Source organism: Triticum urartu, chromosome 2A (genome assembly GCF_056163025.1).
Source record: "Triticum urartu cultivar PI428250 chromosome 2A, HENAU_Tu73, whole genome shotgun sequence".
In the NCBI taxonomy this organism is placed as follows: domain Eukaryota; kingdom Viridiplantae; phylum Streptophyta; class Magnoliopsida; order Poales; family Poaceae; genus Triticum; species Triticum urartu.
Genome location: NC_141874.1, coordinates 357,639,994 through 357,711,097, shown reverse-complemented (window position 1 = coordinate 357,711,097; position 71,104 = coordinate 357,639,994). Strand labels below are relative to the sequence as shown.

The 71,104-nt window shown below is 46.1% G+C and overlaps 3 protein-coding genes, 1 long non-coding RNA gene and 1 pseudogene across 4 annotated transcripts; 1 reads left to right on the top strand and 4 right to left on the bottom strand.

Moving 5' to 3' along the window:
- The first annotated feature begins 25,686 nt into the window (after positions 1 to 25,686).
- Positions 25,687 to 27,006, top strand: LOC125541524 (uncharacterized). The gene is made up of 2 exons (XR_007297566.2): positions 25,687 to 26,470; positions 26,570 to 27,006. It is a non-coding gene; the product is annotated as an uncharacterized LOC125541524 (long non-coding RNA).
- Positions 27,007 to 53,632: 26,626 nt separating this feature from the next.
- LOC147985107 (uncharacterized) lies at positions 53,633 to 55,111 on the bottom strand. Its single transcript, XM_087541411.1, has 2 exons — positions 54,765 to 55,111; positions 53,633 to 54,053 (listed from the first exon to the last, which is right to left on the bottom strand). Exons 1-2 carry the CDS (start codon positions 55,109 to 55,111, stop codon positions 53,633 to 53,635), a joined length of 768 nt encoding a protein of 255 aa, XP_087397537.1.
- Positions 55,112 to 59,610: 4,499 nt separating this feature from the next.
- Positions 59,611 to 60,864, bottom strand: LOC147985106 (uncharacterized). Its single transcript, XM_087541410.1, has 2 exons — positions 60,518 to 60,864; positions 59,611 to 59,854 (listed from the first exon to the last, which is right to left on the bottom strand). Exons 1-2 carry the CDS (start codon positions 60,862 to 60,864, stop codon positions 59,611 to 59,613), a joined length of 591 nt encoding a protein of 196 aa, XP_087397536.1.
- Positions 60,865 to 63,882: 3,018 nt separating this feature from the next.
- On the bottom strand, positions 63,883 to 64,723 carry LOC147985105 (protein FAR1-RELATED SEQUENCE 5 pseudogene; annotated as a pseudogene).
- Positions 64,724 to 64,874: 151 nt separating this feature from the next.
- Positions 64,875 to 66,566, bottom strand: LOC147985104 (protein FAR-RED IMPAIRED RESPONSE 1-like). Its single transcript, XM_087541409.1, has 2 exons — positions 66,480 to 66,566; positions 64,875 to 65,372 (listed from the first exon to the last, which is right to left on the bottom strand). The coding sequence occupies exons 1-2, from the start codon at positions 66,564 to 66,566 to the stop codon at positions 64,875 to 64,877; spliced, it is 585 nt and encodes a 194-aa protein (XP_087397535.1).
- Between the last annotated feature and the right edge of the window lie 4,538 nt (positions 66,567 to 71,104).

Genomic DNA, 71,104 nt, shown 5'->3' with positions numbered 1-71,104 from the left:
CGCGGTCCGCAGCCCCCAGAGTCGGAGTCGAGCTCCTCAACCCAGTGCTTGTCTGGTTCTTTCAAAGACTGCACTAGTCTAGGCTTGATTCCGCTCATAATAAGACCATTGGCTCGTTCGACTTGACCGTTTGTTTGCGGGTGATAGACGGAGGCGTAATCGAGCTTAATGCCCAGATTAGAGACGGAGGCGTAATCGAGCTTAATGCCCATATTAGCACACCAAATTTTCACTTATTGGCTGTGAAATTGGAGCTGTTATCGGTGATGATGTTGTGTGGGACACTGTAATGGTGCATGATAGCAGATATGAAGTCTATCACTGGTTCAGCTTCGGCCGTTTTAACCGGTTTGGCCTCTATCCATTTAGTGAACTTGTCTACCATGACCAGAAGATATTTTTCTTATGGCTACCTCCTTTAAGGGGTCTGACCATATCAAGCCCCCAGACCGCAGAAGGCCAAGTGATGGGGATTGTTTGTAGAGCGGTGGGTGGCATATGGCTTTGGTTGGCAAAAAGTTGGCATCCGACGCAACGTTGGGCAAGGTCCTGTGTGTCTGCTCGGGCCGTCGGCCAATAGAAACTTGTACGGAAGGCCTTACTTACAAGGGCTCGAGCCACGGCGTGGTGACCACCAAGGCCGGCGTGAATATCAGCCAAGAGCTGCCGTCCCTCTTCTTCGGAGATACATCTTTGAAGTACTCCGGTAGCGCTCTTCTTGTAGAGCTCTCTGTCATGGACCTTGTAGGCCTTCGAACGCCGGACAATGCGGTGATCATCATTCTGGGAGCTCTCGCCTATTAAGGTAGTCCAAGAAGGGTTCGGTCCATGGGGCAATTATTGCCATGGTAAGATGGGCCGATGGTGTTACTTCGGTGGCTCAGCCCCCGATGATATCGGTATTGTGTTTGGAATCTGGGGGTATAATCGGATCTGGACTGCTGTTGCCGCTCTCCCCTTGCCACACCACGGATGACTTGAAGAGCCTTTCCACGAATATGTTAGGCGGGACGAGGTCGCGCTTAGCGCTGATACGAGCGAGGACATCCGCCGCGTGATTACTCTCTCGAGCCACATGATGAAACTCGAGCCCCTTAAACCGAGCCAACATTTTGAGAACGGCGTTACGATAGACCGCCATCTTCGGATCTTTGGCATCGAAGTCTCCATTTTTTTGGGATATTGCGAGGTTTGAATCCCCGCGCACCTCCGGGCGTTGAATGCCCATGGAGACAGCCATCCGAAGACCATGTAATAAGGCCTTGTATTCGGCTGCATTGTTGGAATCTGTGTATAATATTTGGAGTATGTACTGGACTGTGTCTTCGGTGGGGGATGTTAAGACAACGCCCGCTCCTAAGCCCGCCAGCATTTTGGAACCATCGAAATGCATGACCCAATTGGAGTATGTACCGTACTCTTTAGGGAGTTCGGCCTCTGTCCATTCAGCGACGAAGTTGGCCAGTACTTGGGATTTAATGGCTCAGCGCGATTTGTATGTTATGTCGAATGGAAAGAGCTCAATGGCCTAGTTGGTAATCCGGCCCGTGGCATCGCGATTGTTTATTATGTCATTGAGTGGTACTTCGGAAGCCACTGTGATTGAGCACTCTTGAAAGTAGTGTCATAGTTTCCGGGATGCCATGAAGACCGCGTATGCTATCTTTTGATAATGAGGGTACCGGGAATTGCATGGTGTGAGGACAGTGGATACATAGTATATCGGCTTCTAAAGCAGGAATTTGTGTCCGTCCTCCTCTCGCTCGATGACGCGCACCGTGCTCACCACTTGGTGCATTGCCGATATGTATAATAGCATGGGTTCACCGGCGCTCGATGCGGCCAGGATTGGGTTGCTTCTAAAAGAACCTTTATTTCTTCCAGTCCGGCCGCTGCCGCATCCGTCCACTCGAAGTGGTCGGTGCGTCGGAGAAGGCAATAGAGTGGCAGTGCTTTTTCTCCTAATCTGGAGATAAAACAGCTTAAAACTGCCACACATCTAGCTAGCTTTTGGACCTGTTTAAGGTCTGTTGTCATAGCCAATTGTGACAGAGATCAGATTTTGGCTGGGTTTGCTTCAATTCCTCTATTGGAAACGATGAAGCCCAGCAGTTTTCCAGTGGGAATGCCGAAAACACACTTTTCCGGATTGAGCTTGATGTCATATGTACGGAGATTGTCGAATGTGAGACGCAGATCGTCTATCAATGACTCTACGTGCCTAGTTTTGATGACGACATCATCCACTTATGCTTCAATTGTCTTGCCGATCTGTTTCTCCAGGCACGTTTGAATCATGCGTTGGATGGTGGCCCCGGCGTTTTTGAGCCCAAAGGGCATAGTGTTGAAGCAGAATGGCCCGTATGGGGTAATGAATGCCGTTGCGGCTTGGTCGGACTCCTTCATTTTGATTTGATGGTATCTGGAGTATGCGTCGAGGAAACACAGTGAGTCGTGTCCTGCGGTAGCATCGATAATCTGGTCGAGGCGAGGGAGGGGGAAGGGATCCTTAGGGCAGGCCTTGTTGAGGTCCTTGAAATCGACGCATAGGAGCCAGGATTTATCCTTTTTTGGAACCATCACCAGGTTTGCCAGTCGGTCCGGATGGTTAATTTGTCTGATAAATCCAGCCTCGATTAACTTGGCTAGCTCCTCTCCCATAGCTTGTCGTTTGGGTTCGGAAAGCGCCGCAATGTTTGCTTGACCGGTTTATATCCCTTCAGTATGTTGAGACTGTGTTCGGCCAACCTGCATGGGGTTCCTGGCATGTCAGAAGGGTGCCAGGCGAATGTGTCCCAGTTCTCGTGCAGGAACTCTTGTAGCGCAACGTCAACCGTTGGGTCGAGATGAGCCCCGATGGACGCTATCTTCTTGGGGTCCATTGGGGGTGAACTTGAAATTTGACTATTTCGTCTGCTGGTTTGAAGGAGGTGGATTTGGGTTGCTTTTCCAGGATTACGTCATCCCTATCCACAGTGGAGCGCAGCGCGGTTAACTCTTCTGCCATGAGGGCTTCGGAAAGTTCCTCGAGGGCCAGGGATGCGGTTTTGTTTTCGGCGTGGAGTGCTATGTCCAGATCACTCGTAAGAGTGATGATTCCGTTGGGCCCAGGCATCTTAAGCTTCATGTACCCATAATGAGGTATAGCTTGGAAGCGTGTAAATGCATCTCGCCCCAATAGGGCGTGATATCCGTTGTTGAAAGGGGCCACTTGGAAGGTCATCTCTTCGGACCGATAATTCTCCGGCGTGGCGAATACCACGTCAAGTGTGATTTTTCCCACACACCGCGCCTCCTGAACGGGAATAATTCAATGCGGCTCCTGTCTATTTCCATTTGTTTGAGTGTATCCTCGTAGATGAGGTTTAGTCCGCTGTCGTCGTCCATGAGCACTTTGGTGAGCCGAAAACCATCCACAGTTGGATTGAGGACCAATGCGGCCGGTGCCTGGACTGTTCGGAATCTTGGTTCGTCACTGCTATTGAAAGTTATGGCCATGTTGTTCCAAGGGTTTGTGGTGACTTGGCAGACTTTTGCGAGGTCACGGAGGGCCCTTTTGTGCCGCTTGTTTGAAGCAAAAGTCTCGAAGACCATCAACACTGAGGTCGTCGTCTTCCGGGGGGTGTTGCTCTGGGATATTTTTGGTGAGGATATACTCGCCGCTCTTGGCCACTTGCCGAAGTATCCAACATGCTCTAAGGTTGTGGGTTGGTATGGTATCCGGTGTTGTGTGTATTTCGCATGGCCTATCGAGCCATCCCTCCAGAATGGTTCCACGCCCCGTAATGGGCTTAGATTTCTTTACTATTGGTTCGGGTGCCCCGCGAGGATGCATCCATTTTGCCCGGACGAAGGGTTGAGTAGAAACCGATGGTTTCCAGTGAGTTGCCTGAGTTGTCCAGGCGCTTTCCATTAGGCAGTACTTCTGTACGATAATTGCCAACTCAGCGAAATGTAATATGCGACGGCGGTTGATGGCGCTGAGGATTCCTACGTCCATGCAATTATTGCAGAATGCTGAGATCGTGTCTTCATCGCGAAAATCTTTAATCTTTTCTTTGACAAGGAGGAATCTAGCCCAAAAGTGATGGACTGTTTCCTGAGACTATTGTTGTATGTACATGAGATCGCATATGTCTGGGTGGGTGGGTGGCTTTAAATCCGAACCCCGACCCAATTTGGGATCCGGAGTTTGAGTAATCTCCGAGCTTAATAGTTCGGGCTCCGAGAATATCAACCGATTTTTCCGGCCCATCATTCGATTCTAGGTTCGGAGGACAGGGCGCGTCGTTTCATGGACAGGTATCTGGCTCTTCGAGCTCGGAAATCCGAACATAGTTCATCCTTAATATAGGGGAAGAGTTGTTGTCTTTCCCCTCTACTACCGCTATCTGATGGGTTATCGGCGGAGATTTGATTTCTCTCTAATCGGGTTTAAGCCCAATCTGATCATAGTCTGTAGCGACCCCCAAGGCGGCGATGCGATCTAGGAGTTCATTTATAACTCCGTCGGATCCATCCGTTTGGAGTATTCGGAGTTAACACGGAGGTGATTTTCGATGACCCGAGAAGTCATTGTCGGCTTGACGGTCGTACGGGCGGTCATGGTGAAGCCGCCTAGCCGGAGGGTTTGGCCTAAGGCGAGGGCTCCTCCGGAGGTGATGTTGTCCTTGATAACAAGGCGAGCCATCAATCCTGTCTTCGACGTCACAGCGGAACTCTCAATGAAACCACCAATGTCGGTGTCAAAACCGGAGGATCTCGGGTAGGGGGTCCCGAACTGTGCGTCTGAGGTTGATGGTAACAGGAGACAAGGGACACGAAGTTATACCCAGGTTCGGGCCCTCTTGATGGAGGTAATACCCTACGTCCTGCTTGATTAATATTGATGAGTATGGGGGTTACAAGAGTTGATCTAGCACAAGATCGTAATGGTTAAAACCCTAGAAGTCTAGCCTATATGATTATGATTGTCCCTATGGACTAAACCCTCTGGTTTATATAGACACCGGAGGGGACTAGGGTTGTACAAAGTCGGTTACAAAGAAAAGGAATCTTCATATCTGAACGCCAAGCTTGCCTTCCATGCCAAAGAGAGTCCCATCCGGACACGGGTGAGAGTCTTCGGTCTTGTATCTTCACAGCCCATCAGTCCGGCCCATGTCAAACAGGCCGGACGCCCGAGGACCCCTTAGTCCAAGATTCCCTCAGCCACCGACTCTTCCACTCGGTCACACCTGAAAGTGTGTTATATCGACTAGAGGGGGGTGAATAGGCAATTTTTACAAATTTGTCACTAAGGAATTTCAGGGTGAGGAAATTCCTAAGCAACAAACTACTTAGCAGCGGAATAAGTACTTGGATGTAGGCATAACAAAGTAGTAGCACAATCATCATGATGAAATGAAAACAAGCACAGAGTACAAGAAGCGTAAACACAGGATAAGCAGGCTGAAGACAAACTGACTGAAGAAATTGAACTGAGGAAGTTGAGAAAGTCTTCAGTCAAAGTCTTCAAATAGTAATGATCTGGTACAACAACACAGTAAAGAGGAAATGAAAGGGTTGAGGAAATAGAACCAGTTAGCTCGGTGCAGACAATGATTTGGTAGACCAGTTCCAACTACTATGACAGTCGTATGTCTGGTTGGAGCGGCTAGGTATTTAAACCTGAGGACACACAGTCTCGGACACACAGTCCTCACCGTATTCTCCTTAAGCTAAGTCAAAAAAATCTTGCCATGCTTGGTACCTCAACATCAAAAATCAATCTTGCATTGAAGGCCAAGCACAGTCATCGCCCAATCACTCGTGCTAAGTCTTCAGGTGACTTCCAAACCTTTACAAACTCGGCCACTTGGCGATCCACAATTTCCTCTTGGATGCTCTAGACCATGACGCCTAACCGTCTGGAAGATGCACAGTCTTCAAAGGTAACAAGCGTCAGTTCCACACAGGAACAACCTCTTCAGTGATGCTCAATCACTTTGGGTCTGTAGGTCTTTGGTTTGGGTTTTGGGTTTTTCCTCACTTGATGATTTTCGCTCAAAGTCCTCGAAGGATGGGATGCTCTCAATGACAAGTGTCAGTTTCTCACGGAGCAGCCAACCAGCTAGTGGTTGTAGGGGGCGGCTATTTATAGCCTAGGGAGTAGTCCGACATGATAAGACATAAATGCCCTTCAATGATATGACCGTTAGGTGGGTAGATATTTTGGGATAGCTGGCGCGTAGCACAGCAACAGTCGGATATTTGAGTATCAAATTCCTCAGGGCTATCATGTTCCTCACTTGTAGGTAATCCGCACTGGCAAATTCCTAACTCCTCATTCAGAACAAATTCCTCAGAGAACAGAAGATCTTCATCTCTATCACTGAAGAAGTTGACTGAACTGTATGAGATTTCCAATGGCTTCACTCAAAGGGATTGGTAGGGGTAGGATTTGAGTTGAGCATCACTTGGAAATTTTTCCTTAGTATTTCCTCGACCCCCTTTAACAGTAAGGTGTTTCCTATGACTCAAGAAATAGAAAAACGAAATTACGAAAACAAAAGTCTTCAAGCTTCATATTCCTCACATGAATATCAAGTCTTCAGGATCACACTAATTTCTTCACTTTCAAAGTCTTCAGAAGGCCAAAGTCTTCAGTTGAATACATTCATTTTTAGGGGTTGATTTTCTTTGTAAATACCAAACTCCTCAGATTTATAGACCTGTGTACACTCACAAACGCATTAGTCCCTTAACCTATAAGTCTTCAATATACCAAAATCACTAAGGGGCACTAGATGCACTTACAATCTCCCCCTTTTTGGTGATTGATGCCAATATAGGTTAAGTTTTCAACGGGGATAAACATATGAAGTGTAAATACTGATATTGAGGAATTTGATTGCAAGATATAGAAGAACTTCCCCTGAAGATGTCCATATGTGAGGAATTTGCTTTTGAGAAGCAATGCACATTGAAGAGTAGAATCATGCAGATCTCCCCCTATATCTTGTAATTCATACACGCTTTTAACATATGATATGAAGAATTTGAAATGCATGATGAAATATGGTGAATGATGTAATTCAGCATGCGTGCATTAACATATAAGAGGAAATAGCATGCAGAAGAACATAGCAAAAGTATCAGATCACCATCGGACTTAAGTTTACAACTCGATCCAACAAATCTTCAGAAGAACGAGAGTTGTAACTTAGCAAAACAAATGCCCATATAGTTAGACCCGCTTGAAGACTAACTCAAATTTCTCCCCCTTTGTCATCGAATGACCAAAAGAGACGAAAAATGAGACTAACGCCCCTGATGAGTATCATTATGAAGCCGATGGAGGAGCGTCAGCGTTGTTGGGGTCGATTGTTGAAGTAGGGCCTGCCGCAGTGTCGTCCAAGTCTTCATTTTCATCAGTCGCGCGCGATGAAGAATAGGAGCTGGCCACCAAGTGAGGAACTTCGACCTTCTTGAATTTCTTCGAAGGTGGCTGAGACCAGTCAAAGTCCTGCTTGAAGTCCATCTTCTTAAGACCTTCTTCACCATAGAGATGAGACAGAACAGCCCAGGTGCAATCAAATACTTCATGCAGATAGTAATGGTTCTTCTTCACAAAATTCTACGTGATTGTCATGTTTTGAAGAAGTGAACCAAATTGTCGTTTGACCCAATTGTGGTTGTGATCGACCTTTTGGTGAAGACTGAGGAGAAGCTCACGATCAGTCAGCACCCTTGGAGCAGTGGCTTGAGGATTTGGTTTTGAAGCATTAGCTGCAGAGTCATGAGTGGCAGAGTCATCATTGGTGGAGTAGGAAGTAGACTTGCGAAACTGTCCATCCAATGGACGAGTGCCTTCATCAATAATTGCAGCCTTGCCCTTCTCATTAGATGTGGAAATAGGTCATTTGAAGACTCCAATTGGGGCAAGTAGCTGACGTGATTTTGCAAATCAGCCTTGTAATGAATTGAAGACCTTGATCTGATGAACCTCATGATCCAGGGAGCGTAAGGATTCAATTCAAATGGTGAAAGAGCAACATTTGCCATAGTCCTCATGAAGAAATCATGGTAGTTGATAAGAACGCCATGGATGATGTTGAATAGCAGGTTCTTCATGATGACAACAACCTCTTCTTCATTAGAGTCGTGGCCCTTGATTGGACTGAGGGTTTTGGTCAAAATTCTATAAATTGTCCTTGGCACATAGAGAAACTCCTTCACGAGGAATTTGGTTCGTGGGACTTGGCCTGGCTTCAGAGGCTTCATCAATACTTGCATGAAATGATCAGATAGCTTAGGTTCATGGTAGATGAGTCTTGCACCTTCATGGGTAGGGCTGATTGGTAGGGCATGAAGTAATTCAGAGGCTGATGCTTTGAAGTGAGTGTTCTCAGTCATCTAGTACAACACCCATGAATTCACATCTTCAGCATTGCCGGTGATGTGTAACATAGCGTAGAACTGAATAATTATTTCTTCATTCTAGTCACAGATGTCGTTGCAGAAATTGAGCAGCCCAGCGTCATGAAGAACACTGAGGACTGGGGTGAAGCAGGGCTGTGACTCCATATCCACATGAGGAATATGCTCATGGTCAAAGATCTTGTCTTTATTGAATAGCAGTGAAAAATAGAAGTTCATCTGACTTGCTGCCCAGCAATGCTTGCGTCGAAGACGAGCAAAGTCATAGGGGTTGTAGTCAGTGAAGAAAATGTGCTCATTGAAGAACTCAACAGCTTTGAACTTCTGTTTCTTTGAGAAGGGATTCTTTGGCTTGGGCTGAGGAGTGTCAGTCAAAATCTTAACAGCCTCTTGAATCATAGTCTTCGGAGCCGCAGGCTGAGGAATTTCAGTTGTAATGTCATCACTAGCAACCTGGGTCTCCATTTCTTTAGCAGCATTTACATGAGCGCTAGTGGCTTGAATTTCTTTAGGGATGGTAAGAAGAGAGGCTTGAGGTTCTTCAGAGCCTGTGTGAATTTCTTCGGTCTGAACTGGGGATTTAGGAATTTGTTGCAGAGGATTGAACAATGGTGAATTGGGGTGATGACTTTCCCAGTAGTCATCATTCAGAATAGGAGTTGAGCACCCAATATCCACATCTTCATCTTATTCATCAATTTCTTCAATGCCTTCCTCTTCAGCTGTAAAATGAGGCATGGGTGATGATACCAATGGAGTTGAAGGGTTGTTGTCCACTTCAATTACTTCATCCAACTGCTCTGTCGAAGCAGAAGAAGGATCTACTTCATCTAATTCATTTGGAATTTCATAATCCTCACCAAAGGGAACAATCTCCTTTGATGGCATGCTTGAAACATGAACAACATCTACAGGATTGTCATAAGAGCTCGTCAAAGTCTTCATTTTCTTTGGGACTGAAGACTCTGAGGCAGCAGATGCTTTCTTTTTCTTCATAACTGCTCGCTCCACAACTTTGGTTTTCTTCGCTTCTGATGTAGAAGGAAGGATAGGCCTTGGTGTTGGTGTTGGAGGAGGATAGGAAATTGGTTCATTGTCCTCATGCGGAACTAATGTAGTTGCCCTGGCTTGTTTAGTGTCTTCAGGCGCAGCAGCGAATGCTTCAGCTGGCCTGGCTTGTTCTTCAGGCGCAACACTAGAGGTTGCCCTGGCAGTTTTTCACCGGCTGGTATGTCTTCATCAGCCCTGGTACTCTCATTTTTTTCAGTAGCCTGATTTTCATCAGTGGTGCTGGCATGCTCTTTAGTAGGCTGTGCAGATGCATCAGCCTGAGGAGATTCATGTTGCATTGGGGCTGCAACATTGGAGGTGAATCCCTTCGCCATCTTGATGAATCTGACTTTGGCTCCCAGCCAATCTACACGGTACACGTCAAATTCATCACTGAGTCCTTTGATCTCTGCTTGCATGGCAATAAGTTCATCAGTTGTCATTTTGACAACGTGCTTCTTCAGGAAACACTCCTTCTTGTACTGAGCTTTCTTCAGTTGCCTGGCCTTCTCAAATTTCCATTTTTCCTCACCTATGAAGGTAGTCAGCATGTGATTCTGGCCAGGTGTGAGTTTGAAATCAGGCATTGGAGTGTTGGGGTCCTTGTGCCAGAGATCAATGTACTCAAGGATCAACTTGGGATCCAGCAGAAGAGGCACATTTGTGCCTTTGGCTCTGGCAACCCTTTGCTGCCTATCTCTGATGATTTCTTCCAATTCTTCATCATCAGCCTCATCTTCACTAGACGACACATGAAAGGCAACCTGCTTCTTGTGAGGACTTGGTCTAGTGCCTCGTCCAGCAGTGGCCTTGGTCTTCAACAAAGTTCGGCCTGTCGAGGACTGCAGAGGAGCTGAAGAACTTGCAGAAGATCCTGAAGCAATTGAGATTGTCGGCGTTCTGGGAACGGGGGTCCCCAGACTTGCCTGCCTGCGGCCTGCGGCGTGGCTCAAAAGGGGGCCCACCGCGGCCCATCTTCATCAACACAGACCCAAGACCCTCGCGAGGGGCCAAGCCTCGCGGGACGGACGACACAGAGCTTCCTCAGGCACGGCCTCATCAGGCTGGCTCGCGAGGAGGCGGAGAGAACAAGGCGGGGTACCTCACGAGGTGCCCGTGACGCAAGCCATGACGACCAAGGGCGCCAGGCGGGCGCCAGGCCGCGCAGTGTCCTCCTTTCCTCTTTGGTGCAAAGGGAGCAAGCGTAGGCGAGAGCATCAAGCAAAGGCACCCGTTTCGGTGCAACGAGACCAAGGCCAGCCCAACAGCAGGGAGGAAGTCACTGTGGAGCCCAAGCCAGCGTCACCACCCGAGCCTTTGGCAGGCGAGGACCAACTTTAGTCAGGATAAGTGTACCAGATGTTCCCCTTCAAAATGGCCAATTGTTGGCGCCCTTCCCGCTCAATATTTGGGAAGAGGCCCGGGGCCTTTGCCTGTAAATAGGACTAGCCACCCCCAGGGTAGAGAAGATCGGCCAATCCAGAAACAAGCTGGGATTGGATCGAGTAGCATCACAGAGAGAGAGAGAAGGGTGACTGAACTCCTCCTAGCAGTTCATCCCCCAGCCAAGAACAGACCCTCGCGAGGCTGTTCTTCCTTGTATCGCTCATCATCATCAGCCCAAGAGGCAATCCACCACACCACAAACTAGAGTAGGGTATTACACCACAATGGTGGCCCGAACTAGTATAAACCCTGTGTCTCTTGTGCTGTTCTTTCCATAGCTTAGATCTTAGCGTGGCGGTGGGGTGCAGGTAGGTAGGAGGCGAAATCTCCACGCGCACCCCAGTGTTCGAACCTCAAGGTCTGCCGGAACCCAAAATCCGACATTTGGCGCGCCAGGTAGGAGTGCGCCGGAATCCACCTTCTACCGCTTCGTGTCCCGTCACGTTGTCATCACCATGTCCGGTGACTAGGTGGGCAACCCAGATCCTTGGGAGGCGTGGCCCGCCCGCGCAGAGCCGCTCGCCTCGGGCGACCCCGTGCCCCAGGCAGCTCGCGGTCCGCAGGGCGCTGCGGGCCGCGGGCGACGCGGACAGACTTCGATAGCTCTCACACCGCGACAGGCGCGGTCGGCAGCAAGGGCCTCCAATCACGCCGCGACCACAACACCGTACACCCACCGGGAGCAGGCGAACTCGAGGGCCGCGCTCACGGTGGGCCCGCGAGCTGCTGCAGTGCAGGCTACTGGAGCGCGGCCGCGACGTGCTGCTGGAGCGGGTGGTAGAGCTCCTGGGCTTTGCTGCCTCAGGGGCTCACCCCTTCTGCACCCAGCTCCCATCTCAAGCCCAGGGCGGCCCGCGCGGGGGCTCCGCGCGCGCCCGCGGGCTCCAAGGCTACTCCCACGCCAGCGAAGCTGTCGGCACCGGACCGGCGGCAGTGCTGCCCCCGCTCCCGGTCCGCGAAGAAGAAGGACTCGACGCGACCCACGGCCCCAGTGGACAGCTGTGCTACCACCCCATGGCGGGCGCGTCAAGCAGAGCCGCACGGCACGCGGAGCACTACGGCGTGGCCTTCGAGATGACGGCGCCAGAAGAATACGTGCCCCACATGATGGACTAAGGGCACCCTCACGAGGACAAACAAGGCTCGCTCCTCAGCCCAAGCTGGGGGGACGAGGCGCCAGAAGCTGAGCTCTTCCAGGGGCCCCGGGACGGTCCCACTGGCCACGCTGGAGGCAACGATTATCGGGTATCGCTAATTCCTCAGGAGCTGGCATACGCTAATCATGGATCGCAGGAGGTGCAGGTCGCCACAGCGAGCAGCTGCCCCGCTCCCACAGTCTCCTACCCCTCGGGAGGAGGGTGCAGGGGGCTGCAGGAGAGGGGCCGAGATCCGACATCACCACCGCGGCGTTTGGAGCAAGGTGTTCTCAGGAGGTAGGCCCTCTGTTGGGGAGGTGCCTCAGGGCCTGCCCCTGGCAGAGGACCCATGGTCACCGGGGGAACCGCTGGCGACCGCTCTACCCCATCGGCGGCGTCCTGGTTTCCAGTCGTCGTTGATGGCACTAGAGTGTGGCGCAAGGCGGGGCCCTCGTCTGGCGATATGAAGCAAGGCCGGTACCTGTGAAGAAGGCCCAGTGCCTGTGAAGCTCGCCGCCCCGTGACACTCTCACGTAATAATGAGTGGGGCTGTACACGCCCCGGAGTCTCAGGGGTGCCGGCCTCAGGCCCTGGGGCTCCCTCCCACGCCCAGTGGCAGCACTTAGCTCTGCGCTGGTGAGAAGACGTCCAAGACTAGATTAGGTGCCGGACGTGGCCTTTTGTCTGCTTTCATTGCTTTTCCCTTTGGTTGTCACTTTCCCCCGCTGGATTTATGTTGGATTCGAATTTGGGATTTGCGTGTGTTCGGGGAAGGGGTGCTTAGTCTCGTTCGAGCAATTTCTCGCATTTTGATTACCACTCCGCCTTAGCTGCCTCCCCTCGTGAGCCCCTCGCGAGCTGGGTCAGGCCTAGCTTGCGTGCAGCCCAGACTGCCGCCGCCGCGTCCTCTCAGGAGGGTTTTTTACTGCAGATCCTACGGATTCGATCAGGGAACACTCGGGGCACCACAGCCTCCCACAGGCTACCTCAGGGCCCGCACGGAACGAAGGTAAAACTAGCCAACCAGCACGTCACTTAGCCAACCACTCGGCGCGGGCGCATGGGCAATGTAACATCTGCTAATACGATGAACACAAGTTTTACATGAGGGGCTCCCCCTCCCAAAATGCTCTCACAGCCATCAGGCCAAGACCTGAGTTCTATTCATGCAGGGTAAGGAAACGGGAACGACGCATAATCAGTCGGATAAATCCCCCAATGCGTCCTCAGGAGCGCCTCCCGAACCGTTGCTGGCGTCGCTGGACTCGCCGTCGCTGTCTGCGTTGCCGCCAGCGGCGTCAGGTCCATTTACCACGCCGCCCTAGTCGGCGGCCACGATCACGCCGTCGTTGTCCGAAGCGAAGGCCCTGACAAGAGCATCCACATTGTCTTCCACCCAGTGCGCCAGGTCGTCTCGGACGGCCTGGGGGACTGGGGCAATGGCGGCGTCGAAATCGAAGTGGGGATCCATGTTCTGGGGATGGCTGAAGACGCAAGAAAAGGCGCGCCCGAGCAGGGCGCGGCTCCTCTCCTCCACCAACCTATCGGCCCTGACCGACCGCGCCTCCAGCTGTGTCACCACGTCGGTGAAGAACTAAAGGTTGCCGGCGTAGTTGACTGCGTGCGGCTCGCCAACAGCCGCCTCGCAGATGTTGCCCAAGGCTGTGTTGGCTCTCTCCCGGAGCGTGGTGAGCATGGGGCCGTGCTCATGCTCCAGGATCCGCCGCTGACGTATCTCGTCCGCATTCTGGCGCGCGGCGGCCTCAGCCTCCTCCACCCGATGGCGAAGAAGGAGCACCTCGGCCCGGGAGGTGGTTGACTCCCCTTGTGCTACCTCAAGGGCGGCCCGAAAAACATCGGCCTGCCGCGTCGCTTCCTCCAGCTTGGCCCTCAAGGCAACAGTCCTACCTTCAGCCTCGGCCCAGATCAACCCCAGCCTCTCCTCGAACTCGCGCTCGAGGTTCAAGCGCGCCATCGCCACCCGACGTCCAACCTCCTCCAGGACACGGGCTTCCCGTGCAGTGACATCATCCTCCGCCTGCGTCACCAAGCGCTCCCTCGTCTCCAGACGCTCGTACTCACGCGCATGTTTGGCGCCTTCCAGCGTCAGCGCCTCCTCACGCTTCTGGAGCTCCACCGGGTCGCCAGAGGCCACCTTCATCAACGCGAGGGCTGCCTCGCGCAGCTCCACTTGCTCCTCCAGTGAGTGGCACCGGGCCAGGAGCTCCTGAGCCCGCTCCTCCGCCGCCTCTCGCCGCCGGTCAGCTTCCCGGGCCTCCTCAGCGGCCAGAGATCGGGCCTCCCGAGAGGCCACCAGCGACGCCTTGGCCTCTTCATCGTCAAGATCGCGCTGATGGCGCGCAAGGGCGATGGCACCCTCCAGCTCGCGCCTCTCTACAGCCAGGCGCAGGCCCTCGGCCTCAAGGCGCGCGTCTTCATCAGCAAGCTCCTCACCGAGCAGGTTCACCGCGTCAGCCGCCCTTCGGATGAATCCTTGGAGAAGAGCGCGACGCTACCGGGCGCGCTCGAGCATGTCTTCCACACCATCATCTGCCCCAAGCAAGCGCCGGGGGCCACGAATCAGCACACCCCCTCCGGGCAGGGGGCTGGGGGCTGGCACCCTCGCGACGGCCGGGCACGGCACGCCAGAAGCCTGGCCTGGAGCCAGCCCGTCCCCAGATGAAGAGCGCAGGGAGCGCTTCAGCCAATCGCAGTCCACGACCAGGCGAGAAGCCCACGGCAGGCTGGCTATGCCACGAGAAGGCCCGCGAGGGAGGATCGTGAGGTGCGCTGGGCCTCGATGCGCCTCGGGGCGGTTTGCCTCTCCGATCGCCCTCACCACAAGGGCTCCGCTGCTCGGAGCGCTTGAGGACGGTAGAGGGGGCGAAGCCAAAGGGGGCGGCACCTCAGCCATCTCCGCGAGCTCGGCTAGAAGGGGCCTGTGGAGCAAGGATCAGTAAAAGCAACAGAATGATCGGGAGCTAGAAAAGGAGAAGGCTTACTCATCAGTGGCGAAGTACTTCCTACGCTTCAGCAGGCGACAAGGGTAATCATCGCCCAGGGCCTCCCTTCTCTTCTGGAGGGCCTCAAAGTCCACGCGGAAGCGGCCCAAGAGTTGAGCGCAGGGATCAACCTGCGACGAGGACGAAGCATCAAGGCGATCCGCGTCAGGGGCGCCTGCCTGATGCGCACTGCCAGTCGCCTCGCCAAGAGAAGCGGCTGGAGCCTCAGGGGCCTCAGCCGCAAGCGCTGAGGGCAGCTGCTTGCCGCCCTCAGCCTCGGCGGCACGGGCCCCAAGAGCTGCTCCCTCCTGATCGTCGCCCGGCCTCTGGCGCCTCCCTCGGCCTCTGGCGGCTCATGCCTCCCTGCTCCGCCACTTGAGGAAGAGTCGCCTTGGCCGACTAGAAGGGCAGTCACCGTCACTGGGTTCTCGCGAGGCCCCTGGAGGCCGGCGGGGCGCGGCCCCCACTCATCAAAGATAGGCATCTGATTCACAAAATCGCCCCTGTTCTGGCAGAGGTACAACAAGGCCCCTCCTTGCTGGATGCTGCCAGGGTTGGGGTCCCCAGTCAGGATCAAGAGCACTGTCCTCAGCACTTCAGGCGTCAGGTCCTCTTCCTGGAGCCTCATGCGATCATCACGCCCGCTGAAGGCCCACATCCGGCGGGAGTGGCGTTGGAGAGGAGCAATGCAGCGTAGCAGGAACTCCTTCACCACCTTGGGCGCTGTCACGCCAAGCGACCTCAAGAACGCGAAGCGGTGCCAGACGAAGACGAGCCGGGGGCTCTCGAGCGTCTCCTGGCCCCATCCCGAATTGGGGACAGCAGGCGAAGTTGGCTCCGATAGCAGGGGCTGGGCACCCCTACATCCACATACAGCCACCGCTCGCGTAACCCAGCCGCAGGCGGAGGGAGCCTGAAGTCAATCCCTGAGGCCGCTGTCTCAGACGCGGCAGCGAAGCTCACGCACGCCGAGCATTAGGTAGGGTCAACAAGGCGCAGAGAGAAGAAGTGGCGCAGCAAGGCAACCGAAGGAAGGATGCCCATCATTGCCTCGCAAACAAAGGCGAAGACCGAAAGAAGGGTGATGGATTCAGGACCCAGATGCATCATGTGGATCTGATAGTGGGAAAGCACGGCATTGAAGAAATTAGAAAAGGGGGGAACCAGACCCGCCCACAGGGCGTCGACAAAATACTAGACCTCGGTGACTATCCTGTCAATGGAGAAGTGAGACGCGGGCCAGGCCGTCGTCCTCCCGCATTCGTTGAAGATAGTGGCCAGAGCCGAGCTGACCTTGCCCAAGCCCTCTCGATTGATTATGATCGGCCGGTCGACGGCGGGGGCCACCAACGGCGGCGAGCGAGGCGGAGGCATGGGTTTCTTCCCTCTTCCCTTCTTCGTCGGAGCCATGGCGATGGGAAGGGGGGAAGGTTCGAGATTAGGTTGAAAATAGAAGCTGGAGTTCGAGAGGAGGAAGGACAGAGGGCGCTCGAGCAACAGAAAGGGGAGCGGCTGTGTACGACTACGAGTCCGCCTAGCATGGCGCAAAATAAGGGGGGCGTGGGGGAACAGTGCAGCCCACATCCAATCAACCGCCACGCAGCGCCCAAGGCCGCAGGCTGTTAGGGCCCGCGGCGCTTCGCTCTTGCCCTTTCGCCTCCCTGCACGGCCAAGTCCGGACGCGCCTTGGGCCCGGGGGCTACTGTCGGCGTTCTGGGAACGGGGGTCCCCAGACATGCCTGCCTGCGGCCTGCGGCGTGGCTCAAAAGGGGGCCCAGCGCGGCCCATCTTCATCAACACAGACCCAAGACCCTCGCGAGGGGCCAAGCCTCGCGGGGCGGACGACACAGAGCATCCTCAGGCACGGCCTCATCAGGCTGGCTCGCGGGGAGGCGGAGAGATCAAGGCAGGGTACCTCACGAGGTGCCCGTGACGCAAGCCATGACGACCAAGGGCGCTAGGCGGGCGCTAGCCCGCGCAGTGTCCTCCTTTCCTCTTTGGTGCAAAGGGAGCAAGCGCAGGCGAGGGCATCAAGCAAAGGCACCCGTTTCGGTGCAACGATACCAAGACCAGCCCAACGGCAGGGAGGAAGTCACTGTGGAGCCCAAGCCAATGTCACCACCCGAGCCTTTGGCAGGCGAGGACCAACTTTAGTCAGGATAATTGTACCAGATGTTCCCCTTCGAAATGGCCAATTGTTGGCGCCCTTCCTGCTCAATATTTGGGAAGAGGCCCAGGGCCTTTGCCTATAAATAGGACTAGCCACCCCCAAAGTAGAGAAGATCGGCCAATCCAGAAACAAGCTGGGATCGGATCGAGTAGCATCACACAGAGAGAGAGAGAGAGAAGGGTGACTGAACTCCTCCTAGCAGTTCATCCCCCAGCCAAGAACAGACCCTCGTGAGGCTGTTCTTCCTTGTATCGCTCATCATCATCAGCCCAAGAGGCAATCCACCACACCACAAACTAGAGTAGGGTATTACACCACAATGGTGGCCCGAACTAGTATAAACCCTGTGTCTCTTGTGCTGTTCTTTCCATAGCTTAGATCTTAGCGTGGCGGTGGGGTGCAGGTAGGTAGGAGGCGAAATCTCCACGCGCACCCCAGTGTTCGAACCTCAAGGGTCTGCCGGAACCCGAAATCGGACAGAGATGCCCGTGGTCCTTTGGCAAGAGGCAAGATGCACAGGTGCTGAGGACTTAGTAGGAGCAGCTGAAGATTTTGCAGCTCGAGGAACTGGAGCAGCTTGAGGAATTTGATGTGAGGGCTTTGAAGAGTTGGGTCTTGAGGGCATTGAGGCAGAAGCACTAGACTTGTGTGCAGGATTTTTTTGCATAGACTTCCTGGGCTTGCTAGCAGAGGCCTCAGCAATAGCAGCAGCAACAATAGTGTCTTCGTTGAATTTCCTCACTGCCTCTTTGGCCTCTTTGGCCAGTTTAGCTTGTCGCTTGGCCCATTCAGCGGGAAATTCCTCACCTCTTCTGATGCTAGAGGGATCAGCAACTTGGTTAAGTGCCAATGGAGGTCTTGGGCATGGAGGGTGTACATCAAATTTCTTCATGTACTTGGGAGTGACATACGATATTCCCTCCATTCTCTGGCCCATCTCCTCTCAATCTTCTGAATGCACACTTTGCGCTCATTCTTTGTTTCCTCATGTAAGTGCATCTAGTGCCCCTTAGTGATTTTGGTGTATTGAAGACTTATAGGTTAAGGGACTGATGCGTCTGTGAGTGTACACAGGTCTATAAGTCTATGAGGAGTTTGATATTTATAGAGAAAGTCAACCCCTAAAAATGAAGTTCTTTGACTAAAGACTTTGGATTTCTGAATACTTTTAAAGTGAAGAAATTGGTGTAATCCTAAGACTTGGTATTCATTCGATGAACATGAAGCGTGAAGACTTTTGTTTTCGTAGTTTCATTTTCTCTTTCTTGAGTCATAGGAAACACCGTACTGTTAAAGGGGGTCAAGGAAATACTAAGGAAAAATTTCCAAGTGATGCTCAACTCAAATCCTACACCTACCAATCCCTTCGAGTGAAGCCATTGGAAATCTCATACAGCTCAGTCAATTTCTTCAGTGACAGAGACGAAGTTCTTCTGGTCTCTGAGGAATTTGTTCTGACTGAGGAGTTAGGAATTCGCCAGTGCGGATTGCCTACACAGTGAGGAACATGATAGCCCCGAGGAATTTGATACTCAAAATTCTGACCGTTGCTATGCTATGCGCCAGCTGTCCCAAAATATCTACCCACCTAACGGTCATATCATTGAAAGGCATTTATGTATTATCATGTCGGGTTGCTCCCTAGGCTATAAATAGCCCCGCCCCCTACAACCACTAGCTGGTTGGCTGCTCCGAGAAAAACTGACACTTGTCATTTGAGAGCATCCCATCCTCCGAGGACTTTGAGTGAAAATCATCAAGTGAGGAAAACCCAAACCCAAACACCTACAAACCCAAAGTGATTGAGCATCACTGAAGAAATTGATCCTACGTGGATCCGACGCTTGTTACCTTTGAAGACTGTGCATCTTCCAGACGGTTAGGCGTCATGGTCTAGAGCATCCAAGAGGAAATTGTGGATCACCGAGTGACCGAGTCTGTGAAGGTTTGGAAGTCACCTGAAGACTTACCACGAGTGATTGGGAGAGGTCCGTGTGACCTTAGCTCAAGGGGAATACGGTGAGGACTAAGTGTCCTGAGCTGCGTGTTCAGGACTGGGTGTCCGGGACTGTGTGTCCTCAGGTTTAAATACCTAGCCGCCCTAACCAGACGTACAACTATCACAGCAGTTGGAACTGGTCTACCAAATCATTGTCTTCACTGAGATAACTGGTTCCATTTCCTCAACCCTTCCATTTCCTCATTTCTGTGTTGTGTGCTTGTTCATATCTATTTGAAGACTTTGACTGAAGACATTCTCTATTTCCTCAGCTCAATTTCTTCAGTCTATTTGTCTTCATTCTGTTTATCCTGTGATTATGCTTTCTGTACTCTGTGCTCGTTTTCATTTCATCATGAAGACCATGCTCATACTCTGTTATGTTTACTTCTGAGTACTTATTCCGCTACAAGAAGTTCTTCACTCAGGAATTTCCTCACCCGCAAATTCCTTAGTGAAGAATTCATAAAAATCGCCTATTCACCCCCCCTCTAGTCGATATCACGCACTTTCACCTCAGGAGGTGTGCAGTACCCTGCATAGCTATCTCCAGGGATTTCAAAAGCAGTGTTGACTTCGAATTTCTTCCTCCCTTATGAGGTTTCTTGCCATCAGCCATTTTCTTTAGCTGAGGAATTTGAATAACAGAGTTCTCTGAAGAGGTATGCAATCTGTCTTCGAGGAACGCTACAAATGAGTTAAGTTGATGAGAACCTAGTGATTCAGCAGCGGACATGAGTACCTGTGTACAGAGTATAGGTGCGAAGAATTTGGAGAGGTCACATGCGTTCTCAGAAGTTTTTCAAAAATAGAACAAGTTTGAGAAATTTGACCAAAGGTGTCTTGAGGAATTTCACTATGTGTTCTTCGACTTAGGTTCCAGAATCGTATAGATTGAAAAAATCCACAAAATTGAGGAATCTTGAAGAAAAACGTAGCATAGAGAGATAGATCAAGAATATATGCTTGTGTGAGGTGTTTACAGTATGGAAGTTGAGGAATAAACACCTTTTGAAGAATTTGAGGAAATCATCAGAATCAACAAGGGCGGTAAAAGTAACTTTTAATTACCCTTGACGAAGAACACGCCGAACAAGGAGTTGTAGATTGGAAGTTCGTCAGTCCAGATCTTCCACGCCCTAACTTGGTAGAGGAAGACAGCTACGACGGAGGCAGAGTGAAGATTTCCGCGGCCGGCGTGAGTACGACGAAGACGAGGCTGAGGCGGTGAAGCTCTTCCTCACCGGCCACGATGGAAGTAGCGGCAGCTCTAGGTTTGGAAGCTCAAGCGAGGGGAGTGAGGTCGAGCGGGGTAAGTGAAGTCTAAGGAGGGCGAGGGGTATTTACGGCTGAAGTGAAAAACTGCTCGCCCAAAGAAATTGGACGAACGTGCCTCTGGCCCTTCTCATCCTAGCGACATGTGTCACCCACGTACAGAGCGGTGGCGATCGTGTGAGATCGTGGGTGAATAGATAAATCCTATCGTGGGATGTGGAACGATTTGAGCGGCAAAAGCTGAAAATTTGGGATATGAAAATTTTAATGCTTCGTTCGCAGATTCTTCAGCTGACAAGGACACAGTGATGATTTTGAACGGGTTTCAAATAGAACGCATATGACGAATTTGTGAACAGACTAGGTTGAGTATAGAATAGAGGGGGAAGGGTCCGATCACATTCACTTAGCAGAAAAGACAACTTGAAGAATTAGCAATAAGTGAATGTTGTAGAGGACTGAAATATATATATATATAGACACACACACACACATAAACACTATTCTGATCACGGGATCAGAATAATATTCTGATCACAACCTGACCTGCGCCGCTAGTAGTACGTTGAACTTCCGTGTGAACTAGGTTGAACTTCTGCCAACATTGCCCAAATGGGGCTTGTGACATACCGTTGGAAAGCGATGGACCCCAATATCACGACCCAACTTAAATTTTTGGCAAAATATAAGCGGTTTAAGAGCAGTTTTGAAAACCGTTTTTTCTTCGCACAAAAAACGTGAATCGTATTTTCGATCGCATTTCTAAACCGTTTATCGGAATGAGACATATAATCTGGCGTTGGAAAGCTGCTGCAAAACCGCTCCTTCCACATGTTGAAAGTTTTCTCTAATTCCCTATGGTTCAAGAGTAATTTGAAAAAACGTAAAATTTCATAAACCGAACAGATGAGTTCGTTTTTTCGATGTCATTTCTAAACGGCTAATCCAATGGAGGCATATGATATGGAATTGGAAAGCTTATGAAAATGCGCTACTTTTTCATCTTAAAAGTTTTTATCTAAGTTTGAATGGTTTAAGAGTAATTTAGAAAATGGTCCAAGTCCTGCCGAGTTCGTATTTTTGAGCTAATTTTTTAACCGTGCGTCCGAATGCAGCTAATGATATGGCGTTGGAAAGCTTGAACAAATGCGGAACTTTTCGATATATATCGTTTCTCCTAATTCATTACGGTTTTATGTCAGTTTTGAAAATGGCTATAAACGTATTTTCGCCGTAATTTTTACAAACTTTATTGCAATGGGGCAAATAATATACTGCTGAAAAGCTAAGGAAAATGCGAAACTTTTTCATGTTGTTGGTTTTCTCTGATTCCTAGCCGTTTTAAAGTAATTTTGAAAATGGCGAGATCATTCCTTCTGCCTTTATCATGAAACAGATTCTTAAAAAATGCACCGCGTGAAGAACCTGAACTTCTCGGCGAATGTACCTGAACTTCACTTTGTTTTTCACGTGATTTTTTTGCTCGTAGCTCTCCATCCACTACTCGTAGTTCTCCATCCACTCACCGGAATTGAGCAAATGACATACCGTTGGAAAGCTGTTGTAAACATGCAACTTTTCCATATTGATCGTTTTTTCATACTCGCGACGATTTTAATACAACATGCACACCGTGTAGTACTTGAACTTCTGGCAGTAATCAACCTGAACTTCTCTCGGTTACGTGAAAATATTTGAGTTTTTAATGAATTTTTCATCTGATTTTTCTTAACCTTTCTTTATGAATTTTGAAGCACTCTATTTTTAATAGTTGAACTTCTAGTTATTTTATTTTTGGACTTCTTATTTCCATTCTTTAATAACGAGGAAAATTTGAGTTTTCTATAATCATCGAACTTCTCCATCTTTTTAATATGGCCTTCCTGATTTTATTTCTTAATCTTCTTTATGAAATTTTGAAGTGTTATATTTTTAAAAGTTGAACTTCTTGTTTTTTATTTTTGAACTTCTTGTTTCCAATCTTTAATAACAAGGAAAATCTGAGTTTCTATAATCATCGAACTTCTCCATCTTTTTAATATGGACTTCCTGATTTTATTTTTTCCATCTTTTATATTTCTTAATTAAACACCAAACTTCTCCCCATTTTTAAATTGAACTTCTTGGTTTTATTCTTCAGTAACAAGAAAAAAATTTGTTTTTAATGTACATTGAATTACTCTATATTTTTAACTGAACTTCCTAATTTTTTAAAAAATGGGGAAAATCATTTTTATAACTTTTTTGTTGTTCCCTTATTTTAATTTGAACTTATTAGTCATTCTTTAGAACGAGAATCTGAGGTTTTTATAAACTATGAACTTCTCTATTATTTTAAATTGAACTTCTTAGTTTTATTATTTAGTAACAAGGAAAATCGAGTTTTTTGAACTTCTTTGTTTTAAAATTTTGAACTTCTAGGTTTTATTTTTTAATAATGTGAGAGATTCGATTTTTTATAGACATCGAACTTCACCATTTTTAAAATATGAACTTCTTAGTTTTATTGGTTAGTAAGGGGGAAAATGTTTTTTTATATATACAATGATACCGCGTCGTTATTTTAATTTGAACTTATAATTTTTATAGAATGGGGGAAATCAGTTTTGTATAATCTTTTAAAATGTTCCTCTTTTTAATTTGAACTGCTCTGATTTTTTTACAAATGGGAAAAATCCGTTATAAAGATTTCTGAACTAGTTTTTTGACCTTCTTGCTCAATTTTTTTGAACTTCCAAATTTGTCTTTTAGATATTAGAAACTTCATTTATTTTAATGTTGACCTGTTTTCGGTTTTAAATTTGAACTTCTTATAGAATTTTGTCACGAAATTTTATGCATTTTTTGCTTTTCGGTGAAATGGCCTTGGCGGTCCCTTTTTTCATTTGATGATTTTTATTCTGTACGTGGTAGACGTGAACTTCGGAATTTCTGAAACATGACCTTCACGTGCAATTAATATTTTTGAACTTTGTTTTCTTATTGAACTTTTTTTTGAATTATTCCTTTTGTTTTAATTTGACCTCCATTGTTTTTTTCGAAATGGACAAAATATATTTTCTTACAAACATAAAATGCATGTATTATATTTTTTGGGGGTTACTTTTTTGAAAAAAGGAAATCCATGGTGAAAATTTTATACACGTGTAATATTTTCTTCGAACTATCTAATTACTTAAATTTACATAGTTAACATTTTTTGGGTGAGGCTTGTTTTCTTCTTTGTATATAAATTTTTAACTGCTCCATCTTTTAAATTTTGGACTTCCGCGTTCCTTTTAGAAATGGGTAAAATCGGTTTTCATTTTTGTCTCTGATTTGAATCAGGACTCCTTGTTTTGGGTGAACCCTAAGGGGGTTAGTTGCTTTACAATTTTTAACATCAAAATGTTCACTTTTTTATATTGAACTTTTGTTTTTTTAAATGTTATTTTTAGTTCGTGGGTTTTATTTTGACCACTAGATCTTTTTTACTTTCTTCTGCCTTGCATTTAATATTTGAACTTCGGGTGTTCACTATGCAAAGTGGACTTTTGTTTTCTCTATGTCTTTTCGTAAAATGAATAAATTGAACTTCTGCTATTTTTTCTACTAGGCTCCTATTTTAGCTTTATTTTTGGTATGAACAACAGAGTTGAAAGATGCAAGTTTTAGAGCTGATCCGTGACCACTTGATAATAAAATGCTTCTCTTTTCTCTGAACCACAAGTTCTTTAATTCACCGAGTTCAGAAGGAGCTATGCAATGACACAATAAAGAAAACATGCACACAAATTCAAAGAGTTCAGAAGCTTTGAAGCTCAAGTATACGGGGTACAGCTGTGTCTGTGTATGTGCGTCTGATTGCGTGGAACAGGAGCTCAAGGACGAACGAGGTCTTCAGATGCACTGCCGGCATAGTTCGGGCGGAGGGTGGCGCCAGGTTGTAATGCGGAATGCGGCGTCACCATCAAGCTCGTCACCAGGAAAGAGACGGCCAAGGCGTACAGCACGTCCGTGTGCTAGGACAGGCCGATGACCTTCAACAAAATTTGTAGAGAACTTGAGCCATGGTGTATCAAGCATCACGTGTTTGATTTTTTCAGAGCATCCTTGCTTGCAAGACAGAGTACTAATCTAATATCTAAGAGAACATAATACTTGGGAAATAAAAATTGAAGAATCTATAGGAAGAACTAAAGTGGAACTGCTCATCTAGCGAGATAATTCCTTCCTTCTCATAATTTTTCACACGGAAAAAATAAGAAAGAGATGCCACAAGCTCTACTCAGTTTGGATTGAAGGAAATTCCTCTAGCATATGTCAGAACTCATAACTGAACTAGCTTCTGCCGCTAACGATACAGGCAGCCTGGAGGATTTGTGTTAGTGCATACCACAAATTTTTGCGCCTCCATCGAGCTGCAGTTGACCTCACTTGTACTACAGGAGAGGAGGAGCCGCCATGAGAGTTTACAGAGGCCCACCATGGCTGGCAAGGGGAAGTTCGAGCGACCAGTCGCCCGCGTGGAGAAGTTCGAGCAGCACCAGGGGCAATCCGTGGTGGTGTCCGGATGCTGTTCAGTGTGCCAACAGGTGACGCAGAGGTAGCCGGATAAGTACTGCCTCCCCTGCCTGAGCTAGCGGTGGACTGCAGCGACAGCTAGCGGAGGACTGCGGAGGCAACAGTAGCTAGCGGCGGACAGTGGTGGCGTGATCCGGGGAGGGTGGCGGCGGCGGCGTGATCCGTGGAGGGCGAAGGAAGCGGCAGCGGTGGCGTGATCCCCAGCGGCGGCCCAATACAAGGAAGGGGCGACACGGCGGACGATTCCCTGGGCGGCGGACGGCGCGGCGGCCAGCTCCCGGGGTGGGAGAGGCACGACGGCTGGTTCCCTGGGCGGGGGCAGGCCGGAGCCGACGGGGAGGGTGGCTGGAGCAGAGAGGAAGTGGGGCGTGGGAAGGTTCGCTAGATCTGGGAGGGAGTGGGGGCGTGGGGAGGTACGGTAGCGAGGTGGGTTCGGGAGCATCCGCTCAGCCCCTATATAAGGCGTCTCGTGATCTAAATAACTATTCTAATCCTGGGATCTAGTATATATAGGACAGCATTATTCTGCACGTCCCTTAAGACCTTATTCTAACAACACCTCTTAAGACCTTATTTTGCACATCCCCACCTTATTCTCATAACACCCCGACTAACCCACGTAAACCGAACCGCACGAAAAAAAAGAAAACCCACCCCACCTCCCCCCACTCCTCCCCCGATCCACCAACCCACCGCCGCGCCCCCAGGCCGGCGACCTCCCACCGCCACGCCACCTCCCTTCCCTGCACCGCCGCACCACTTCCACCCTCTTGTGCCGCCGCACCACCTCAAACCACCTACCCTCCCCGCCCCACCTTCCCCCACGCAGGCAAGCCACCGGATCCGCCCATTGCAGTCCTCCCACGCGTGGTCGGCATCGGATCTGCGCGTCGCCATCCCTGCGAACCACTTGGACGAGGGCAGCTAGATCTGCCCTGCCATTATCCACCAGCGGCTGCTCGACGACGGATCCACGCCAAGACCTCCTGGGGGCGTCCTCTCCGTCCCCATATCGAGGGTGACTTGGCTTCATAGATTGGATGGTCGGACGTTGAGCTCGGGGGTCGCCGGTGACTCTCCCCTCCCAGTTCCTCCACCTCCCGCCTACCACCATCGAGCGCATCCAGAGGGGCGTGGGGGTGTCCGACACCCCGCGCGAGGTCCACAATGCATCAATCCTGGCGGCTCGCGTCCAAGGTCTCGGGCGCTATGGCCTGTTTAGTTCGCAGGTCCTGCTACAAACGTTCGCTACCCCAACAGTGGCAGTTGGCCGTGACGCCTGCTGCAGTCCATACCCAGTGTGGTGGTTCGTTCCTCGGCGGCGACCTCCTGCCCTCCTCCCTATCTTGCTTGGGATCCCACACGATGAAGGTCAAACAGCAGCGACGAACCCGTTCAGTTCAGAAAGGTTTTCTTCCTTTTTTCTTAACTTTGGATGTGCAGTACAGTCGGATGCCGCGAGTAGTGCGCCACACCTTGATTTTAATTTTGTTTGCGTGTTGAACAGAAACTAGGTTGGCCTTGTAGTTCACTGGCAAGAATCTGCCTCTCCTCCTGCGTAGATGCATTTTTGCTAGAAGGGCTCTGTAGACCAGCGGTTCAGCTCGTGAATGCTTTCAGTTTGTCGACACCCACATGGACGCGCGGCTCGCTGGAACACGTAGTCCGCCCCCAGCGGCGTGTAGTACAACACTCTCGTTGGTGCAGCCCGCTGGCTGCACCTATGCGCGACGACGATGAAGAGCGTGGCGTACAACTCGTGCGGCTCGTCTTGCAGCTGGCTTGCCGCGGCATGCAGTCCGCTTGGTATGTTGGAGAGGTTCATTTTTCATGAAAAAAGGGTGATGCACCACTTTGAGGAGTACTATGGTCCACTTCAGTCAAATGTATTTATTTTTTGTAAAAAATAGATGCAGTCCGTTTGGGAACTGCTTGCGGTTTGCATGGCTGGTGTGTGAAGTGCACGATGTGCTTGTGTGTTTCAAAACTCGGTCGATTATGTGAAGTGCACGATGTGCTTGTGTGTTTCAAAACTCAGTCGATTCCGTTAAACACATGCAGTGCACTTGGTCCTCGGACGTGGTTCATTTTTGAGAGTGATGTTGTTCACGTGTTCCCAACATGAAAGCGCAAAAAAATTAGGGAAACAACAAGATGGTAGTGTTGTTCACTTGGATATATGTTGAGGTTCACTTGCTCTCGTCTCTGCGGTCCACTCTCCTTCATACAAAAACTCGTCTGAGAAAATTTACGTCTGACAAAAAAATATTATGAAGTTCATTTGACTCTTTGATGCAGTGCGGTTTTTCGTCTGATGCAATGCGGTTTTCAGTCGGATGAAGTACGCACGTCGATTTGGATGTCGCGAAAAACAGAGTATCCGCATTTCGGTAAATTCAAAATTCCTCTTAAACCATAAGGAATTAGAGAGAGTGTTCTACATGAAAAATTTGCGCCTCGTCGATATCTTTCCAACGGCTTATTGTTTGAATCATTCTGACCAGCGGTTTGTAAAAAATTCGCAAAAAACGGCCGCTGTCACTCGTCGTCGGCCACGCGGTTTTCAAAATTAACTTAAAACCGTAAGGAATCTCAAAAACTTTTCAACATATGAAAGTTGCGCCTCGTCCATAGCTTTTCAACAGTATATTACATGTCTCATTTCGAAAAAGGTTAAAAAGATGGAGCTAAAAAAGTACCGAAAATTTGAAAAAATTTGAAAACAGAATTCCGCGATTTAGTAAATTTGAAACTGCTCTTAAACCGTAGCGAATTAGAGAAAATAATAGATATGAAAATGATATGCCTTGACGATATCTTTCCAACGGTGTATCATTTGCTTCATTCCAACTAGTGGTTTAGAAAAAAAACGCGAAAAAACGCTCGCTGCCACTCGTCGTCCGCCACACCGTTTTTAAAGCTGCTCTTCAACCGTGGGGAATCTCGAAAAATGTTCAACATAGAGAAGTTGCGCCTAATCCATAGCTTTCCAACGGTATATTATACGCCTCGTTCTAATAAACGGTTAAAAACTAGAGCGAAAACAATACCGGAAAAACACTGCGTGTAGTTTTTTCCGACACGAAGTTCACTCGCGTGAGTACTGCAGCACACTTTGTTTAAACAATGATGTGCACTTCTGTTGAACATGTAGTGCGGAAGTGTTATGAGAATAGTTATTCTGCTAATATTAGCAGAATAGACTATATATATATACACATAAACACTATTCCGATCACGGGATCCGAATAATATTCTGATCACAACCTGACCTGCCCCGCTAGTAGTACGTTGAACTTCTCTGTTAACTAGGTTGAACTCCCGCCAACATTGCCGAAATGGGGCTTGCAATATACCGTTGGAAAGCTATGGACCCCAATATCATGACCTAACTTAAATTTTTCAAGTAATTTTGAAAATGGTGAGATCATTCGTTCTGCCTTTATCACGAAACAGATTCTTCGAAAATGCACCGCGTGAAGAACCTGAACTTCTCGGCGAATGTACCTGAACTTCACTCTGTTTTTCACGTGATTTGTTTGCTCGTAGCTCTCCATCCACTGCTCGTAGTTCTCCATCCACTCACCGGAATTGGGCAAATGACATACCGTTGGAAAGCTGCTGTAAACATGCAACTTTTCCGTATTGATCGTTTTTTCATACTCGCGACGATTTTAAAAGTTTTTCATCTAAAATTCATCCACTGTAGTAATTGAACTTCCTGCTGTTTTTAGTTGAACTTCTGTGACGTATTTTCGTTTGTAATTTTCTCATACATCATCAGTGTTACACAAATGATATTTCTTTTGTACAAATATCTCACAATATTTTTTTTTACTTTCTCTGACGAAGGACTTGAACTTATAACAACAAAACTTTTAGTGTTTGCTTTTTTTATTCTTTTTTTAATACAACATGCACACCGTGTAGTACATGAACTTCTGGCAGTAATCAACCTGAACCTCTCTCGGTTACGTGAAAATATTTGAGTTTTTAATGAATTTTTAATCCGATTTTCATAATCTTTTTTTATGAATTTTGAAGCGCTCTATTTTTAATATTTGAACTTCTTGTTATTTTATTTTTCAACTTCTTGTTTCCATTCTTTAATAACGAGGAAAATATGAGTTTTCTATAATCATCGAACTTCTCCATCTTTTTAATAGACTTCCTGGTTTATTTTCTTAATCCTTTTTTATGAAATTGTGAAGTGTTATATTTTTAAAAGTTGAACTTCTTGTTTTTTATTTTTGAACTTCTTGTTTCCATTCTTTAATTATGAGGAAAATCTGAGTTTTCTATAATCATCGAACTTCTCCATCTTTTAAATATGGACTTCCTGGTTTTATTTCTTAATCTTTTTTATGCGCTCTATTTTTTTTAAAGTTGGACTTCTTGTTATTTTTGTTGAACTTCTTGTTTCCATTCTTTAATTACGAGGAAAATCTGAGTTTTCTATAATCATCGAACTTCTCCATCTTTTCAATATTGACTTCCTGGTTTATTTTCTTAATCTTTTTGATGAAATTTTGAAGCGCTCTATTTTTAAAAGTTGAACTTCTTGTTTTTTATTTTTGAACTTCTTGTTTCCAGTCTTTAATTATGAGGAAAATCTGAGTTTTCTATAATCATCGAACTTCTCCATCTTTTTAATATGGACTTCCTGGTTTTATTTCTTAATCTTTTGACGCGCTCTATTTTTTTAAAAAAAGTTGGACTTCTTGTTATTTTTTTTGAACTTCTTGTTTCCATTCTTTAATTATGAGGAAAATCTGAGTTTTCTATAATCATCGAACTTCTCCATCTTTTTAATATAGACTTCCTGGTTTATTTTCTTAATCCTTTTTTATGAAATTTTGAAGCGCTCTATTTTTAAAAGTTGAACTTCTTATTATTTTAATTTTGAACTTCTTGTGTTCCATTCTTTTAATAACGAGGAAAATCTGAGTTTTCTATAATCATTGAACTTCTCCATCTTTTTAATTTGGACTTCCTGATTTTATTTCTTTTAGTAACGGAAAATCCTACTTTTTCATAGACATAGAACCGTTCCATTTTTAAATTTGAACTTCTAGGTTTATTTTAAGAGAGAAAAACTTTTTTATAAAATTGTTTGAGATGCAGTTTTTTACCTTCACAAAAAATTAAAGTAATTTTTTGCACAGTAGTACAAGCACATATAGACATGCCACTATGCATGGTGATTCACAAGCAAAGTATTCATGATATGGCCACTATTGAACTTCTTATTTTGTACTTTTTTAGAAGCAGAAAAACTTCTTGTTTTATTCTTTAGTAATGTGGGAGAATCCTAGGTTTTGTTAAATATGGAACCGCTCCGTTATTTAAATTTGAACTTCTATAGTTTTTGTAGAAATGGGGACAATCCATTTTTATAAAAAAAAATTAAACTACTCTATTTTTTAAATTTTATCTTCTTGGGTTTGTAATAGACGTTGAACTTCTCCTTTCTTTAAATTTGAACCTCTAGGTTTTTTCCAAAAACGATGGAAATCCATTTTTTTAATAAATTTTGAACTCCTCTATCTTTTTAATTTGAACTTCTTGGTTTATTTTTTAGTAACGGAGAAAATCCATGTGTTGTAATAAACATCGAATCACAGAAGGAAGAAAACCACTCCACGCGAGACATGAGAGATCTTAGAAACTGACCATCAAAGTGAAAAATGTAAGGCGAGAAAAAAAGGAGCATGTTTGCCTATCATCAACCTCAATGGTGCGAACAAGCAAAGTGTAACCTGTCATTTTTCATTGGAATCAAGCGGAGCAGCTGAAAGGCATTTCCATTATGTGTTGGTGAGGTCGTCGGGTGACGGAAGAAGGTGGATACGGAGGGGTACTGAGCATTTTTCCATCAGGGCCTTGTGCCAAACGGCTCACTGTCCTTGTTGTCGGGTGGTGGGGAGTCACAGATGTAGTGGCCGATTCAGTCAAGCACCGTGGGATTTATGCAAAAGGACTTTCTGGACTATCAACACACAGCTACCTGAACTTCTGTTTGTTGGGAAATCATTTTCTGAACTTTTTAGTAATCAATAGCACAAATCCATGGTATTTTGGACGAAGCAACACATGAGTTCAGTTAGTTTATCTGTACTTTTCTGAATACAACGAGCCAAGAGAAGGCCAATGGACGAGCGGCTGCTTGCTGCTATCACAACGGGGAGGAAAGTAGCCATGCTACCGCGAGTGGCTAAGGGAAGCTTGGCACTCGAAGGGTAGTTCGAGGGCGGTGTGCTGGGATCTTCACGCGCTGGCAGTCTACTCGTGACACAGGGGCGGAGGTGTGTGGCGAGCCAGGCACGACGCGGCCGCTCCATGGATGAACCTTCCTCCGAGAAGGTCAGGGTGCCCCTCGTGAGAAGGTCGATGTGGCCGGCTAGCACAGCACGGGGTGGGGGATGCCGGCCGGCGGTGTGAGGCACTGGGGCAGGGGAGCTCCACCGTGGCGCAAGATTGGGAGGGTCCTCTCCAGGGCAGCAGCGAGAGGAGGAACGCGGGGCTTTGCCGGGGCTAGCTTTGCCGGTGGGATCTGGTAGGAGGTGGAGGTGCCTGGTGTTTCTAGTGGGCGACCGCGGAAGAGGTTTCCGGTGGCGGCGGCGCTCGGGATTTCCGATGGGCGGCGGCGGCGGATGGAGGTGTGCCGGAGCCGGGGGCGGCGGAGGCGCTTCGTGGCAGGGATGGTCAGCGGCGGAGATGCTTCGGGGCCGGCGTAGGTGGCAGCGGTCAGCGTGCCGGGGATGAGGGGCCGGCAGTGGGAAGCCCGCCGGAGCCCGAGAAACGGCAACGGAAGGCTGGCCGAGGGAAGGAGGCGGTGGTGGGATCAGTCCCCGCTGGATCCAGGGGAAGGAGGCGGTCTGGTGACCGGATCCGGGGGCGGTGGTGTCGCGGCGGCTGGATCCCGGGGAGGGAGCGGCGCGTCGGCCGGATTTTAGGAGCGGTGGCTGGTTCCCGGGGAAGGGGAGGGGGCGACGCGGGAGGTGCGGGTATCGAGAGTTGTGATCCAAATAGTTATTTTGATCCTGGGATTAGAATAGTGCCACTATATATATATGTCTATGATGACATAATGTTGTACCTAGCTAGGATGCTTGGCCCACCACCTCCCACTTCGTGTCAGCGGGGCAGATACACGTAATGATCGATACTTTGGTCATATATGCATGTCGCCATGACCTACCATAAGACGGAGCAATGAATCTATCGTTTGGTCAAACGACATTTGTTGTCGTCGATAAACCGCTTGGGCCAATAGATTGAACCATCATAAAAATCACATGAGAGGGACCACAAAACCAGCACCTCTTGCATGCGGCCCAAAATGATGTACGTTGGGAAGGGGTGATGTGTGTTTTCAATATAGAATAATGTACAATTTAGATGTGGTGCCTACCTCTCGATACAGACAACAACCATGAAGGCAAGGTAGTTAAGAACGAGATACGCAGGGTATGATGTAGGTCGAACCCAGCAATCCGAGCATGTGGGAGGGAATCCTGACAACACATGAGCTTGAGCTTTGGTTGAACAACATGTGACGGTGACCGGCCCTAACACGAACTCGGAGGAATCCATTCACGGCCAACACATACCCCTCATTATCGGTCAAAGGGATGATATATATACACTCGGGGAACCCACAGATATGTGTGTCGTCACAAAAAACCGCACAAGGGAGACGTGGTCAATCAGAAGACCATGTATACACTGCATGCGGCCCGAAAATATGTATGGTACGGTGTTGTGTGATTTGTTTAAATCCCAAATGCACAACTTCGATGGGCCACCAACTACATTACAAAATGAACACCGTACCCGACTCCAAGCCTAGTTCAATACGTACAATGTCAGTTTCCCAACTTCGAGGCGATGGCGGTGGGGGGGGGTCGTCCCATGCATGCGCTCAAACTTTATTTGGTCTAGCATGGGACACATCTATATCTATACCCCTATATAGTGTGCGAATAACTTTGAAAGTTGGTCATTGGATGAAGGCAATCTGACGGTACAGAGATGGAAAATCCAAGCACTACTGGCCGTTGGATATCATCTACATTCCACCAGCTTCTTCCACATGTACAATCCAGAAGACTCCATGGTTGAACTTAAGCATAATGCAGAAACTTCAAAACACAAGCAGTTCTCCTTTGCTCTCTAGAATCTTCCATATCTTAATTGCCCAAACTTTTTTTCTAAATGAATTGTCAGTTTTGTATTTACTTTATGCTTTAAAATGCACAATTCCATGAATCTTAAAATAGATTTTTTTTATAAAACTAATTGATTTTGGATGAGATGAACTATAAGAATTAAATGAACATCTACATCATGCATATATGAATCAAAGCTTACATGCTATAGTGTGGTATTTATTAATAATTTGGTTACCGAATCTCATGCATGCAATGCACGTGTACCTTACTAGTATCAATAGGAAACCATCATGGTCAAACCCTTCTCGTTGTTGGGTCAAAGGGATAGATTGTGTGGGGCCCCATAATTGTCGATAACAGATAGTATATATACCTCGGGGAGCCCACAGATATGTGCCGCATCTATAAGCCGCACAAGGGAGACATGCTCGAGAAGAACACCCTGCCCCCTATACCCTGCATGCAACCTGAAAAAGGTTTATATAATCGCGATGACAGGTCAAGTCAATCATTATTTAATTATTTTAGAGGGAAAAATAACCCATAAAAACATAGTAGATTAATATAATCGTAGTGACAGGTCAAGTCAACCATTCTTTAATTTTTTAGAGCAAAAAATAACCCATAAAAACATAGTCAACAAATTAGCAAAACAAGGATCCCAAGGTTTATATAATTGCCATGATGGGTCACTATAGAGATATAATATATCTCTATAATGACCATGTCATAGCTTTTAAATGAAGCTTGAGATATGCGACTTCCCACCGGGTCACCCATCCTTGGACTACTCCATCCCAAGCACACTTAACTTCTGCGTTCTATTCGACTAGGCTAGCAGATGGGAAGCCGACCCTTGCTGATAAGAATTGCCTCCTTGCCATTAAGGCATTTCACACTGGTCACCCTATAGGACCTACTCCCTCCTATCACACACATTTGTGCTTTTAGAAACCGTGTGGGATATTTACATGGTCGGTGTGTCGCCGCTAGCCTTCAATGAGCACTGACACTGGTAGTGGGAAAATGATGCGAGAAGAGGTGGCAAACCGATGAGAGGAGTGGCGAGAAACTGTAGCCTGTTTAGAAAATCTAGTAGAGAAGGAAGTGTGAGCTAGCACGACGCATGCGCACAATGCTTACCCATGTACTGCATGTGCTGTCGAAAGGGCTCAGGGTTGCCGTTCGATTTGGGAGCATCCAACGGTGCACACATACGATCAGTGGGGTTTGGGTTCTGGCCAATCAGAATGCACGACTCAGATCATGCGCGCAGCAGGGGGAGAGGGCATCGGTCACGGTTTGGTAGGCACGCGGCTTTCATGAGTGAACCGTGTGCTATTTGAAAACATTTCGTGAGAAGAATCTCCATTTTTAAATCCCCATAAATCCAAAACTAACCCAAAAATCGTGAAACCTGGCATGGTGTCATGACATGGCACATATATGTCGAGGATTTTTTTCATCCATTTTGGCGCAAGTTTTATTACAAGCCTCTTACAAACCGGAGCTTCTCTCAAAGAAGCCTCGTGGTTCCGATAGGGAAACGTGTCCCCCTTGTGGGCGAACCGTCATCACTGCCTCTTTTTGCCTTATATTTTCTTCTATGGGCAACATGGAATGATAGCATATTCGTGCTGAAATTTAAACTTATCCAGGGTTCGTTTGGCCTTTTTATACACTAATTGAGTTTCCTAGCCATTTAATGTCCATCTTGTGAGTGCTGCATCTTCTAGCCTCGTATTTTCTTCTACACGCTACACAGAACAACGGGAGATTTGTGCTGAACTTTGAAATTATTCAGGGTTCGTTTTACCTTTTTTATTCATTTATTGAGTTTTCTAGGCATTTAATGTCCATAATTCAAATCTAAACTACAAATACATGCTCAACCACACCAAAATGGCTAGAAAAAACGTACATGTTTCCTTGGGGTGCATGTTTAGGTCCCACGGAACGAATGGGAACAAATTCAACTGTCTTGCCGTCCTGTCTTGGCCACAAACATTGCGAATCTCGGTTTTTAAATCTCTATAAATCCAAAACTCACCAGGAAATTGTGAAACTTGTCATGGTGTCACTACACGGTACATATAATTGTCCAATTTGGGCAAAGTTATATTACAAGCCTCTTACAAACCGGAGTCTGTCGCAACCCTCGTGGTTCCGGTAGGGAAACATGCCCCTCCGGTGGGCGAAACGATAATCGCCGCCTCTTCTCGCCTTGAACTTTGTTTTCTACATGCAACATAGAATAATAGGTGTTTCGGGCTGAAGTTTGAAACTGTTCAGGGTTTCTTTAGCCATTGTATATATTACTAATTACTAAGTTTTCTATACATTTAATGTAGTCCATAATTCAAATTTGAACTACATGCACATGCTCCAGTGAAGCAAAATGGGTAGGAAATCGTACATGTGTCATTGGGTGCATGTTTAGGTCTCATTTAAGGAATGGGAATGAATTACAAACTTGCCGTCGTCCTGAAACATTGAGAATCTCGGTATCTTAATCCCAGTAAATAAAAAACTCACCCAAAAAACATGAAACTTGTCATGGTTTCATGACATGGCACATATATGTCGTGGTAAAAAGATCGTCCAGTTTGAGAAGAGGCGCACACATTAGTAGCCAACGAAGTCCTTTTTGAAACAAAAAGCTGACACGTTAATATCGCAAACAGTTGTATTATATTAACTGTGTCGAAATTTAACCATACTCAATGGTGTGCATGCAACTGTTTGATTAGACGAGATGAGCGTGAGAAGTCCGTCGTGCGGGATCGACGAGATGCGTGCGAGCAGTCCGCCACGCAGGCTCGATGGGACGCGTGCATCATGTCCACCTCGTAGGCTCGACGGGACACATGCGAGTAGCAAGGCCGCCCATGCTCACCGGGAAGCGAGCTCTTTGACCTCCATGCACTAGCCACTGCCCGCCTCGCTCACAACTTCTCCATTAATGGGTTAATTAAAGCACATGGACGGAGGGTGTTTTCTTGTGATCCCATATCAGCATTTGCTTTATTCATGTTTTCAACTTGTATCCTGCCCTAATTCAAATTGCCACACAGGCAACGGATAATACAACCACAAATAAAATGGCAACGGATAATACGACGACAAATTTACAATGGTGCAAATAATAATTGTCTTACATATTCCAGATAATTTAAAATGCCACATGCGGCAAAGCCCGGAAGACACGGGGGCTAGAGAAGAAGGAAATTGCAGACAACGATCTGGGTTGCTACTGTCTCTACTCGTCGATGGATCGCCGGGCAACGACATCCTCCACCTCCTTCTTCAATTCCTCACGGCTTTGCTTGAAAGCAGCCACGGATTCCTCCACCTCCTGCTCATGCTCGATCCGGAGCTTCCTCAAGTCACCCATCAGTTCCTCGACGATCGCTATCAGTGTCATTCTCGAGGCACTGCTCTGCTCATGCAGCATCTTCCAGCCAGCGGCCTCCTCCTCCTTCTGGGCGAGCGCCTTGAGGAGTTTCGCATTGTCACCCATGTGTTGCTCGACGAGGCCGGTCGCCTTGTGAACCGAGGCATTGCTAATCTTGAGTAGCTTCATCAATTCATCGACGAGCTCCTGCTGTGTAGTGAAGCCAACGAGAATGTCGTCGTCGCCGGCGAAGGTCTTCAGGAACATCGGCTCGTCACGATGGCTAACGCCGCAAATGCGCTTGTGAGAGCCCTCGCGTGCCCGTGAGAGCTCGTTCGAGGGCTCTGCGGTGCGCCGGGACATCTCTGCTGCGGCTGTGGCTTCACGGTGGGACCTCTCTAGTGCTTCTGCGGCCTTGGTCTTTGCTTCCTAGTTATATGTCCACCCTAAACTCCTCCTACCAGTCAGGGCGGAACGACTTGATAGGAAAGACCAATTTTGTGGGTGATGAGGAGAGGAACTATGAAGTAATTTTTGAGTGGGTAGTTTTTATAGCCCGGTGCTAGGTGTGAACACATATTAGTTTGATAGGTGTGAACATATTTGCAATGAGACGAGAAACAAGGTCAAAATTTATTTATGGCAGAAGGTTGACCACATGGTTACTCGCCCTTGAGGCAGCCGCGACTCGCTCTGCTCACGTCCATCGGTGTGTTTTGCTCGCCATTGAGGCGGTCGTGGCGTGCTCCGCTTCGTCGTCCATGTGCGCTCTCTGCTCGCCGTTGAGGCAAATTTACAATGGCAACGGTTAATAATCCTTAATAATTGTCTTACATATTCACGATAATTTAAAATGCCACATGCGGCAAGGCCTAGAACACTCACGACCTACATATGCATACAATTATAAGCTAAAAGGCTGAGCTGGCAGCCTTCCAACGATGGTCTTCTCGGACTCCATGATCAGCATAGCACCCTTGTGGCCGTATGTGTAACTTACTAATCATCGCACACGAGTACTCGTAGATGCATCGTGTGCGATACTCCTAGCCACCGCAAGCAACTAGTTTGCATTTTTCAAAGTTTTTTGTGCACACAGAATCACACACGAACTAATTGTATTAACCATCTGTGTTGTAATTTCTCATCGCAAACAGTTCATCCGAGTAGGTTGTTTGCCACGTACCACACACATCTTGTTAAGTTGAAGAGTTTTTGTTGTGTTCGCTAATCGAAAAGAGTTCTTCCGAGTGAACCGTATGTCCTATATCACACACACCTTGATCTGGCTAACCGTTTTTGTTGCACTCCCTAAGACCAAACAGTTCATCGGAGCAAACTGTATGTTGTATATCGCAAACACATTGATATGGCTGTCCGTTTCTGTTGGTCTGCATCACCGCAAATAGTTTGAACGGCTTAACCGTGTGCCCTGAATCGCACACGCAACTAAAATCTGAACCGTGTTTGATGGCTCCACCATCGCAAATGTTTTGCACCTTTTTGATGGTTTTTTTACATCCCCGTTTGTGATTAATTCAAAGCACACAGTTTCGTCAAAGGGTCTCTGATCGTAGTGTCGCGTTAGCAGCATCCTGCAGTAGTGGTGGTAGATGAGGACATGATGGCACACGCACAACTGGGCGACCGCAACCTTCTGATCTATGTTGGGATAACCACCGGTATATTGGAGGTTGATGCCGACCACCTTATACTTGTCACGAGCAAGCAACTGCTCAACCGTGTTGATGTAGTCATCCACCACGGCTGGGTCGATGGTGTACACTACCGAGAGATCCGTCTCCCTCGCGTGAGTCTCCACTTTATGCTCGCTGAACTCCATTGAAGCACCGCTAGACATCCCCTCTCTATGTGTCATCGTGGGTGTGCTTGTTGTGTTGTTGGGCGCGATCGAAAGGTTGAAGAGACTAAGGTTATAATGGCCGTGGGAATTAAACGGGAAGCCAGACGGCCTGGAATATCGGCACGCCCGGATGACAGTTCTAATTTGCAGCGTGTAATTCCATTATGTCGCACATAACTGCATCATGGCGATGCACGCGGTGCAACTGCATGCATATGGGCCCCCAACGTGATCGTGCGCAGGCCCAACCGCTGGTAGAGCGCGCGTGAGGGACGCGAGCAGAGCGCTCCGTGGTCGCCTCACCGGCGAGCAACCATATATATATATATATATAGCTATTCTGTTACACGTAATAGAATATTATTCTGTTACCCTTCGTGAACTGATGTGGTGTACAGGTTGGACTGATGAGGTTTTCAACTTGAACCGACATTCCTGTGTGTACGACGGCGGAGACAGGGGATGCAACGTGGAGCTTCCAGGCGTTCTCCGGTGCGATGCTGTGGGCCATTCGTTGCTCCTCATCGTCGTGCGTCGTCCCCGTCGCCGTGCGCTGCTCGTCGTTGTCACCTAATCGGCCCCGCCCCGTCGCACGTCGTCCTTGTCCCCGACCTCCGTCATCCTCCTCGGACTGCCAACCGCAGTCGTTGACTCCGGCCGTCTCAAGTCGTCCCCGGGCCTTCTCTGCAACGGCAGTGAGCCCCGCATCCTCCCTCTCTCCCCGTGCTCTCCTTTGGTAGTCGTAGATCGTCACCAACGTGATCGTGCGCCGGCCACGCTGGATCACCCAGATCGCCCCATTCCCGCGCTCACTGCACCGTGCCCGTGCTCCTCTGGTCGCGCCCTGCGCACACACCCGCAGCCGCCCCGTCCAGCCCATGCCCTCTGCCCGTCTCGCATTGCCCCATCGTTCCTGCTCCGACCACACCCGCCTATGCATGCGCGCAAACCCATGCCTTTTGCTGTTGTGCGCGCCTGTGGCCGCCGCTGCCGTGGCCCCTATTGCTTCCGCTGCTACTGCCAGTGCCACAGCCGCTGCTGTTAGACAGAGAATCCTGCTACTTCCTTTTTCAGTTAAGCTAAGTGTCGATTTATTCAGTTTCATCAGAATAAGAATGCACCGGGAGTCGTTCTTGTACATGCTCATAGTCTATGTTTTCTGCATGCAGTAGCTAGTGTTGCAGTGTTCGTTCCCGTGTAATGGCGCGGCCGTTAGCTCAAACATGGCCGGTAGACTAGGAATTGGTCGTTGGCGGAGGTGGTGTTTGGTGGCTGATTGAAGCCTACGATTTCTTGTAATCTGGTCAAATTGGGTAATTAAGTTGTGTGTTTTTCAGTGTTGTTTTGAATTACTGCCGCCGTATGTGTAGTTGGACTGCTCCATGTCAAAGCTTGTAATTACTGTGAGTTGACATTGGAGCAAGTTTCTTGTACTGGCTGCCTACCCCCCATACCCTCTTCACTTTGAGTATAAAGGCCGAGCCCTCTGTCACTTTCGTTCCACCAGCTGCAACCAAAAGAAAAGCCAGAATGGATCCTGAGTTGGGAGAGGTCACAGAGGAGGAGGGGGAAGCCGTCGATGCGAGGGCTGCAGCAGTGGAGCAGAGGAGGAGGAGGAGGAGGAGGAGGCGCATGCGCAGGAAGATGGCACAACGTGCTGCCGAGGAGGAAGTGGATGCAGAGTTCAACAGACACCTTGCGTGCAAGGTGATGGATACCTGCAACTCCAATGAACTGGAGCTTCTTTTCCCAGAGGGCAGGGGAAGGAACCATGTTCAGATCATCAGTTGGGCTAGGGCTAGAGCAGCCACGACTCCACATCCATCCACTAGGGCTAAATGGCGTCGTTTCTTTGATCGTTATGATTGAAGTAGTGAATGTTATGTTTTTAAGATTTGTGTTGTGAGGGAGCAGATGTTTGAAATGAATAAATGAGTTCAACTGTCTCCCCTCTGAATGTGTTGTTTTATCTGCATATGTTTTTGACATGTGCAGTTTTTGAACTGATGTTTTATCTTAAGTTGAACTGATTTGTGGTCAAAAGCTGCATGGCTTGTATAATTTTTCCTATCTGTTTTTACTCAAGAATAACTGCTTTATTTATATATTTCTTTATATTAGTACTTGAACAATTCTATAGTTGAACTGATGGGCATCCTTTGTTTTGACTGGTATATTTTCCATGTAATAGCTCGAAGAAGGAACTATATGCTGATGATGTTTGTAGAACCCCTTTTTTTGGTTTCGAGATTGCTGAACTTACATTCTGTTAAAGATAGTACTGAACTATTTTAGGTTGTCAATTACCAATCAAATTTGTTTGTTGTATAACATTTTTTCTATATTTTTTAGATGAATTTTGGATCACATTTTTTTAACAGTTAAATAATGATATTTCTAGTATTTTTTAGAATTAAAAGATTTTCATCTTTTGCTGCACAATATTTTTTTACTTGAACCTTATGAATTGTAGTAGTTGAACTTTTTATAGTTTTGCTTCTGAAATTTTTATTTACAAATTTCTACGTTTAATTTTCCAAAAAAACATATGTATTTCTATTTTTTTAGTTCTTACAGTTAAGATGTGTTTGAACTTTTTACATTATTTGTTTTTGAACTCATTTCTTGTGAGGTTTTTTTAAATATCTGCATTTTTCTTTTTTGTCGTGTGTGATCGGCTGGAATTTTGTAATGGGGCGAATTACTGTGTTGGGCCATCTGGCTCAGTCGTTGTTTTCGGCCCAGATAGCTCGTCCGCGCGGCTGTGCAGTGCGGCGTGCGCGTGCGCTATGGGTTTAGTCCCACCTCGCTAGTCGAGGGGGTTGTAGACCAGTTTATAAGCGCAGGCAAGGCACACCAGTCGAAATCCTCTGAAAACTTACCAGAGCGCTTATGCACGACGCTCGCTCTCTCTCTTTGACATGTGGGCCCTGATCAGTGGGCCCTGCGTTGTGCGGACTACTAGGGATTCGCCTATGGGCTCGAGTTCAAGTTATCTAGCAGCGTCAGGGCCCGGGCCTGTCCTTGGGTGGTCAATTTTTTACTTTTTTGTTGTTTTGTTCGAATGTAGTACTTGACTCCACCAGTAAATTGGGCTGATACTTTTTATGATCCTTGGGGCGTCAATTTTTTTGTTTGAATCTAGTACTTGACTCCACTAGTAAATTGGACTGATACCTTTTTGTTCTAGTTCTTGTGAGTTTTGTTCTAGGAACGAGCCGTAACATGACTTGCCCCCGCATTGCACTGCCCCTCGGTGCATAGTTTTACTGACACATCTTCCTTGTATGGACTTGCCCCCATTATCTATCTTTTAGGGGGGTGTGTGGGTGCGTGTGGGGGGGGGAATAGAATAACCGCACTGCGTCTGTCAAACGAGCGCACTGCCGCGTTAGCGCGAGGCTGAGTCGGGGGGGAGGGGGGAGGGACCCCTCCCTCCCCCATCCCGGCGAGGCCGAGCCAGGAACGAGCGGTAGCAGGCGATGACGCGGCGTGCCGCGGCATCGCATGCGGAGGCGAGTCCGTAACATGACTTGCCCCCATTATCTATCTTTAGGGGTGTGTGGGTGCGTGTGGGGGGAAACAGAATAACCGCACTGCCCCTCGGTGCATAGTTGTACTGACACATCTTCCTTGTATGGACTTGCCCCCATTATCTATCTTTAGGGGGTGTGTGGGTGCGTCTGGGGGGGAAATAGAATAACCGCACTGCGCCTGTCAAATGAGCGCACTGCCACGTTAGCGCGAGGCCGAGCCAGGAACGAGCCGTAGCAGGCGACGACGCGGCGTGCCACGGCGTCGCATGCGGAGGCGAGTCCGTAACATGACTTGCCCCCATTATCTATCTTAGGGGTGTGTGGGTGCATGTGGGGGGGGGGGACAGAATAACCGCACTGCCCCTTGGTGCATAGTTGTACTGACACATCTTCCTTGTATGGACTTGCCCCCATTGTCTATCTTTTAGGGGGGGTGTGGGTGCGTGTTGGGGGGGAACAGAATAACCGCACTGCGCCTGTCAAACGAGCGCACTGCCGCGTTAGCGCGAGGCCGAGCCGGGGGGGAGGGACCCCCCTCCCCCATCTCGGCGAGGCCGAGCCAGGAACAAGCCGTAGCAGGCGACGACGCTGCGTGCCACGGCGTCGCATGCGGAGGCGAGTCCGTAACATGACTTGCCCCCATTATCTATCTTTAGGGGTGTGTGGGTGCGTGTGGGGGGAAACAGAATAACCGCACTGCCCCTCGGTGCATAGTTGTACTGATACATCTTCCTTGTATGGACTTGCCCCCATTATCTATCTTTAGGGGGGGTGGGTGCATGTGGGGGGAAACAGAATAACCACACTGCGCCTGTCAAACGAGTGCACTGCCGCGTTAGCGCGAGGCCGAGCCGGGGGGGTCGGGACCCCCCTCCCCCCTCCCGGCGAGGCCGAGCCAGGAACGAGACGTAGCAGGCGACGACGCAGCGTGCCGCGGCGTCGCATGCGGAGGCGAGTCCGTAACATGACTTGCCCCCGCACTGTATCGCACCGAGGGGCATAGTTGTACTGACGCATCAACCTTGTATGGACTTGCTCGCGCATCGCAGTGCACCGAGGGGCATAGTATTTGCCCCAGTTATCTTATCTTTATTTTTTGGGTGAAAAACCAGCTCCGTTATGAATTATTATTTCATTTGTACTTTTTGATAATTTTTATTTGTACTGTTGTGAGTTATTATTTGTACTTTAGTTGTTTCTTTTCTCCCTCTATATTAATTTTTTATTGTATTTATTTTTTTATTGTATTTTTTATTTTTGCTATTATTTTTGGTAACTGCCCAGAGATAGTGGGCTTCGCCACGGTTCTCGGCTTTAGCCGTCGGGTTTCTCCCACTCACCTTTTAACCTCCGCTCTCCCCCGTTCCGCTCCGCTCCCCTCTCCAAATCGATTCCTTCTTCGTTCCCCTCTTCTTGAAGAGAAGTTGCTTCTACTGTTTCGCTGCGGGAGCGTCGGCCGGCGGGTTGAACCCCAAGGGTGGAGGTTTGGGTTCTCTGTTTGCTCCTTTTGGTGTGGGATTGACTTCCCTTGCGTCCTCTTATGCACAGATTTTCCCTCTATTTCTTAGCTCTTGCTCTCTTGATGTTTCAGGCTAGATTCACTAGGGTTCCTTTGCTCTTGAACGAGTGGTTGGCGACAGTGATATTCGATTCCATGGCGGATTTTTTGTTTGCTTGTAAGAGTTTTGCTTTGTATGGTGTGCTTCTTTTTCTGAAATAGGTCAGAGCCCTAATTTTTGTTCATGTGTCTTGCAGATCTGGTTCGGCAGATTTTAGGTCTTTAGATCTCAATGGGTACATCATCCAGTCCGGACAAGTTGAATGCAGGTGATTTTTCCTTGTAATTTGGATGATGTTTTAATAGATCTGGTTTTTAGGCTGTATAGGTGTGGTCATATCGACCTTATAAGTTGTATGTTTTTTCATAGCTGTTAAATTTGCCCTGGATTGTGTGGTGTGTATAGGTTTGGCCGTTGATTTGACCTGCAGACATGTTGTAGTACTGATCACCTTTTGTAGTTTGAACTGTTGTCCTGGCATTTGAATAGGTTGTTGTAGTCAGTGAAGAACTGGTATGATGTCGAAAGAGTTTTCATTCTTAAGTTTTGTTGCGCCAGTGGTGGGTTCATATTGTTTTATTGGGTGCAGTTGTAGTGTTCATATAGTTGAACTGAATGCTTGTTCATGTAATTTTTTGCTAATTATGATGTTGTTGCAGATGTTGGAGTGCCGGTGCCTCCTGATTCTGAAAAATCAGAACGCTTTCAAGATCTTGTGAATGTTATTTTTGAGACACCAAATCCGTTAGAAGAACTTGCGGATGTTGCTGGTGTTTCCCTTATATTTGCTATTTTTTTATCATCCTTGAATACATTAATATGCTTAGCTACATCAGTTGTTTCTTTTGTTTGTGTCTAATGCTATGCGCTTTATTTATCTTGTCTCTGCAATGTTGATTTTGTTTTGATTTTATACGTGCATGCTTATGTTTGTTGGTTTATGCAGTTAATGACAGCCATGGTGCTGCTGAGGACATTGCTGATGTTGTCAAGGATATAAATGATGGAATGTATTCTCTTAACGTTGATGATGTTGATGGGAGCTTCCAGTTGTCTGTTACTCAGTCACAGAGTGTTGATGGCACTGAGCCTGTTACTCAAGCTGAGGATGTTCCTATGCAGTTACAGCTCGAGGATGAAGGATAAGAAAGAAGAAGTGTGATTTCCAGAGGAGAAAGGAGTTGGAACGGCGTCAAAAGGCTGTCTGTGTTCAACGAAGTGATCGGGATGTTGCTCAAGCTCCTGAAGGCGTAGGTGATGAAGGTGGTGACGCGGCCTTTTCAACTGTTGATGCTGGATCTCATGGAAGTGACATGCCTGTGAAGACAAACCTGATGCAAACTCGTTTGACGCAAGTGTTTACTCATGATGCAGTTAAGGAGAAGAAAGTTGTTTTGAAGAGGAAGATGTCAGATCGAAATCCTGATGGCACACAGAGGCGTAGCCCACGTGTGAAAGCTGGTTCCCAACCTGGTAATAGCAAAGCTGATGGGGATAGTGTTGCTGTGAAGATTGGTCCAAGCAAACTTGGTGGCTCCCCTGTTCGTCGTAGTCCACGGGTTTTGACAAACAAGAAGCCTTCTTCTCCTCCTCTTTGAGAGTGCTCTTTGTTGAAAGAAAATAATAAGCGTAAAGTTCATCCTGTGAAGGTGAACAAAGGTGTGAAGAAGCGTGCTCGTGTTGAAGATGAAGATGTTGTATCTGAAGAAGATGATATCGAAGTTGATTCTGAAGATTTCAGTGGTACGTATTTTGTATTGTATGTGACTGACTAGTTGTACTTGCAATGATTTAATTGTGTCTGGGCTTTTATGCTGGCCAGGGGAGGCTGGTCATTGTTTGCATCAATCGAGGGTGGTACTTATATTGTTTCAATAGTTGAACTTGTGAAATCTTTTCTTTTTTTCTACTTGCCTTCATATGCTTGCTTTGTTTTCTATATTCATTTATTTAAGGTGTGGCTTCTTTATTTTCATTTACAGCTTGTTAGCGTTATGAGTCCGGTCAAGCCGGTGGGACGCAATGCCGGAAAAGTTGCCTTCGATGAAGGTGACCAACAGAAATTGAACTTGACTGTGCGATGTTCGTTGGGAGAGGTTGAAGCTTGTGCTAAATTGCTTGAGAGTCGGCATGTGGCTAGGGTTCGTGCAGCTGGTTTTGGTTCTATCTTCAATTGGAGGGTGAAGTCTAACATTTCCCGCCCTCTGATGGGAGTTTTGTACCTGAGGACAGATCCTGATACGATGACTCTTGACATGGGTGAGGCTAATAAGAAGCTTCACATCACTAGCGATGGTATACAGCAATTATTTGGGTTCCCTCGTGGTGGTCGTTCTCCGCCAAGGCCGTCAGAGGATGGATATGACGACGCTCTGATGAAGTTAAGATCGGAGCTTGACATTAGCAGGAACATAGATATCAAGACAAAGGATTTGAGGAATAAGCTAAGGTGCTCGTCAAGGATCCTAGCAAAGATGACCTTGCTCTAAAAGTGTTCTTCATTATTGTGTTTATGAAGGTTGTGTTGCCTGGTGCCGCCCCGCGTGTTTCCAGAGAGGCAGCAAAGTTTGAGGGTCTTTTCTTTGAGGACATGGCTAATATGGATTATTGTCAGCTGATGGTTGATGAGCTTAGAAGGGCTGTTGTCAGGTACCAAGATGGTGTTACGATGGGCAAGGCAATCACAGGCTGTGCTATAGGGCCTGTACTAATGTACCTTGACTGCCTTATCCGTGGCAAGACTGCGGAGCCTGACATGCGAGTCCCCCGCATATGTTTCATGGATCCTGTCAAGCTTTCTGATCCGGTTGATGCAGATTTGATAAAAAAAGGCAATGCAAATCCAAAGACTTGGGTGTTTGGGAAGCTTCTGGTCAGTTTTATTTCTTTCGTGTCTTGTAGACCTTTTTTTATTTATGTATAGCTTTCTTCTGCTGGAGTGAACATGTGTCCCGTAGAGTTACCTGTTTACATTTTGTCATTTCTTAAGCTTTGTGAGGTTTAGGTACGATTTTTAGTACTGCTGTTTCATGTGTGGTTGAACTGAATATTTTTGCTAAATTGTCATGTCGGTAAATACTAATAAATTGGCACTAACAGCTAAAGATTGATAGTCATGTTGATTTAAATCTGTTAATATCATGTTTTATTTTTCCATGTGTGTTGCATTGATTAATTAACTATTTTTCCCCTTGTTTTGTAGTGGAAAACTCAAGAGGAGGTTGTTTTTTTCCGATGGTATAAACGGCCAGTCCTGGAGATGCCGTCGTCTCAGGTTCCCAAGTCTTCATCTCTGCATGATGAGTTGAGAGGTGGTCGTGGTGTTGAGGGTGCTGTTTATGTTCCCCCTGGCCCTAGTAATGCTAGTACTTCACAAAGACAGGGTTTTGGTATTGATGTTGTTATTTCTGCGTTGGAGCGCGCTGAGTATTTTTAGAAATGTGTGTTCTGAGCTGCAAAAGGTCCCAATGACAGTTGAGCGTATGAGGTGTATCAGTGGTATCCTTCCTGAAGGTCATCAATTTAACGCTGAGAAAGCAGTGGACTATATTGAGATGGAGAGAATTTTAATTGGTGATATGCGTGATGGTGCTGCTGATCTAGTTCAGAGCTCGGTTCGTCTATTGAACAACATGAAGCGTTTCAAAAGTATGCGAGACTCTCGCTGCAAGCCATATGAAGAAAGTGCAAAATTTGTTATCAGGCAGATTGAGCAGGATGAGGCTGCTGCCACCGAGAGCAGGGCTGGTGATGGTACTGAGGCTAATGTTCCCGATCATGAAACGAATGATGTTGGCTTGGAGCGCGCTGTTGATGATGTGAGTGAGTCCTCGGTGTTTGCAATTTTTACTATGTTGTTCTACTGTCAGTATTGTAGTTGAACTTTCTCATCTTCATCAGTTTATTAATTTTTCTTCCATGCAGATTGAGCGGGATGAGGCTGCCACCACAGACAGCAGGGCTGATGATGGTACTGAGGTTAATGTTTCTGATCACCATACGAACGATGTTGGCTTGGAGTAGCCTGTTGTTGATGTGAGTCAGTCCTCTGTGTTTGTATGTTTTTACTATGTTGTTCTGCTGTCAGTATTGTAGTTGAACTTCCTGATCTTCATCTGTTTATTAATTTTTTGTTTTGATGCAGGAGACCAGTCATAATGTTGACGCTGTTGTTGACCATGGAGTTAATGATCCATCTACTGATAAATGCAAGGTTATTTTTTGTGTTTTAATGTATTTATTCATATTTCTTGAATTTTCATGTGCACCAATGTGGTTTAATTCCTTGTGTTTATTGTTGCTAATAATAGCATTGTTTTTTTCATTACATATGAAATCAGGGTGCTGTTGTTGGCGACGAGCCTTGTTCGCCTGTTGGTGATGTTGCTTTTAATGTTAGCAACAGCAAGATCGATGATGTTTCTGTGAATGCTTCTAAGGTTTTGTTTTTCTGTGTACCTCTCGCTAGCTTATTTTTTATTATTAGTTTTGCTCATGTTATTCACTTTTTTGAATTTTTATTTCTTCAGATGACTGATGTTGATCGTGAGGCTGTTGTTAGTGGTGGAGATGATGCTCATGGTGTTCCATTGAGTAGTGGGCGCGATGTTGGTGCCAAAGTTGCTGATGAGGATTTTGGTGTTGCTAGCATACTTGATGGCAAACCGTCTGGTGTTGGTATTGCTGGGAATGAAAATCTTTCTGATTTTGAAGATTTGCTGCCGGAAAATTTCCCGCCTGGAGGGCTTGATTATGGCGATGCATTGCAAGATGCTTCTAGCGTGGAGGAGGTGCCATCCGAGGATGATGATTTACTTCTATCGATTTCTTCTGGCCCCTTGACGCAGGAGGCGCTCGTGTCATCCCAGGATTTTCTTTCCACAGACCCTGAAAGTGCAGCAATATTGGTGTCCTCTCAGGATGTGCATGTGCCGTCGTCAAACCCTGAAACTGGAGGCATATTGGTCTCATCGCAGGAACTACCATCATCGTCAAACACTGATAGTGCAGGTAAGGACATGTAAATGAGGCGTACTTCTCAATTTTGGCATTTTGGGCATGTTCACTTGTAGTGCTTGAACTTATTATTTTTCTTCTTTTTCTGCAAGCAGAAAGTGGAAATGTTGTTAAGGTTGATATGTTTTTCTTCACTGTTACGAGGTTGCGCACGAACCGTGCAAAATGGTTAGCTTGGGATTTTGCCCATACCTTTTTTGTCTCCTTTTCTTTCTCTCATATGAGAATGGCTGTTGTTGCAATAGTTTTAATTCATGTAATCTTTCGTGTTTTTCTAGTCACAAGCCGATGTTTCAAAATAAAGAATGTGATGTCAGTGTTGGTTCTATTGCTAAAGCGTTTGTCCCCACTGGCATGCTCAACTCAGACAGTGCTGACGTTGTTTTATATTCTCTACATCAGAAGTACCGAGACATTGACAAGTTGATAGTTCCCAGATGGGTGACGGTGAGTATTTTGATTTTGTAGACAGGATGATAACTTGTTTTTTGCCAATTTTCTAACTGTTGTTGTTCTTTTTGTACAATAGACCAAGATCCGTGATGGAAATATTGATTCCAATGTGCTAAATTGGTTTACGAGATCGTGCGCTGATGGTTTTGACCAAGTAGGTGAACTTGTACTTTTTGTACTCATGAACTAGAACTGTCATGTTTTCTTGCAAGTTTGGGAGGTGGTGGAAAGAACTTGAGCAGCTTGCTTTTAGCCATGCACTTATGAATGATGTGTGCTTCTTTTATTGAAGCTGAACTTATTATCGCAAGGAAATTGAACTGATATGTTTGTTGCAATTTTAACTAGAGTAGCATATATTTATTTTGTAGTGTTTTGCTTACTCAATTAAAACTTATGATTATCTTATTTTTTGTTTGTCTTCAGAATTTCACTTTTCTTCTATTATTTTATTGTTTGGAGGCTGAATTTTTTGTTTCATTATGTTTTGTTAAATGCATTTTTCCTCTATGATTTTTTTGTCAGCTTCTCTTCCCTACTTTTGATCTGCCGTCCATTGCGGCTACCATGAAGCCTAGCGAAGTATCTGGGCATTGGTGCTTGATTGTTCTGAATTTGAGGTACCGTCGTTTTGAGTGTCTTGATTCACTGCGTGATGAAACCTGGAGTGATGCAGTTAGATTATTAAGGAATATGACAGATAACATAAAGAAGGTTTGGAGGGAGTCTAGCGTAGACAGGGCGAAACCGTTCTCGCCGGCGCATATTGATGGTTTCTCTTGCGAGTTTGCGCGGGTGCCGTAGCAGAAAAACACGTGAGTATCCGTTTTAATGAGTTTTTGTTAGTTGTTTTTGTTGCTGGGAGGGTGATGTTACTGTGTTTTCGGATTTTTGATGTACCCATTTTGTTTTTTCTTTTGTTAACAGGCATGATTGTGGATTCTTTATGCTACAAAGCTGCAAGAGGTATCATTGCCGGGAGGATGGTGTGATTGAAATGTTAGATTACATCCACGAAGACATTCTTGACATTAGGAAGACTTTTTTGTACACCTGCGCAACTAGCGATGTGTTTGATGTTGACTTCCGTGGTTTTTTTGGCACCGAACCGTGTACGTAATGCATGACCTTTTGTAATTTTTTGCATCTTGTACTTCTTTGATTGGTACTGTCATGATTTATGTATTTGAACTTTACCCTTGATGCTTTCTTTTCTTTTTCTTTTTTGCAGGTGAGTGGCTGGATCTTAATGAGCATGACTACAGGATCTTTGGCAGCCAGTTCTCGGAGCTCGAGCGCGTATCTATTGATCTTAGCCAGTGGCGTTCTCCAGAAAAGACAAGGTCTGTTGTTCTTAAGGGGCGGTTGGGAGCTCTGAAAGGTTCTACGACTGCTTGTGCAGAGAGCCCCTCTACACCCAAGAATCCCATTATGGAATTGATAGACAACGATGATGATGCGTTTGACAAGATTGCTGGCATGGGAAGAGTCACCAGGAGCGCTGCTGCTGCCAAGGGTTTATCCCCACTTGCTGGAATAGTGGCCCGTAGAGCTGGTGGTGCTAGGAACGATCCTGTTTTGGATTCTGGCAATGTTACAAGCACGAAGCGTGCACCCAGAGCTCCTATAAAGTTTTGCTCCCCTGTGCAGCAGCTTCAGCCTCATAGATTCCCTCACCTGGACAAGGCTCGCAAATTGTATAATTTGTTGCTTAGCGATGAAGCATGTGAGAAGTATGCCGAGTGAGTATCCCTCATTACGTTTCCTCTTCTTTTCCTCTTTTGTTTGTAAATGCTAGATAGATATGACCTGAACTGTTACTTTTTATACAACTTGAACTGCTATGAATGCCTTATCTTTGCTTCCCCTGCTTTTTGTTCTTGTCCGTGCTGCAGCAATACATTCTCAATGATACCTCAGCCTGATGATAGCGTAAGCAGCTTCACTGGGAAACGCATCTGGGAAGTTTTTGCACCTGGCCAAATGATGGAGGGTGATGTAATGGACTTCCTTATTGATGATTGGAAGAAAGATCCCGATAGAAATGTTGATTTTGCGTCTGGGAAAACGGTATTGCTGAGTCCATATTTCATCATAGTAACCAATCAGATCGTTTGTTTCTCTTAGACAAGAACGCCTATTTTGTTTTACGAGTTCTGATAATACCTTGATTTGTTTATCCTTTTTCCCTGTGTATTTCTTTTTTGGCTTTTTTGTAGGTTGAGCTTGACTGTATGTTTACGGTGATGAAAATAAAGAGTTTAATGTGAAGAGTACAGCGAGAGATTTCAAGAGCTATGTTAAAGATAATGAAGACTTTCTCAGTGCCGACCTTGTGAGATCTACTAGCTGATTTTTGGTTTTATTTTTTTGTTGCCATGCTGGTTTTTATTTTGAATATTTAACATCTCTTTTTTGGTCATCTTTTTTTAGATCATGATGCCTCTATTCAAGCCTATGGTTTTACCAAAGGATACGAAAGTGAACCACTTTTCCTTATATGTCATGAATCGGTACCGAAGTAGTGTCGACATCCTTGACTCTTTACCTTATCCGAAGAACCATCGTCCTTTAAAGAACACCTATCATAAAGACTGCGAGAAGATTGTGAGTGACATTTATTATCTGTACTGGATTAATTTTTCTGCATCTTTGTTTCTGCTTTTTTCTTAGACCTGAAAATTTGTGGTTTCTTTTCTTTTCTTACAGATCTCCAGGATGGTCCAAGTAATGAAGGATGTGTATGGTGATTCTCAGTACAATGCGAGCAAGCAGCCCAAAAGGGAGCTTTTTGCAAAGAAACCAACATTTGTGAAGGTTCCACTTCAAGATGCGAATGAATGTGGCCATTATACTCTGAAGTATGCAGGATCCTATGATGGTGAAAATATCGTTGGGAACATTCGAGATAAAGATGTGGGTTCTAGTTGAGATTTTCACTTTTCCGTGTTTGGCTGATTGTGTGTTATTCTTTTTAACGTGTCATGATTTTTTGATAATTTGTTTCATTGTTTTGCAGCCTCGTATTGTTGATTGGAAGGCTGAGGATCTGTATAGAGTTGTGTTCAACCGGAATAACCAGCTTCTGGAGACGAAGCTTCCCAAGGAGTTTCAACCTTTGGCTCCTGGTGCATAGAAGAAATGGTCATCATTCGCGTAGTGAAATGGATAGTTGTGTGATATATCTCTTGAAAGCATTGTAGGCTTTGATTGTAGTGTTTTGGATGTCTTTGATTTTTGATAGTTGTGTGATATATCACTTGTGTATGTCTCATTGGGAATTCGTTCTGGTTAAGTTCTATTTTTTCTACTGAAGTCTTGTAAACTAGTTAAACTGAAAACACGTCTTCCCAAGTCATTACGAGTTGTTGCTGGGAAAAGTGAGATTTATCATTTATTTTCATCTGTCCCAACCTAGGTTGGACCTTTATAGTTTCTGTACCCTCTTTTTCCTGTACTTATAGTATAGTTATGTTAGTACTGAATTGTAATGTCGTTCAGGGTTAGGCTTTTAAAATTTTGGTGTCACAATGGCACTTGTAGATCTAGCGTGAGTGGAGTGACGCTTCCTTGTTATGTAGAACTGATTTCATATAATGTATTAGAACTGAAGTTTTTTTTGTGATTGAACTTATTTATGACCAAGTAGCTACGTCATCTCTAGCTAGATTTTATTCAAGTATAAGAAATTTAGCAAGATTTGAGAGCCAAATTTTTGTTTGAACTTCTTGAATTGTAGTAGTTTAACTTCATAGTAAAATTTGAATACTGGTTTAAATTAGCTACATTTAAATATGTCTCCGGGGGGTGACCTATTTTCTAGGCCGTGGTTCTTCTCAAGGCAATGTTTTGTATGATCATAGTACTTGCCTTACAGACTAAGTTGTACTGACATTTCAGTTGTACTATTAGTGTTATTCTTGAGTGTGTCAATGTTTTATGGAATGTGAACTGAAGCTTCCCGTTCCTTTTTATATTTTTGTAGAATGAATGTACCATTTTGTTCAAGTGTACCAGAACTCTCAGTCCTAGCATGCTAGTGGCTTGGAAATGTGTATTGATTGTTCTTTGCTTTTCCTGTTGCAGTACTTAGTAAATTTCTAACTACTATTAGAACGATGCTGTTAGTAGTCCTCGGCTGAAACTTAGTCTTTTTAGTGTTCTTCTGAAACTAAAAACTGAATTTTCTTAGTGTGATAATACTACCGTAAATGTCTAAGCTATACTGAGCATCCAATTCTACTTTTTTGCTGTTGTCCTTAGTTAGTCTGCCACTGTTTTTGTTTTTTTTGTGAAAATATACATGTATGATTTTTTGCTTCTGCATGACTAGTTTCAACTTCAACCTACTTCGACTTCAAATGATGGATGAACAAAAATAGGAAGCTAGCAAACTTGTTGACTGACATAAGCAAACGATGTACATGATAGAAATAGGCAAACTTGTTCAAACCCTGACACACATAACATAAGGTAGATGGTTCAACATAACGAAAGAAAACTACAAATCTGAAACAACAATATTAAGGACAGGCAGAAGTGCGAGCAACACGAATGCAGACTTTCATGCATCCTCATCCCGCGAAGTTGCAATGGTAGTAGGGGTCAGCTTCTTGCTCTTCTGAAATGTCCCAACCTGTCATGATGTTGTTGATTGTCTTCCATGACTTGTACGTGGCGTACGCATTTATTCCTGCGTACATGATGAGGTTGTCTGGCAGCGGGCTGGTCCCCCACTTTTTGTGGTCTTCCTTCTTCTTGATCTTCTTCTTCATGCCTTTGTAGAATGGGTGGATGACGCCGTCTGCAACATCGGCCAAGGAGTCGAAGTATTTGCTGGTGTGTGGATCTTTCCACTTGCGCTGCATGTCGATGAAGTTGTTGGGGTTGATCTCCAAACCAGACTTGTTCAGCATCCGCTTGTCGCCTCCAATGCTGAAACCGACAAATGTATACAATTTCTCCTCCTGTAGGAACTGTTTGAGGCGCTTGGGCCTAATAGGGGGGAGACACACATTGAAGGTTAGTGTTCTTTTTTGAATATTTAATTCTTCTGTTTTTTGTTTTTTGAAAGTGATAATCCATGAGGTAGATGCTTATATAGTATAAGTCATGGATGAATGTAGTCCAGAAACTAGTACACAAAGTCCTGAAATTAAATTCAACTACACCATGTTATTTTTATTTTTTGTTGTCTTCAGTGCTTCACCAAATTCAAGAATCAATTTAACAGATTCAATGATATATGTGCTGCTTGATTCGAGTTTAGTTTTCTTTTTTGGTTGAATAAAAGACCTATACAAGTGCTTGATACATCTTTGTGCATCAATTCTATATCAAGTTCAGAAATTAATTTGAGAAACATGTGCATCAAGATATGGACCTATACCACTTCACCAAACATCTTTTAATACATCAATTCTATATAACTATACTAGTGCATCAAGATTAGAATCTATGCTAGCACATCAAGTTCAGAAATTAATTTGGTGCATCAAGTTCAGAATTCTATAAACATTTTTTTCAGATGATAATCTGGTGAAACAATCCACTTCACAGTTTCAGAATTGCATGTAAGTTGAGAAACATGTACTCGTGCATACACTTCACAAAGTATAGTAGTTCATCTAGTTGGGAAACTAGTTTAATGAAGTTTTTAGTGAGTAGTACTAGTACAACAGATGAATGAACAGTAGTATGGGTTACCATTTTGTGGCTGCTCCGATGTGGTAAACCAAGCAGAGTTCCTCGACGCACAACTGCAGGACTGCCGCCATCTGTGGAGGTTCATCATCCCTGGTGAACTCCACATCAACTCCGATGAAGCTCGGATACAAGCCGCCGCCCTTCATCCTGAGCCTGCTCATCACCTCGTCGGCCTTGTCTGGTTCGCTGGTGCACACGATCTCCAGCGTCTCTTTATCGTGGAGCTCAACCCCTGTGAGGGTTCTCGTGTACTCGCGCTTCTCACCGGGGACGTGAACGTCGACGAGGTTGCTGCTCTTGTCCGACGGCTCGCCATGATGACGCTTGGCGGATGGTTCCTCTGCCATCGCCTTCATGCGGCGACTGTGGGCTTGGGAGAGAGAAGTTTGTGGTTTGTGTGCAGTGAAGATTGAAGTGGCAATGGTGGTTTCTGGGAATGAGGCAGAGATGGAAGACGATGGGGTATTTTGCAGTGCGTCGACGGGGATGTGTGGGAGGCGGTTCGTCAGGGGCGTGGGTGTGGTGGTCGTGGGGGTTCCCGTTTGCAGTCCCTTGTGGCAACCGCTCAGTGGGTGGCGCGGGTGGTGGCCTTGAAGAAGCAATCGTCCAATTCAAATGGTTTTACTGCTGCACTGACTTGTCTTGTCAAGCTATACTTATGACCTGCTAAATCCCACTTGCACGTCTCAGGGGTGGTGGTGACGGCGTTTTGGACTGTTTAGGTGACGTATGATTTCTGATGTTTTTCCCTGAGGATGTTAAGTATTTGTTTTTCCACTGAAGTTTTATATACTAGTTTATCTGAAGACATTTTTCAGTGCCCCGGGAGTTGTTGCTCAAAAGTGGTACTTATTTTATTTTCATATGTACTTACCTAAGTTAGGCCTTTATAGTTTTTGTATTCTCATTTTAGTGCACTTATGGTTTAGTGCTGTGTGAACTGAAATGTAATTTCATACAGCGTGCGGTTTTGAAATTTGGTGTCGTAGTGGTGTGAGTGGCCTGACTGATCCTGCTTTTTTAGTACTTATGTCATATGTATGGTTTTTTTGACTATGTACTGCAAGGCAACAGCCTCACAGTGCTTTATATAACAAGAAGGTTACATAATTACAGTGTTCCAGAAAACAAAGAAGAAAAAAGATACTTACAAGGAATGTGGAAGAGGCCTATGAGAGAGAGGCTATCCAGGATACTAAGCTATCCTTATATTTACATTTGATTCTATGAGCTAATAGGGAAATATCATGTATGAAATTTCTCCTCCAAGAAATGAAGGTAGGTCTCTCATTTCTAAAGATTTTCCCATTCCTTTGAGTCCAGATATTCCAAGTAGCAGTAAAAACCACCTCGGTGAAGAAAGGATGACCAAAATCCCTCCTAGCAACCATAGCCATCTCATATGTATTCTGGTTAGGTTGAGCATTCCAAGAAATCCCAAGGTAATTCCATACCCTTTGGCTGAAGTTGCAGGCAAAGAAAAGGTGTGCACGATCCTCATGCGAGGCACAGAGGAAAAGAACACACGTATCATCCTGGATGATCCAGTTCCTGCGTTGCATCATATCCCTAGTGTTCAAACGGTCCATTAGAAGAAGCCATCCAAACACTTTAAACTTGAGCGTGCAAGCACACTTCCAAATCCATTTGAAAATGGGATCAACCACCAAATGTGAGAAGCAAGACTCATAATATATCTTTGATTTAAATTCCCTAGTTTTAGATGGCCACTTCCATATATCCTTACTCTCCCCATTCAAGCTGACTGAAGACAGCAAATCTTGAAGCTGAGTTAGTTCAGTATAGGCCTCTTGTGACAATGGCAGATGGAAGTGCTCCGAGATCTCTAGAAGCTCCATAAACTCTCTGACTGTGATTGTGTCATCAATGACAAAAGAATTAAGCCTAGGGAAATGCTCACACAAAAGAACCCCATTATTACCCAGCTGCCAGCGATCAAGCCAAAACACCACCGTGTTGCTAGCGTGCACTTGTGGGACAGCTAACTTGCAGAAGTTTGTGTACAAGCTCATGACATCTCTCCACCAAAAAGAGCCACAGCTCTAAGTGACTTGTGGTGGCGAAGCATCATAATAGGTGTCCCAAATTAATGTGACCCAAGGCACGTCTAATTTGTTAAAAAACTTGAAAAGGTGCTTGAGTAACAAGGCTTCATTTTGAAGTCCGAAATTAAGCACACCCAAACCACCATACTTCTTAGGTCGGCAAAACCGATCCCATGCAGCTAAGGATTGTCGAGGATTATCTGTGTTGCCTCTCCACAGACATTGACGCATAATTCTCTCAATCTGTTGCAAGATGCCCTTGGGTAGAGATAGGCGTGCATAGGAAATAGATTAGCATTGAACAAAGCACAGACTGCAGCAGTTGTAGCCGAATGCCTTGATTTAGTAGGCACGAGGAAGCAGATAACCGTCGCTCAATACAATCAACAAGAGGTAACAGATCATAGATCGTGGGCCTGGAAGTACCCATTGGTAACCCTAGGTATGTGAAAGGCATAGATCCCACATCACAACCTAGCAGGTTGGCGACCCTAGCGCCCTCGTCGTCACTCATATTGATTGGAATAAAAGATGACTTACTGAAGTTGACACGTAAACCAGTTGATTCTGCAAAGGTGGTGAGCATGTCCTCGAAGGCTATCAGCTGGTCATCAATCGCAGGCAAGACAATGAGCGTGTCATCCGCATATTGCATGATCGGGTAGTCATTGGAGTTTGTTGGAATTGGCAGAGTCAGTATGTTTCTCGAGCACATCTCATTGACTACTGACCAAAGCAAATCCACAACAATGACAAATAATAACGGCGAAAGTGGGTCTCCTTGGCGTACACCAGATCTGCAGACAAAATGATTACCTGGCACACCATTTAAGAGGACAGATGAAGAACTCGTGGACAAAATGCTATTAATCCAGCAAGTCCAATGATTGAACTGAGTTTTTTTTGTTTTTTCGGTGTCTTGTGGGGATTGAGATTATTTTACGACCAGACCGTTCGTTGAGGTGTGTACAAATTTTATATAAAATAGAAATTTAGCAGAATTAACAAATAAATTCTATTTGAATTTCTTTTATTTTAGTAGTTGAACTTGTGAGATTTTATATAAATTAGAAATTTAGCATAATTGACAAATAAATTCTATTTTGAACTTTTTGCATTTTAGTAGTTGAACTTGTCAGATTTTATGTAAAATAAGAAATTTAGCATAATTGACAAACATTGTATGTTTGAACTTTTTGCATTTTTAGTAGTTGAACTTGTTAGATTTTATGTAATAAGATATTTAGCATAATTGACAAACATTATATGTTTGAGCTTTTTGCATTTTAGTAGTTGAACTTGAAAGTAATATTTAATTCGGTTTTTTAAATTATGTACATTTAACAGATAGGCTATTAAGTTCTCTTCTTTTTAGAGGTTCATTGTTTTTAGATTATTAAGTTCATTCAGAAGAGAATTTATATATTTTCAGTTTCGAACATTTTTCTTATAGTTTATATTTTTTTTGCCTTGCCCTCTGGTTTGTTTAACTAGACTTATTTGGTGTGGTGTTTGTAAACAATTCAGGCTATTGGGCCGTTTTCCGGCCTAGATAGCTCGTCCGCGCGGCTGTGCAGTGCGGCATGCGCATGTGCTCTAGGTTTAGTCCCACCTCGCTAGTCGAGGGGGCTCCGAACCTGTTTATAAGCGCAGTCGAGGCTCACTGGTCGAACTCCTTTGAATACTTACCTGAGCGCTTATACACGGCGCTCACTCTCTCTCTTGACATGTGGGCCCTGATCGGTGGGACCTGCGTTGTGCGGATTACTAGGGATTCGCCTATGGGCTCGAGTTCAAGTATCTAGCAGCGTCAGGGCCTGCGCCTGACCTTGGGCGTTCAGTTTTTTCTTTTTTTGTTTGTTTGAATCTAGTACTTGACTCCAGCAGTAACTTGGACTGAAACTTTTTCTTCTAGTTCTTGTAAGTTTTGTGTAAGTGTAATTTTAAGATGTACTTGCGTGTAGACTAAGTTGTACTGATAGTCCATTCGTAGTAGCGCTTACGGACTAATGCTTCTATGTACTTTTTATTGTAGTAAGTATGTATTGTCCGATCAAGTGTACTAGTACTGTGATTCTTAATCTGCAAGCGACCAGCATAAGTGTGTGCTGATGCTTTCTTAACTTTTTTTGTTTTGTAGTACTTGTTAATTATCTAGCAGCTACATATGAATGAGAACACTAGATGGAGTACTAAGAATTTTTGCTTCAACTTTTGAAGCGTTGTTAAGCAACTCAAATTGTGCTGATTGTTCTCAACGTTATGTTTTATATACAATACTGAATCGAAACTAGACATAGAGCAATGGTGTGTGATTAGTTGCATCATAACTAGTACTCTAGAGCAGCTACAAAGTTCTATTCAGAAGCTACTTTTTGAATTTGAAATGATGGATTAACAACATACGAAGCTACCAAACTTATATAATGAGATAAGCAAAACATTGTACTTGATGACATAAATAAACTAGTTCAACAATGACAAGAACGACATAATCATACTGGTTCAACCCAACAAGAGCAAACTACTAATTTGAAACAAGATAAAAGGCAAGCACAATCGAAAGTAAAACGAAGGCAGGTTCTGATGTATCTTCATCCCGCATAGGGGCAATAGGGTTGGTCGTAGTAATTCGCAGCCTCCCGCTATTTTGCAATTTCCAAACCATCTGTGATGTAGTCGATCATGCTCCATGCCTTGTACGTGGTGTATGCATCCACTCCTGCGTACTCGATGAGGTTGTCTGGCGGCGGGCTGGTCCCCCACAGTTTGTAGTCCTCCTACGTGTTGATTTTCTTCTTCATGCCTTTGTAGAATGGGTGGCCGACGTTGGCTGAAACATCAGTCAAGGAGTCGTACTCTTTTCCGGTGTATGGTACTCTCCACTTGCGCTGAATGTCGATGAACTTGTCGGGGTTGATCTCCAAACCGGACAACTTCAGCTTCTCTTTGTCGCTTTCAATGCTGAAACCGGCAAATGTGAACAACTTCTTATGCTGCAGCAACTCGTTCAGGTGCTTGGGCCTGCAAGGGGAGAGACATTTTTGAAAATCAACATTACTTTTGATGTTTGAATTATTCATTTTTGTTTTGTCTTACAAGCAATCAATCCATTTAAGTATATGTTTATGTAGCATAAATAATGGATGAATGTACTTCATAAACTAGTAAACAAAGTTCTGAAATTAAATTAAGTACACCATGTTATTCTTCTTTTCTGGATTATACATAGTTTCAGTCAATGTTGTATGTTCTGCTTTGGTACTAGTTTAGTTTACTTTTGTTGAATATGATAACAGATAAATAGTGCTTCACCAAGTCCTTAGTTTTTTTCTTATGAGAATAACGTTAGATCAAATTCAGAAAATACTTCACTACATCAAGTTCAGAAACAGCTTTTTAATACATTGAGTACATAAACTACACTATTGGATCAAGTTCAAAAACTAGACTAATCAGTCAACTACAGAAATTAATCTTCCGCAAGATTTTCCAAATAGTAATCCGGTGCATCAGGTTCAAAAATACATTTTATAGTGTATCTACTTGAGAAAATGCAGTAGTGCATCCACTTTTCACAAGCCACACTAGTACATCTAGTTGGGAAACAAGTCTGATGAAATTTTCAGGATACAGTACTAAATAAAACAGATAAACCAAACAGGGCAAATGAGTAGGATGGCTCACCATTTTGTGGCCGCTGCGATGTGGTACACCAAGCAGAGGTCGTCGACGCACAACTGCAGGATTGCTGCCATCTGGGGAGGTTCATCTCCGTTGGTGTAGTGCACACCAACACCGACGATCCTACGAACCATGCCGCCAGCCTTCCTCCAGAGCCTGGAGATCACCTTGTCGGCCTTGTCTGGTTCGCTGGTGCAGACTATCTCCAGCATCTCCTTGCCATGGAGCTCAACCTCTCTGAGGGTTTTGGTGTACTCGCGCTTCTCGCCGGGGACGTGAACGTCGATGAGGTTGCTCTTCTTGTCCGACGGCTCGTCTTGATGACGCTTGGTGGACGGTTCCTCCGCCATCGCCCTCCTCCGGCGGCTGTGGGCTTGTGAGAGAGAAGTTTGTGGTTTGTGTGCAGGGGAGATGGAAGGGCAATGGTTGTTTGTGGGGATGATGGAGAGATGGAAGATAATGGGGTTTTTTTGCAGTGCGTCGACGGGGATTTGTGGGAGGCGGTTCATCGGGGGCGTGGGTGTAGTGGGTGTAGTGGCGTGGGGTCGTCGTTTGCAGTCCGTTGTGGCAACCGCTCGATGGGTGGCGCGGGTGGTGGCCTGGAAGAAGTAACCGTCCAAGTCGAATGGTTTTTACTGCTGCACTTACTAGTCTTGTCAAGCTGTACTTATGACCTTCTAAATCCCACTTGCACATCTCAAGGGTGGTGATGACGGCATTTTACTGTCGCACTGATTTGTCTTGTCAAGCTGTACTTATCGGCTGCTCATCCCACTTGCATATGTCAGGGTTGGTGATGATGGAGGTCTGTACTCCTCTACTGTGGTACTTGGACTGGTGATTGTAGTGTAATTGAACTTACCAAATACCAATGAGACTATGTGTGATGCTAATATTTTTTTAGACATTTTTTGTATTTTTAAAGGATTGTTTATATCAAGATAATATCTGAGTATTTTTTACAGATAAATTAGATTTTCATCAGTACAGAATGTATTATATTCACATTTTTGTTTGAGGTAATTATTTTTATGTACTGATGGTCTTTCTGAATTGGGACTGGCAGAAGCAGACATAGCTTTGTTTTTTCAAAACAATGTTTTTTAGGTGTTCACAGGTGTGTTTGTTTTACTCTGCCTTTTTACTGACGACTGGTCGACAGTAGTGTTTTTCGTCAGTACAAATGTATTTTTGTGACTGCATTCCAAAAGGATTATCAAATGTTTTACATAATAATGTGGCTGCTCCAGCGGGCACAAATCACAAATTATATCAGTACTGATGTGTACTCTGTCTTCGTACTGACGACTGAGAACTATCAGTACTAATGTACTATAGGAGTTTAAATTTTCCTTGACATTTTTCTGCTGCTGAGTTACTGGTCGACAGTAGCGTTTGCGTCAGGTAAATCTAGATAAGTTTTTTCAAATGTATTTCTGACTGCATTCAAAAGGATCATCAATTGGTTTACATAATAATGTCACTGGTTCAGTGGGCACAAATCACAAATTATATCTTAACTATAGTACTGATCGAGAAATCGACGATAAAGCTAAATAAGTTTTGGTAACGACGGTGTTTCTGAAATGTTTCCTCATTGTGTGCCGAGGCAACTGAGACTACTATGTATTGTTCAGTTGTTCAGCCTTGAGCTTCTCCTAACTGGCCCCAAATGTTGTGCCTTGCCGGCGCCCTTTCCTGGTTGAGCCTTGGCAACTTCATCGTCAGTTTCAGTTTCCTCGTCCTCGACAGTGTCATCTTCATTGTCTTCGTCTGATTGGTCGTCATTCTCGTCAAACTCTTCTTCTTCATCGTCTTCATTTGATTTTTTAGAACTCTGCACCTTGCCTTGTGTTTGTTCAGCGCCAATGACCTCCTTGCCCAGTTTGCACGTGTGGGCATTATGCCCGTCAGTTCCCCCACACTAGCGGCAAGTGTAGCTGCTACGTGTGTTGTCTCCATTGGTAGAAACCTGGGTGGCTCCAATCTGCTTGTGCTTGTTGGCAGTGCCATCTGTGCGGAGTGGGCATGTGCGGTAGTTATGGTTTCTCACGATGTTGCAGAATCCGCATGCCCTTATCCCGAGAGGTTTGCCGTCCGGGCCAAATTCCACACACTTGATGGGGCGTGGCGGCTTTTTGGCTGCTGCTTTCGCTGCCTGCGTCTTGCTCTTCCTCCCCTTTGTGTTTGAGAATATGGGTGGTTTAATCACTCTTTCCTGGTGCTGCTGGTAGGATGTGCTGTTGTCATGTCGTTGGCCTACAGCACCATCAAGCTCATGATCTCGCATGTGAGCTTGTTGGTGATCTTGAGTGTGCACATGGGCAAGCTCTGGTTGCTGCTGCTCCTCTTCCTCGTTGTCGAGCGGGTCAACAGCTCCCATATGATTCATCTCGGATAACATTGTAGCAATATCCTTCTCAATGGCATCATTGTCTGCCACACCTCCATTTTCAGCAGAATGCATGGCGTCGAGTTCTTGTTTGTCCATGACGACCCGCGACCTCGCCATTTGCTCTTGGCTTCTCAAACTTTTTCTGTGCACCCTCATGTTGAGCGTCTGTAGTGAGCTTTTAATGCAGTATTGGGATGCCTTGTTTGACGCTACTGTCCTCAAGTCATTTCTGTCGAATGTTGGCTGGATGTTCGGGCGTTTGGTGTATCTCTTGAGGATATATTTCTCTGGAACGTTGGGAGCCTTAATTGTCTGCATCATGCACAGGACATGCACGCAGAAAAGACCTGTATTTTGTTTTTGGAAGAGGTGCATGTATTTTTTCATTTCATTCGAACAAAAACTTTGCAAATAAAGTAGTACATTATGTAACATCTTTTTTTGCAGTCCTCACCTGTGTGGTCCCATAGCCTGCACTCGCACTCATATGTTTCTCCCACAGGGTCTACAACCACCTGGAACGCGTGCTGAGACCATGCAGACAGTTTTTGCGCGTTGTTGTAGCGCACGAGGTACTTTGTGGGCTCTTCCGTCTTTGTCATCGTGAAGAGTGTGCTCAGTTTTAGCCTTTTTTCTGATCTCGCCGTACACAGCTCGCGAGTAAACCTTTGCCATCTCGGTGTCAAACCCATAGAAGGTCAGCGTGTTTTGTTCCTTCTGCACATGCAAGAATGATAACCAAATTGTTAGTTTTCTCGCAGCAAAAACTTGTCTAACTAATAAAGTTTTACTTTAGTAAGCATGTTTTTTTGTCTCACGACAGGTGATAGAGCTATACCATGTTACACATTGTCTCTTGGTTCTCTGTCTGCCTCCTGGTTTTGATGCAGGAGTTTACCTGGCTGACAAACCGGTGTAGGTTTTGTCTCGCACTTACAAAGTTCTTCTTGAGCACATACTTCATGCTCTCACTTCACTGTGTGGATGTCATTTTGGCGCAGAAAATTTCTTTGAAGTAGGCTGATATCCATTTCTCACGCTCATTCCACATGGCCAGCATCGTGGCATCATCATGGAGGTTGTACCTATCGATGAGTCCTTTCCAGGCATCCTCAAACTCAGTTGGCATGAGGGGCCAGTTGAGGATTGATGTGAATTCTTCTTTGAAGTCTTCGTGCAGGTAGTACAGGTATGCGAGGTGTTCCCTGTACTTCTTCATAATGTGCCAGCGGCACAGCTTGTGTACTGTGTTCTTGAAAACTTTTGGTATCGCCAAAGCCATTGCCGGGCACTGGTCTGGTAATGAGAAAAAGAGATGTGGTGGTCAGCATATGTTGGTGCATATATACAAATAGAACTGACACAAACATTTTTAACGTGTTATTTTCCTTTTAGTTTTTTGGGGGAAGGGGGTGGTGGTGGTGGTTGGGGGTGGTTTTTGCGGTTGTACCTGTGAGGATGCATGTAGGAGCCTTCCCTCTCATGCACCTTAAAAACGTCTTGAACATCCATTTGAATGATTCTGCATCCTCATCTCTTATCAGGGCGAAACCAAAGAATGTAGTCTGGAAGTGGTTGTTAGTACCAACAAACACCCCAAGTGGCATATGGTACTTGTTGGTCTTATATGTGGTGTCAAATGTTACGCAGTCACCGAAGTCCCGATAGGCCCCTCGGCAGCTTGCATTCGCCCAGAATATGTTCTTAACTCTGTCAGACTCATCGAGTTGCATGTCACAGAAGAATTCCCTGTTTATAGCTTTCATCTCCCTAAAGAAGTTGACAGTCTTTAGGACATCTTCCACATCATCCATCCTTGAATTTTTTGCTTTCCTAGATATTAAAAGTGAACAGTCATTCAAAAATGCATGTTGAACTGGCGTCAGGTCATGCCTTGCGTAATATGTTTGAACTGACAGAGGAAAAAAGACATAGGCAGTTTATGGGAGGAGAACAAGTTTGTACTTATAGGTTAATCAGGTCTTTGGCATTCATTTCGAGGAAGTAGCTACCAGGGTCATCACCGCCCAGTATGCTCATGATTTGCGCGTGTTCAATGCCTTTGAACTGCAGGTACTTGACGTACTCCAAGATTGTTTTGTCAAAGTTTTTGCGGGAGTGCAAGAAGACAAGCATTTGAGGAGTGAGCTTTAGCATGTGGTTGTGTTCCCAGACTATCTCTTTTATGACAAGTGTTCCATCCTTTTCAATCTTCAGCCTCATTTTAGCCCTGCAGTTAGTCCTGGTTGTCGTTTTGTTCCGCTGTCTATTTGCTTCAGACACCTTCGAATGACAGACTCCATAGCACGTGCAATAAAGGTAGGCTCTGGTCTTAAACTTGGAGCCTTCCCTGGTAGCAAAACCCGCGTGCTTCGCATAGAGGTTGTAGAAGTTCTTTGCTTCTTCAAAAGTTTCAAAGCGCATATCTAGCCTTGGCAGAACATAAGCTTCAATGTTAGGTGGCTGCACGCAACAGTGAGCAAACAAAAACGCAGTTATGAAAATGTTTAGATGGGGTGGTCACAGTACCATGGTATGGACTGTGCTTGTATGGTTTTTTTTCTATATGGATACTTACATGTGTACAGCTCTGTGCTGCCTCCGGTGTTTGTTGTTCACCCTGGTGTATGGGCGCGGGTGGTGTCACCCTTGGCACATGCAGCAATGCATCTCTTGGAGGGATCAATGTTGACGAAGATCTCCGTCTCTCATTATACGGCTGTCTCCCCTCAGATTCGTTGTGAGGTTGCTCCTGTCTATATGGCTCATATCTTGTACTTTGGAACATGCTAGAGCGGCCAAAATTTCTGTCTCTTTGGCCTGGTCTTCCCGTCGCAACCGCTTTTGCAGCACGGATGATTGATGTTGACGGAGCGACTGGTGGAAGCCTTGTTGCAACCCATCCACGGCTTCCTGTCCTTGGCTTTCTGCATGCGCTAGGGAAGGAAAACATTTGTTGTTGGGGATATTGTTGGCCTTGTTGCAACCCACGAGTGACAAAGCTTGTATTCCCAGATATTGGTGTTCGCTGCATAGAAGAACTTGTCCGTGCTTCTGATGATTCCGGTGTATCTTGAAATTTGCATGTATTGTTGAAGTATCCAGGTGGTATTTCTGGTGTTACCCAACCAGGTGGTGCCCATATCTGCTTGGCTCATCAAACGCTCGCTGCGTGCGCCGCCTTGCTCGCTTCTGCAATGACATTCAACAGTTTTGGGATTAATCTTTTTTGCATTTTTCTCGTATACATGCTATGGGTAACATGTCATGCACTGAAGGCATTGTACAAGTTGAACTTGCATCAATGGTTGTTATTTAAACTGTTGTTCTCTATTTTGTATCTGGTTCCATTTTCAGTCGAACAGTATAACCGTACATGTTACACACTGATGTAATGATGTACTGTTTTTTAGCACTGCTTGTAAACTGAACATTGAACTTCAGAGATGTATGGATATGCATATATATATAACTGATGCATGTCTTCTCTTTTGTTCATCTATAACATATGCAACTACACTAGAAGTACTCCTAGTTTATGTATCATTGAACTTACTGTGTAGACATTACCTCAAGTTGAACTTGCATCGATGGTTGTTGAACTTCTTCTTCCTCTCGTGGTCGGCATACTGGCATGTTCTTGGGAGGCGGCGCCATTGATGCAGCGTCTTGCGGGGATCACTGCCTCGGAGAAGGAGCCCCAGCGACGGAGGGAGGCAGGAGGCGGCAGATCACGGCCCCGTCGGGCGGGGATGGCGGTGCGCGGCGGCAGAGGAAGGCTGGGATGGCGTGCGGCAGCCGACGGAGGCGGGGACGGGCTGGCGAGCTCGTTGGAGGGGGCGAGCGGGGAGGATCCGGCACCCGTCAACGGGGAGGTGCGCGGGGAGGGGCCGGCGCCCGTCGGAGGGAAGGCGCGCGGGGAGGTGCCGACGAGCCCGTCAGCGGGGAGGCGTGCAGACGGCCAGCCGGCGGCAGCACGTGGGTCGGAGGAGCGACCCGTCACGGCGCCGCGGGCTCCCTCGCTCCGGCTGCCGCCGTCTCTCGCTCGCCCGCGACGACTGCCTCCGGCGGAAGGAGGCGGGTAGGTTGGGGGCGGGTCGGGGAGATTCTACTGGTGTGCGCGTCGCGCCCTTATAGCGACCGAGGGTAACAGAATATTATTCGGTTACTAGTAACAGAATAGCCCTGTCCTATATATATATATGAGTTTATGTCCTCTACATCATTCACTTATAGCTATTTCTTCAAGTTGATCTTTCTGCTAAGTGAATGTGATCGGACCCTTCCCCCTCTATGCTATACTCAACCCAGTTTGTTCACAAATTCTTAATCTATGTTCTATTTGAAACCCGTTCAAAATCTTCACTGTGTCCTTGTTAGCTGAAGAATCTGCGAACAAAACTTTAAAATATTCTAATCTGAATTTTTGGCCGTTGCCGCCTAAACTGTTCCACATCCCATGATAATACTTATCTATTCACCCACGACCACTCATGATCTCCACCTCTCTGTACGTGGGTGACATGTCACAAGGATGAGAATGGTTAGGGGCACGTTCGTCCATTTTCTTCGGACAAGCAGTTTTTCACCATGGCTATAAATACCCCCTTCCCTTCTTGAGTCTGTTTTTACTCCGCTCGACCTCACTCCCTCGCTCGAGCTCTCAAAACCTAGCGCCGCCGCTACTTCCATCGTCGCCGGTGAGGAAGAGCTTCACTGCCTCGACCTCGTCGTCGTCGTACTCGCGCCGGCCGTGGATTTCTTCACTCCGCCACTGCCGTAGTTGTCTTCCTCTGCCAAGTTAGGGCCTGGAAGATGTAGACTGATGAACTTCCAATCTACATTCCTAGTTCATCGTGTTCTTCGTCAAGGGTAATTAAAAGCTACTTTTATTGCCATCATTGATTCCTGTGATTTCTTCAAAATCTTCAAAAGGTGTTTATTCTTCAATCTTCACACTCTGAACACCTCATACAAACATTTGTTCTTGATTTGTTTCCCTAAGCAATATTTTTCTTCAAGATTCCTCAATTGTGTGGATTTTCAATCTATACAACTCTGGAACCTAAGTCAAAGAACGCTTAGTAAGATTCCTCAAGACACATCTGGTCAAATTCCTCAAACTTGCTCTTATTCGCAAAATCTTCTGAGAACGCATATGACCTCTCCAAATTCTTAGCACCTATACTCTATTCACAGGTACTCATGTCTGCTGCTGAATCAGTAGGATCTCATCAACTTAACTCATTTGCAGTGTTCCTCAAAGAAAAACTGCATACCTCTTCAAAGAACTCGATAGTTCAAAATCCTCAGCCGAAGAAAATGGCAGATGGCACGAAACCTCAGAAGGGAGGAAAGAAACTGGAAGTCAACACTGCGCTTGAGATTCCTGATGAAATCTATGCAGGATACTGCACTCCTCCTCCTGAAACGAAGAATGAGTGCAAAGTGCGCATTCAGAAGATAGAGGGGAGATGGGCCAGAGAATAGAGGGAGTACAGATATGTGACTCCCAAGTACATGAAGAAGTTCGCTGTACACCCTCCATGCCCAAGACCTCCATTGGCACCGGGCCAAGTTGTTGATCTCTCTAGCATCAGAAAAGGTGAGGAATTTCCTGCTGAATGGGCAAAGCGTCAAGCTAAGCTAGCCAAAATGGCAAAAGAAGCAGTGAGGAAATTCAATGAAGACTCTGCTGCTGCTGCCACAGCTGAGGCCTCTGCTAGCAAGCCCAATAAAGGCTATGCCTAAGAAGCCTGCACATAAGCCCAGTGCTTCTTCTTCAATGCCCTCACGGCCAAGCTCTTCTGCTAAGCCCTCACGACCAATTCCTCAAACAGCCCCAGCTCCTCAAGCATCAAAACCCTCAGCTCCTCCCGCAAAGTCCTCAGCACCTGTGCATATCGCCTCGTGTCAAAGTGAAGGAAATATGCCCTAGAGGCAATAATAAAGTTATTATTTATTTCCTTATATCATGATAAATGTTTATTATTCATGCTAGAATTGTACTAACCGGAAACATAATACATGTGTGAATATATAGACAAACATAGTGTCACTAGTATGCCTCTACTTGACTAGCTCGTTAATCGAAGATGGTTGTGTTTCCTAACCATAGACATGAGTTGTCATTTGATTAACGAGATCACATCATTAGGAGAATGATGTGATTGACATGACCCATTTCGTTAGCTTAGCACACGATCGTTTAGTATGTTGCTATTGCTTTCTTCATGACTTATACATGTTCCTATGACTATGAGATTATGCAACTCCCGTTTATCGGAGGAACACTTTGTGTGCTACCAAACGTCACAATGTAACTGGGTGATTATAAAGGTGCTCTATAGGTGTCTCCGAAGGTACTTGTTGGGTTGGCGTATTTCGAGATTAGGATTTGTCACTCCGATTGTCGGAGAGGTATCTCTGGGCCCTCTCGGTAATGCACATCACTTAAGCCTTGCAAGCATTGCAACTAATGAGTTAGTTGCGGGATGATGTATTATGGAACGAGTAAAGAGACTTGCCGGTAACGAGATTGAACTAGGTATTGAGATACCGACGATCGAATCTCGGGCAAGTAACATACCAATGACAAAGGGAACAACGTATGTTGTTATGCGGTCTTTATCTTATAAAGATCTTCGTAGAATATGTAGGAGCCAATATGAGCATCCAGGTTCCGCTATTGGTTATTGACCGGAGACGTGTCTCGGTCATGTCTACATAGTTCTTGAACCCGTAGGGTCCGCACGCTTAACGTTACGATGACAGTTATATTATGAGTTTATATGTTTTGATGTACTGAAGGTTTTTCGGAGTCCCGGATGTGATCACGGACATGACGAGGAGTCTTGAAATGGTCGAGACATGAAGATTGATATATTGGAAGCCTATGTTTGGATATTGGAAGTGTTTCGGGTAAAATCGGGATTTTACCGGAGTACCGGGAGGTTACCGGAACCCCCCCCCCCCCCCCCGGGAATCAAATGGGCCTTAGTGGGCCTAGGTGAAAGAGAGGGGAGGAGGCAAGGGCTGGCGTGCCCCTCCCCCCTAGTCCGAATAGGATAAGGAGAGGGGGCGGCGCCCCCCTTCCTTCCTTCTCCTCCACTCCTTCCCCCTCAAGTCCTAATCCAACTAGGAAAGGGGGGAGTCCTACTCCTGGTGGGAGTAGGACTCCTCCTGGCGCGCCCTCTCCCTTGGCCGGCCACACCCCCCTTGCTCCTTTATATACGGGGGCAGGGGGCACCCTAGAAACACAACAATTGATCATTGATCTCTTAGCATTGTGCGGTGCCCCCCTCCACCACAGTCCACCTCCATAATACTGTAGCGGTGCTTAGGCGAAGCCCTGCGTCGGTAGAACATCAACATCGTCACCACGCCGACGTGCTGATGAAACTCTCCCTCAACACTCGGCTAGATCGGAGTTCGAGGGACGTCATCGGGCTGAACGTGTGCTGAACTCGGAGGTGCCATACGTTCGGTACTTGATCGGTCGAACCGTGAAGATGTACGACTACATCAACCGCATTGTGCTAACGCTTCCGCTTTTGGTCTACCAGGGTACGTGGACAACACTCTCCCCTCCCGTTTCTATGCATCACCATGATCTTGCATGTGCGTAGGAATTTTTTTTGAAATTACTACGTTCCCCAACAGTGGCATCCAAGCCAGGTTTTATGCGTTGATGTTATATGCACGAGTAGAACACAAGTGAGTTGTGGGCGATATAAGTCATACTGCTTACCAGCATGTCATACTTTGGTTCGGCAATATTGTTGGATGAAGCGGCCCGGACCGACATTACGCGTACGCTTACGCGAGACTGGTTCTACCGACGTGCTTTGCACATAGGTGGCTGGTGGGTGTCAGTTTCTCCAACTTTAGTTGAACCGAGTGTGGCTACGCCCGGTCCTTGCGAAGGTTAAAACAGCACCAACTTGACAAACTATCGTTGTGGTTTTGATGCGTAGGTAAGAACAGTTCTTGCTAAGCCCATAGCAGCCACGTAAAACTTGCAACAACAAAGTAGAGGACGTCTAACTTGTTTTTGCAGGGCATGTTGTGATGTGATATGGTCAAGACATGATGCTAAATTTTATTGTATGATATGATCATGTTTTGTAACCGAGTTATCGGCAACTAGCAGGAGCCATATGTTGTCGCTTTATTGTATGCAATGCAATCATCCT

Excerpts from the sequence above, each read along its gene's own strand:
- LOC147985107 (XM_087541411.1), bottom strand. The coding sequence starts at position 55,111 with ATGGCAGAGGAACCATCCGCCAAGCGTCATCATGGCGAGCCGTCGGAC. Across the intron at positions 54,054-54,764 it reads ATCGGAGCAGCCACAAAATG|GCCCAAGCGCCTCAAACAGT; the intron begins GTAACCCATACT and ends CCCCCCTATTAG.
- LOC147985106 (XM_087541410.1), bottom strand. The coding sequence starts at position 60,864 with ATGGCGGAGGAACCGTCCACCAAGCGTCATCAAGACGAGCCGTCGGAC. Across the intron at positions 59,855-60,517 it reads ATCGCAGCGGCCACAAAATG|GCCCAAGCACCTGAACGAGT; the intron begins GTGAGCCATCCT and ends CTCCCCTTGCAG.
- LOC147985104 (XM_087541409.1), bottom strand. The coding sequence starts at position 66,566 with ATGGCGCCGCCTCCCAAGAACATGCCAGTATGCCGACCACGAGAGGAA. Across the intron at positions 65,373-66,479 it reads CGATGCAAGTTCAACTTGAG|CCACCTAACATTGAAGCTTA; the intron begins GTAATGTCTACA and ends TGTTGCGTGCAG.